Source organism: Mesoplodon mirus (assembly GCF_964341445.2).
Source record: "Mesoplodon mirus genome assembly, chromosome: 5".
Taxonomy (NCBI): domain Eukaryota; kingdom Metazoa; phylum Chordata; class Mammalia; order Artiodactyla; family Ziphiidae; genus Mesoplodon; species Mesoplodon mirus.
In genome coordinates this window covers 150,617,296-150,676,664 of record NC_138980.1, presented here as the reverse complement: position 1 = coordinate 150,676,664, position 59,369 = coordinate 150,617,296, and the positions used below count along the sequence as shown (strand labels likewise).

The 59,369-nt window shown below is 38.9% G+C and overlaps 1 protein-coding gene and 1 pseudogene across 3 annotated transcripts; both read right to left on the bottom strand.

Moving 5' to 3' along the window:
• Positions 1-4,747: 4,747 nt before the first annotated feature.
• PRKAA1 (protein kinase AMP-activated catalytic subunit alpha 1) lies at positions 4,748-49,284 on the bottom strand. 2 transcript variants are annotated; one of them, XM_082622360.1, is made up of 9 exons: positions 49,143-49,284; positions 20,539-20,680; positions 18,763-18,856; positions 14,462-14,606; positions 12,836-12,923; positions 10,862-11,086; positions 7,623-8,109; positions 7,384-7,510; positions 4,748-5,000 (listed from the first exon to the last, which is right to left on the bottom strand). In XM_082622360.1, the coding sequence occupies exons 1-9, from the start codon at positions 49,267-49,269 to the stop codon at positions 4,756-4,758; spliced, it is 1,680 nt and encodes a 559-aa protein (XP_082478486.1). In that variant the 5' UTR covers positions 49,270-49,284; the 3' UTR covers positions 4,748-4,755. The 2 variants fall into 2 exon arrangements, with proteins under 2 accessions (XP_082478486.1, XP_082478487.1); XM_082622361.1 differs by lacking the exons at positions 18,763-18,856; positions 20,539-20,680; positions 49,143-49,284 and adding an exon at positions 16,725-17,850.
• Positions 33,579-34,546, bottom strand: LOC309805060 (non-histone chromosomal protein HMG-14-like; annotated as a pseudogene). The gene has a single exon. The product of its transcript is annotated as a non-histone chromosomal protein HMG-14-like (transcript).
• Positions 49,285-59,369: the final 10,085 nt, after the last annotated feature.

Here is a 59,369-nt window from a genome sequence, read left to right as displayed (position 1 = left end):
AAAAGCACTCGTGAAATTGCGTTATAAACTGAAGTAGATGCTTTCTTTGTGGAATACAATTTTTACTTAGAAGGGCTGACACCCCTGCTGGTTTTCAGGCTTGGGTCTGACAGGCCTTGGCGTGAAAATGAACAAAGGGAGCCTCTTACATCAAGGAAAACAATCGACAGTTACCAATGATAAAATTCAAGAATTTAAGCAAAAATCATCATTCTGGAAAACATGTATTTGCCACAGTGATCTTGCCAGCTTCCCATTACTTTCAGATTTTTCCAATGAGATCAGTGGTGGTATCAGATGCGATTTTTATTTATAATATATTGTTGGATTAAATGTTTCAACATTGGTTAAGAACTGTGGAAGTGAACCAATTTTTTCAAAATGAGCAATATGCAATTGTGGTAGCCAACCTCCAGGATCCCTAATCCTGGCATTCATACTCTTGTGTAGTTTCTTCCCACATCATACCAGGATTGTTCTGTGTTGCCTGTAGGATAGGGCAGAAGTGATAGTATACCACTTCTGATATTATATCACTTCTGATATTAATAAAAAAGCACTACTAAGGTGGTGGCAATGTTACCTAATCTGGGTTAGAGGTTTACATGGCCATGTTCATTGCAAACCTAAAACACTGAAAATACATCAAGCCAAATATTTTATGATTTGTGCACTTTTATGTATGTTATACCTCTATAAAACTCTTTAAAAAATATATATCTCCCTAACAAGGCATTCAGAGCAGGATGCCTTATGGTCACATTCGTAGTGCTTGGTTCATAGTTGCCTTATGAGGGAATATAGTTTGCAGAGTAAAATAATTAAACGGTGCTCGAAGCTGTGCCCCTTTCTAAAAGGAGTCTTTCCTAAATCTCTCAAATAACTTAATCTTGATCCACTCTATCCTAGTAAAGGCGACCTCCAACACTAAGTTTTCACACTTCACCCACCACTTTCCTACTTACTTTGGTCTATGATCATAATGCATCTATTTATATATTTAATAATTTCCCATGCTGTCTGTATAGACATGATCATCTTCCAAGTTGCTAGAAATCCTCTACATTTGTCATAGTTAACGTTTGTCATCCACAATAAATAGACAGCCTATTTGTTTACAATAAATAGAACAGTTCAATAACTATTTTTCAGATGAGAATTTCTTGTACAATTTTGTTCAGTCAGGGTACTTAAGAGTAATTAAGTTCCGTAAAAGAACAATCTGTGTGCTGTTCATAACAGTCTAGTACCGTGTTCTGTTAAAATTATCTAGCTATTTTAAGGATTCAGAATGTCAGCAATCTAACACAAGCCCTGCCAACAATGCCGTGTAAGATTTCATACTGATTGAATTCTAACAGTAGTGGAATTCTAACCAAATCTAATGTTAGCAGCCAAAGATAACTGCTCTGATTTTTATTGTATATAACTTAATATTTTGTTCAGGTGGTTAATTTTTAGATGAAACAAAAACTCACTAATTTAGATGAGACAAAAATCACCACGTTCAAGTGCTAAAATTTGTTCAAGCACTATGCTTTAGGCACATTGTTTAAAAGGGGCACAGATGGTCGGCCATAGCAAGTGCCTTTTTTTTCCATGTAGTTTTCCCAGAAGTTAAAAAAGTTAAGCACATTGTAAGCCGATGAAAAATGATGTTTTTCTTTATTATCCATTTTCCAAATCAAAGTATTTGAAATTGTATCCTTAAATATACTCTGGTCAAGACATACATGAACAAGTCTCAGAAATATTGTACCACATAGATTGATTTCTACCATACTACCAATTTATAGTTATGTTTCATGTGGACTTTCATTCATCAGTGAAGAGAACTCACGATGAAAATATGATTTCTGTTGTGGATGGGGGAGATGGAAGGAGTTAAGGGGAAAAGATTTAAATACATTTTCTTCTTTCATTCCAAAGGTTCATGGAGTTCTACATCCACCCATAGTACACCAGTGATTAATTCAGTGTGAATGGTATCCCTACAAGGTCAAAAAGTAGGGGGCGGGGCAGGGTGAGAGGGCAGGACTTTTTGTACAAAATCATTTAAAACTCTGAAAAACTACAGAACCATCCAAAGAAAAAATATAATCAAAGTAAAAGCAATGGAGTTTATTTCAGTGAAATTATTTTAAATTAGATATGATATATTAAGCTCCCATATCCCCCAACCTGGTAGAAAAGTTCCTCTCAGTGAGAAATCATTTATTTTAATGGCAAAAATTTTACATATCAGTAAAATCTGTTATATTTAAAACTATGTATACAGTACATTTCTGGCAAAAACCTTATACATCTTTCAGTTGTCAAGACAAAGTAAAAATATGGTTGCATAAAATCACAAAAAATATAAATTGCTGAAAAGATAATAAAAAAAGATTAAAAATCATTTGCATTGACTCCCTTACATCTTCAATTAGTAAGAATTTGCAAACCACAGTAAATTTCTGAAAATTCTGATGCAACCTTGACATACTCAACCAAAAGTTGTCATTTCAAATATCCCAGCTTAAAAAAAGAATTTACTGCAATAGTCTGTGCATTTATTATACTATTTGTACAAGTGCAATATTTAAATATCTTCAAAATAAAACTCAGTAACTAAAAGGAACCACAATAACTTAAAAGAAGCAGTTTACAAAATTAACAATATTTAGAAGGTCCTATTTAATTGGTTCCTCTTTTGTTCCCTGCTCCCCACAACAGGTTATAGAGACATTACAACAATGTCTTAGTTCTATATACAAATCTGTAGCTTTAAAAATACAGTCTTCTGTTCTTAACATTAGGAACATAATGCTGCATTTAGAGCCTACATGAAGTCAATATCCTCAAAACAGAGGGCCACATACAAGTTATAAATACAGTTTGAACTTATATTTAAATGGAACTCCTATAATTTTATACAGCATTCAGATTCTAAGTTGAATAGAATAAGCCCTGGACAAAAGGAAGCAAGGTTTTTCTTTTGAATTCAGTGCATGTTTCTAGGGGTACTGGAGCCAAATCTACAACTACAGTAACTATGCAAGCTATCGACATTTGAGTACATTATCATCTGGTTACAGAGGTGCCAAAAACAATACTACAATACAAAGATTCTTAAAAGAGAAAAAAAGATAGTTCCATTGCAATGGAAAAATAATTAATACCTAAAAATTTTTAAGTTAAAATATAGTATAAGGCAATTATGGGTGATACAGTAATTTTTTATTACCATACACATGATACGAATTTTATCTGACATGACTAAATTTTTTTCTTACACCTATTATGTAATGGATTATACTAAGAGCAAGAGAAAGAAAATATAAATCAGAGCTCTTAGGAAGATTAAGCAACTTTAGGCAGTTTCCATAATGCTACTTTTTAAAAAGTAATTAAAATCCAAAGCAAATGTTACTATTTAGAAGAACTAACTGATCTGTTCCATATTTTATCGAAACAATAATAAAGTAATAACTGATGAAGGAGACACCAAATGCAATGTATAAACATTAATTGGAGCCTGGTTTGAAATAAATTTGTAGGACAACAGGGGAAATCTAAATATGCATGATTAGATGGCATTAGAGAATTATTAATTTTTAATGGTATTATGGGTTTTTTTAGGAGAATGTCATCATTTTTTTAGGAGATGCTTGAAGTGTTGAGGGGTGATGAATATATCTGCAATATCCAAATGGTTCAGGGGAAAAAAGCATATACACACACACACACATATATATATAACTGTATCTATATACAGATATAGATAAAGCATATATGGCAAAATGTTAACAAATGTTGAATCTAAGTGGTAGATACACATGTGATCACCTTACAGCCTTTCAACTTTTCTTTTAAAAAATGTCCATAATGAAGTCTAGGAAAAAAAGTCATATCTGAGCATTTAAATAGTTTGTAAGACATGTTCTATGCACTGAATCAATTTAAAAGATACATGATTGAATGACTAGAAATTTTTGCATACATTTAATACTGACCGACATGATGAGCAGAGGACTTTGTGATATTGGCAAAACCAGCATGATTTATTTACAGTATATGCAACACAGCTCTTGTGACAAAAAGAGCAATTTATGTACAGAATATAGTGGGCAAATTGTAAAATTAAACTTAGTGCAGTGTCTGAATCTATAAGTTCTGTGTGTTTTTGGACTTACCAAACGAAAGAAAAAAATTTAAATGTGTCCAATATCTTTAAGGTGACTTACCATATACTACAGAATATTAAGAATATTAAGGAGGGGATATGGAAGAATCATCCAGGCTGTCCCTACTGTTGAAGATACTTGATATTTAAGGAGCCCAGAAAACAAAATCACCTATAAAGTTCTCTGGGGATTCTAGGCAAATATTTATTGAATAAATTTATGAAGCAAATATATAACACATCAACACGTAATTAATACATGAAGGCCTTTATGGTAAATTAATATTTGACAAAGCCCTGTATACACTAAATATAAAATAGCCAAAAATCAAGTGAGCCTGAGAGAACTATAATTCATTGTGTATATTATATTATTCTATATACCTACTGAACAATGAACAAAATTATCTTAATTCATTTCTGCACATTATGCTTTTAACTATTAACCATGTTCCAGTCCCTGTGCAAACTGCATTCCAAAAGGCCAACCCTCAGTTATAATTATGTATAACTTGATTATAAATGGAAGCATTTGGCTATGATTTATTATGCATGCTTATTGCTATCAAAGAAATAGCAAAGTTTTAGGTTTACTGTGCAAGAATTTTAATTAGATTTGCACACATCTCAAAAAATTCTATTGTGTGACTTCCAGGTCTTGGAGTTAAGTCAACAGGAGAAGAGTCAAGTGAGGTTACAGATGAGGTAAGAGAAGCTTCTGAGGACTTTCCTTGAGCCTCAGCATCTGAATCATTCCTTTGGCAAGCTCGATAGTTGCTAACTGAGCCCGATCTCTGTGGAGTAGCAGTCCCTGATTTGGCTTCAGCAATTTCATCTGGGTAAAAAAAAACTTCAATTTATTATAATCCATGACACCCTCCCCAAAATTTTAATAGTATTTAATTTGCTTCTTTAAGTGAGAATACTGACCAGCTATCAAGAGCATGTTTATTTTGAATACCTCCTAAAATAGAAGCAATGAATCTGTATTATGCCACTTGCCTTTTTTACACGCAGCAATGTATTCCCCTAATGACTTACTAAGATTGGGTACATATTTGGCTACTCATCAGTCTTGCAATCCAGGATTAAGAGAGCCCAATAAACTAATAATGAGGCTTAATAAACATCATTCTCTAGCAATAAAAGTCAATCTTTCCATATTAAAATCATAGAATAAATGCACTTAAAATTTGAATCCTGGAAATCATCTCATCTAACTCCTCGTTTTATTGATAAGAAAAACATAAACCCCTTAAGACTTAAGTGACAAATGAAGAGAGAGGTAAATCTAGAACCCAAGCCTCCTAACTCTCATCGTGGTGCTCTTCATTCTCCCACTTTGTCTTCATATTTGATTTAAGATCTTATAAAATAACAACAATTCCAATGAACAAATATCAAGGAAAACCTAAGTTGGGAACACAATATAAAAACAGTAAATGTCCGGTCAATTGGTAAACCCAGGTACTAATAAGCCTAAGGTTCATAAATTTTTTTTTTTTTTGCGGTATGCGGACCTCTCACTGTTGTGGCCTCTCCCGTTGCAGAGCACAGGCTCCGGACGCGCAGGCTCAGCGGCCATGGCCCACAGGCCCAGCCACTCCACGGCATGTGGGATCCTCCCGGACCAGGGCACGAACCCCTGTCCCCTGCATCGGCAGGCGGACTCTCAACCACTGTGCCACCAGAGAAGCCCCAAGGTTCATGAATTTAATCCAAATACAACGGAAAAAAATAAAACCCATTCTGTATCTCAGACTGCATTAGTAAGTGTTAGAAGAAAAATACCATCTAGACATAGACAAACAGGTTTAGCCAATATATCATAGCTCAAAACTGTGTCTTTCTGATACTGTGTAGGTACTATCTTTGAGTTTACAAAGAAGACAAAAAATTCACAGGTAAATCTCATCTAATAATTCCACATAATCTTAAATGAACAAAAGTGGCAACATATCTTAATTCAATTGATTTGGCCAATGAAGAATTGCCATAAACTTCTACTTAATTAAAGGTTCTGGGGACCTTTCCTGGTGGCGCAGTGGTTGAGAACCCACCTGCCAATGCAGGGGACACATGTTCGGGCCCTGGTCTGGAAGATCCCACATGCTGCGGAGCAACTAAGCCCGTGCACCACAACTACTGAGCCTGCTGTCTAGAGCCCAAGAGCCACAACTACTGAGCCCGTTGCCACAACTACTGAGCCTGTGCTCTAGAGCCCGTGAGCCACAGCTACTGAGCCCATGTGCCACAACTACTGAAGCCAGCACTCCTAGAGCCCGCGCTCCACAACAAGAGAAGCCACCGCAGTGAGAATCCCGCGCACCACAATGAAGAATAGCCCCTGCTTGCTGCAGCTAGAGAAAGCCCGCATGCAGCAACAAAGACCCAATGCAGCCAAAAATAATTAATTATTTATTTATTTTAAAAAAGTTTCTGTTTGTGAGAGAACATTTATATATATATATATATACACACACACACACAGCTATAGTCTTTCATAGTGCTGGGGTAGAATTATTATTGATATTTATTTGAATTATGAGTCAAGTGTGTTCCATCAGGCTTTTTAGTAGATAAGGTAAATTAGTTTTAAGAGTCAGGGCTTCCCTGGTGGTGCAGTGGTTGAGAGTCCGCCTGCCAATGCAGGGGACACGGGTTCGTGCCCTGGCCCGGGAAGATCCCACATGCTGCGGAGCGGCTAGGCCCGTGGGCCATGGCCGCTGAGCCTGCGCGTCCAGAGCCTGTGTGCTCCGTGACGGGAGAGGCCACAGCAGTGAGAGGCCCGCGTACCGCCAAAAAAAAAAAAAAAAAAGAGTGTATGTGCATGGGAGATCTGAATTAACGTACATTTCAAACCATGGTATGATTTTGCACCATTTACTAGAAGTCAACATTTATTCTAAATAAAACATTTTTTCTTACCAAAATGAACTACAAAAAACAGAAATGTAGCAGAAACTATCACTTTAGGATCAGGCTGTATCAGGCTTTAAGGATTTTAGAAGATAATCTTAAAAGGACAATAAACAATTCACAAGATACACAAATGTTCACGTCAACAAAGGCACAAAATCCTATATTCTATGTTCTTTTGCTATTGAATTACTAGGAACAATTCAAGAAGCTTCAAAAGAATCAAAGATTTACTAAAATGCCAAATTAGGTAAAAAGGTCTAATATGTCATCTATGTTGTTCTGTGTGATATACTTACCATCAATACTACGGAAATCCAATAAGTATGTTCTACTGTCCACTTGGTATAACTGTAGACTCATTTTGGAGAATGTACTTGTCACAGGATTCTTCCTTCGAACACGCAAATAATATGGGTTTACAACCTAGCATATGGTATGGAGAAAAACAACGTCAAAAGGAATTCTTCTATAAAACATTATATAGACTGCAGGTTTGTCAAATGTGCTAATAATCAGAATGCTCTTTCTTTCTTACCTTCCATTCATAATCCAGTTGTTTAATTGCTCTACAAACTTCTGCCATGATATCATTTGGTCGACTTTGACTTCTAATTCCCAAATGCCATTTTGCTTTCCTTACACCTTGGTGTTTGGATTTCTGTGGATTTAATTCATCGAGGGTATGGCGTGCCCTTGGTGTTTCAGCAACCAAGAATGGTACTCTTTCAGGATGGGGCCGGGTCAAGTGGTGATCATCAAGAAAAGAATCAGGTGGACTTGTTGCCAAGTAAAAATCTTTGGCCTCATTCATTATTCTCCTGTTATCTATTATGAGGTGGTAGGCAACTGCCAAAGGGTCCTGGTGATTTCTGTTATAAAGGCAGCTGAGAACCTCCTCTTCTGAGCATTCAAATTTTTCACATACTTCTTTTAAGGCTTCATCATCAATCATGGTTGAACTATATGATGGATCCTCAGGAAAGAGATATTTTGGAAGGTCCTGTTTAAACCATTCATGTTCCCTGAGAGAAAATGGCAGGGGTCAGAAGGACTTCGAGGAGAGATGAGACTGAAAGTAACAGTTTGGGGGAGTTTAGGATATGAATTCATTTATATTTATACTCATACTGTATTATCTTTTTTTTGTGTGTGTGGTACGTGGGCCTCTCACTGTTGTGGCCTCTCCCGTTGCGGAGCACAGGCTCCGGACGCGCAGGCTCAGCAGCCATGGCTGACGGGCCCAGCCGCTCCGTGGCATGTGGGATCCTCCCGGACTGGGGCACGAACCCGTGTCCCCTGTATCGGCAGGCAGACTCTCAACCACTGCGCCACCAGGGAAGCCCTATCATTTTTTTAAAACTGAGATTTTCCTCTTCTGGCTCACATTTCATTGTATATGTTAAGGGAAATTCTTCAGCCTTCCTCTGATTTTAAGAGGGAGAAAACACTGCTGGAGCAACCAGAAACAAAGTGTCTACACTTTAAAGTTTTGGAACAAATGGCAATGGCAAAGACCATGTTATTTCCAGCTCAGAAAGAGAACAAAATTAGTCTGTGGATTCATTATAATACTCTTTGGATATAATGTTAAGTGACAAAATATATAACAACAACAAAAATAGACAACTATTATTCATTGAGTGCTTACTATGTGGTAGATTTTAGGCTAAACACTTCATATATATTATCTCACCTCATGTTCAAACAACTCTGTGAAGATAATATCCCCTTATTTTAATGAAGGAACTGAAGATTTCCTAACTTCATATGTAAAAGGATATTTTTGACTTGAACTATGTAAAAAAAATATGCTAAAACTAAAAACATTACGAGAGGAAAACACCCAAAAGAACAATGATTATATTCTGCGTAATGGAATTAAAAATCACTTTAATGCTCTTCTCTAATTTTTTTGGTGTTTTCTAAGTCTTTTCCAATTATCACATATTTCATTTAAATTGGAAAAAACATGTAAAACGCAAGAAAAAGCACCTCTCACTAAGATATTCTGAAATATAAATTTTACAGAATGACTAGCCCTTCTCCTCTAGTGGTAAAGTCATGCCCCACCACTCACAGTCTGTTTTTTAGCTAGTCTGCAGCATATGGAGGAAATGGAAAGGAATGAAGCTTTTTTCTTTTCTTTTTTTTTAAATTGGAATATAGTTGATTTACAATGTTGTGTTACTTTCTGCTGTACAGCACAGTGAACCCAGTTATACATATACATATATCCACTTTTTTAGATTCTTTTCCCATATAAGTCATTACATAGTATTGAATAGAGTTCCCTGTGCTATACAGTAGGTCCTTATTAGTTATCTATTTTAGGAATCAAGCTTTAAGTTGTACATATGATCTTTCTTTCTTCTTCATTATCCTAATGCTTTCTTCTTTACTATTCCCAGATATACGTCTGATTTCTTTCTTCCTTCTCCCTCCATCTCAGAGAAGTATGCTGTCTAGCCATTAGAAGACCAAAAGAGAAATTTCCATAAGGGAAAAAAAGGAAAGAAAAATGATGGTAGAAGAAACAAAGTTTGCAGTTTTTAAAAAAATCTTCATCAGAAATGACCTGCCCAAATTTGAAAAGGAGATTTGTCATCATCACCTTTGCCTTATTTAAACTATTCCGTAGAACCATATGCAACTAGCAAAACTGATGGACTTTTTTACCTACAAAACAGTAATTTCATATGTAGTTCAATGTATACTACTACAAAAACAAACATGTCATTGATTGAATTAAAATTTTCTCATTCCCTGAGATGAGCAAAAGGAAAAAATACAATAATTTATAAGATCAGAACTCAAATAGCAACACACAAATTTACTACGAAAAAATATTAGTCCCCATGAGAATATGTAAAAGTCAAACATGAAGCATACTATAGAAAATCTTAAAGAATCACTACCAAATCTAATACCTAACCAGGGTCCTTTTTATTTTTTATTAGCTCTTTTTTTAAATTAAAAAGTAATACACTGACAAGTACAGGTTTCTGGTAACTGACTATACTGCTGAACTGAATGAATAAGCATTTTCAGAACTCTAATGGAAAACTGATGAATTCATAAAAGTGCTAACAAAAGATCAAGATGAAAAAAAAATTAATTACATAGGACTGAGTGAACTGATGAGGATAATTATAATTTTTGTGACTTTCTGTTTGAATTAAAAAAAAATGTTAAAAAAAAAAAGTAACTTACTGGTGTCCTAAGAACTAGTGAGGAGTGACAAAACTGATGGGTCAAAGCACCCTTCCCCCACTTCTGACTTTAACTCCTCCAGCTTATTTTGTAAGCACCTATTTTTCTGATCAGATATTATCCTGTTTGAAATGCCTAGAAGAGATTATATTTTCCTTACTGAACCCCAAGTATATTATTACAATACTTAGCTAAGAGTGAATTCCCCTCTATTTTAGTTGCATTATACACATTTACTTTAATATAAAATACTGTATTCAGAATTTCATTAAAGCAACTTTGTGGATGTATGGAATAAAAAAAAAGTAATATAATGTTCACTGCTACAATTTCAAAACAAATAAAGAAACAAAAGCAAAAAAGTGAAATCCCTTCCTCCTACCAATCTTACTTCCCTAAAGCAGCCAGGTTAGTATGTGTTCTTAAATATCAAAATAAAATAAATGAGTCTATACACTATTTTTAACATAAAAACAGGATTACATTGTACATACTGTTCTGCAAAATTTTCTTTTACTTATATCACTGATACTATTAGATCTGATAATCAAGTTGCTTTATCACCTGATATCTTTGATTGTGGCTCTCTTCATGGGATCCACCTGCAGCATATGTTTCAAAAGGCTAATCACAGAAGGGTTTAAATACTGAGGGGTATAAAAGATCCCATCACATATCTTCTTAAAAAGAGTTGGCACATGATCATCATCGAATGGAAGTGTTCCACATAATAAAGCATAGAGAATAACTCCACTGCTCCATATATCTACCTCTGGACCAGCATACAATCTGTAACAGGAAATATCAATTGGATTAAACAATCATTAGTAACTTAAAGAGTAAATCAATTTATCATTTTAAATATAGATACTTCATAATTATTAGTCAGAATATGGTTTCTATAAGTCACTGCTGTGTACTACACATACAGATTCTATACTAATTCTATCAGTATTATCTTTAAAAACAAAAATTAAGAATTTTTTTAAGTTACAAACTATAGCTAAAATTCTCTCCATACTACCTCACGAGGGTCCTCAATCAATAGGGCCAAACTTTGAACAAACATATCATTACTGAATTTAAAACCATTGTTTTTTGGTTACAGAGGAGATATTAAGTGATCTTTCATCAAGTGAGAATGTTCTTTAGTGATGGACTCTAAACCCACTCTCCGCAATAACCCGAGACCTCATACCAAGGTAAAAGGGTCCTGAGGCTGTAGAATGAAGCCCAGCTAACTAATTCAAAGAAGATTTTAAACTCTTATTTGCAATACACTGTAACCTACTGACTTAACTAGCTACTGACTAATTAGATAACCCATTCAAAGTCTGGCTTCAGGGAAAGGATTTCTTTAAATTGGTCAAATAAATTATTGAACTGATCAATATATACTATTTTGAAAGTAAAAGTTTCCATACATCTAGACCTCACAGAAAGACCTTATCCAAACTGGGAAAATTAGACTTCAGTAATGACCCTTACATATATGCACAATTACATTTCTTTTTGTTTATTTAATTAACACTGCCCCCAGTATCCAGGTCCTAAATTGTTTTCTTCCCAAAATAATTAGACAACTCACATGAAATAATTAAACATTAAGTTAATATAAAAAGGTAATGATAAACCTTGATAAATCTAAAATTAGATATTTCTGCCTTACTCATAACCATGCCTTAACACAAATATAATTTCTCTGAGCAGTCTAGGCAAGCAAGCTTATGAAAATAGAAAGAAAATACTACTCTATTTCTGCATTCTAAATTAATCAGGATGTAAGACATTCAAACAAAGAAACATGGTTTGAATGAAAAGTTATTAAAAGTTAATTATAAAAACTAGTAAACAAACTTTAGCTTCTTTGTTTTCAATTTCAGTAGTATAGTGAAGAACAGTTACTCTTCAAAAAATTAAATTTTCCTGTCATCTAAACTATCCGAAAAGCTGCCCTATACTAAGATCCTCATGTTCTCAATGCTGGTGGTTAGTAAATTGAGAGATTAGAATTCTTAAAATACTTCAGTCTCTAGAAGATTTAAAGAATGAAAATTAACTAAAATCTGAGGATTTTATCAATACTTCAGTCCAATTCCCCAAGGCACCTTATCATAAAAGCTAAAGCTAATTTGAAAAATTAAAGCTACACATTACACTTTTAATTCTTCATCTAGGCAAACAGTACACTATTTCTTCCTACTAGATATTTCTGTATTATTCAAGTTTTTAATGTCTCACCTTTAAAACTTGCTAGTTTTAAACCTTCAGTTTCTTCCACAAGGGAAAAAACGAAAGTACTCTCATCTAACTAATATAATTTTGACTTGCAAACCAACATCCTCCTCGATAAATGGAGTCCTTAATCCTTATTCACTTATAAGGTTTTATTATTAAAATAGAATACCTTCTGGATAAGAAAAGAATAAGCTTTAAATTCCTTCCACTAGAATTGAATATTACACTATAGACTAACAAAGTCTAGGAAAGGAAGACAATTACAACTATATTGGGAGGGGAGGAGGTGGCAAACACTACCTTCCTGAAATTACTTCTGGTGCAGCATAGTTGGGTGAGCCACAGCTTGTTCTTAAAAATTCGCCATCTGACATCATGTTTGAAAGACCTGAAAATGCACAAAATTCACTGCTCAAGATTTCCCAAGAACAAAAATAAAAACAAAACTCCATTAAACAATAAAATTGAGTTTGCATTAAAGTGATAAATCATCATTTTGTTCTTTGCTTCAACAGAATCCTATAGTCTTTATTGTTCCCAAATATTTTGCCTTTATGCCATAAAATCTATAATCTGTTTCAACATATAAAGTTAGTGCATTGTTGGAGTTTAATGAGTACATATTAAGCTATTGGCTATTTTGCTTAATAGAATAAACTGGGCATGTTTAAGTTTTATTAATATAGAAATTACTAGAAAAAAATGTAGAACAGAATTAAAATTCAAAGTTTCTATTAACCTCCATTCTGATTCTTTAAAAAATAATAATTTTTAATATCAAAGTTCCTTCATAGTTCTACTACAAAAAGAAAACTCGGGAATTCCCTGGTGGTCCAGTGGTTAGGACTCGGTGCTTTCACTGCTGCGGCCCAGGTTCAATCCCTGGTGGGGGAACTAAGATCCCGCAAGCTGCGCAGTGCGGCCAAAAAAAAAGAAAACTCTGCCTCCTCAAAAATACAATGTATACAAAATAATGACAACTAAAGAATAAGAAAGTCAAATAATTTAGTCAGTTACAAAAAAAAACCCAGTAGCTCAGAGCTGTTGGGCACTATTTAGTGAATCTCTATAGATTAAAATATATAAACATATACAAAACTTAAGAAAATATAAGTATCTCCTCTGATTTGAAATGAAACTAAAAAAAAGGACTTGTAGATATTCATTTTTATCTCAGGTTTAATAATGTCAATGGCAATTTATATAAGAAATAAAGGAAAAATAAATTCATTAAATTTTCCTCAAGCTGAAACTATGCTTTTCTATTTAAAATATTTTACTTTCATTTTTTTTTTTTTTTTGCGGTACGCGGGCCTCTCACTGTCGTGGCCTCTCCCGTTGCGGAGCACAGGCTCCGGACGCGCAGGCTCAGCGGCCATGGCTCACGGGCCCAGCCGCTCCGCGGCATGTGGGATCTTCCCGAACCGGGGCACGAACCCGTGTCCCCTGCATCAGCAGGCAGACTCTCAACCACTGCGCCACCAGGGAAGCCCTACTTTCTTTTTTTAAAAATAATTTTGTTCATATGGTTTGCCTTCTGGCTTTCAAAGTTTGAATAACTCCAGCCCAGTCTCTTTCCTCTTGCTCCATACTTGATCAGAAGAACACACTGGAAACAGTGTGTTCTATTGATAGCACTATTTAGCAAATAGTTAAATAATGGTCCTTCACAAATAATGGTCTCTTTTCAAGTGATGGCGCTAATGCTGCCAATTTAAATTGTTTGCCTATGTCATAAAAGTCAATTTCAAAGACATAAAGCTAAGAGAATTCCTTATTTTTACTCCTTTTTCTAGCTCATAGACAAATGGTGAGGATATGCTACTTTGGGACTCAGTCTATTATATAAAAGCAAAAGTTATCTGAAGAATCCTACTGATGTTTGTTAAACATAATGAATATATGAAACTATAAAAATCTCCTTACCAAAATCAGCAATCTTTGCATTCATGTGTGCATCAAGCAGGACATTTTCAGGTTTCAAATCTCTGTGGACCACCATATGCCTGTGACAATAATCCACACCAGAAAGGATTTGTTGGAACAGACGCCGACTTTCTTTTTCATCCAGCTAAGAAAAGTAGAGAGGCAACTTAAACGTGTGTCTTTCAAAAGAAATTATTCTACCTATAATTTTCCAACCTATAAAACTGTGAAAATGCAACAAACCTTCCAAATGAACCTCACTCATGAGATACTTTTGAAACGGGGAGGAGATATAGGCAGCACTAAACGGAAATGCTAGGAGGATCTTAGAACCCAAATTAGTAACTCAACTTCCTAATATTATCACTCTCTTGACTACACTCTAATAACTTGCTTTCGCCTCATCTCGTGCACTATTTCAAATAATTTCAATTTCTACCTGAAAGTAGGCATGTTTTCTCCTCTAAATTACAAATATTTAATCCTTGATTCCTTTAACAAATATTTATTGAATACCTTCAATGTGCCATGCACGGTTTTAGACACTCAAGATACAGCAATGAATTTTAAAAAGGTCCTAATCTAGTTAAAGAAAACAGACAATAAACATATAAATATCAATATAAGGAGTAAGAGTGTTTTGAAGAAAAACAAAGCAGGATAAGGGCACAAAGAGTTACGCTGGGGTGGGGAATACTGTTGTGGACTATAAGAGAAAGCAACATTTAAGCAGTATTAATGAATTAGCAAGCAACCATGTTATCATATCTCCTGAAATAAAAGACGTTTTAATTTTAACAAAAGAAAAACCTTAATTCATTTGTTTTATAAAATATAACAGCATTTATCTGTATTATGCTTACTGAAAAAATTACATCTTATGCTGTAATTACATTTTAAAAAATATTCTTTAAAAACTTCTCACGGGCTTCCCTGGTGGCGCAGTGGTTGAGAGTCTGCCTGCCAATGCAGGGGACACGGGTTCGAGCCCTGGTCTGGGAGGATCCCACATGCCGCAGAGCAACTAGGCCTGTGAGCCACAACTGCTGAGCCTGCGCGTCTGGAGCTTGTGCTCCGCAACAAGAGAGGCCGCAGAGTGAGAGGCCCGCGCACCACGATGAAGAGTGGTCCCCGCTTGCCACAACTAGGGGAAGCCCTCGCACAGAAACAAAGACCCAACACAGCAAAAATAAATTAATTAATTAATAAAAAAAATAATAAAAAAAATAAATAAATAAAAACTTCTCTGTCCATTTATCCATATTTTCTTATTTTATGATGTTTTTTCCATAAATGAAAACCATTACTTGGGTATGCCTGCTCCCAAGAAGTCATATTTAATAAATAAGCTATTAATTCTCTAGGCAAAGGACTCTAATATACAATTCTCAAACACAGGTCACAAATTAGCATTCTAAAACCAGGTTCCTACACCTTAAATGGTATGGATAATCTGGAATATGAACCAGTAATTTCTTTTGAAAGCAAAACTAAAACTATCAAAGCACTCAGAGATACCCTTCCTCTAGAGAAAGTAATAATGCATTAGCAATCTAATACCTTTATTTCTAGAATATAGATTCATTTTTTAATATGACTTCATATCAAATACACTAAATGAAAAAAAGAATGTGTTCTAAATGTGAAAGAGAGGAAAATTTAATTGATTAAGCAAAATACAAGAGGTAAAATAACTAGATAGGCTACAAAAATGAAAATTATACTCTATTAATAATAAATAGAGTACAAAGGATCAAGGAGGGGAAGTCTACAAAGAAAGATAAGAGTCAAAGCATATTTCCATTTAAGCATGGCAGATGGCACCTTTTGTCTCCACTCCTTGAAACATCACTAAGATGGCAGCATATAAAGACAAAAGAGCAAGAGAAGAGACAGCAGTAATCAAAAGGAGTCACTAAGCTAGAGAGTAGATGAACAGTAATGAAGGCTTGGCCAACCACAGAAAGCTGAAGTCTAATAAGCCTTCAGGGGTGGAAATCAATGATAAACTCATCTGCACGCAGACTCCTGGAAGGGCTTAGATATGGGAAGTGTTGGGAATTTCTGAAGGTAGAAGTGAAAAGTGGACTGAAAACAGGACAACTGATGGAAGAAAGAAGTTTTAAGCTCACCCTTACTGGGGAATAAGACCGACGATTTACCCTTTAATAAGGCTGAACCAGCTCTGTTCTCAAGGACACCAGAGTAGGAATGAGGCACCAGAAGGAAAACATGGGGATAAAATGAAAGTCAACATACTAACCAGTGAGGCTTGCGGGCCTTTCCCCATTTAGCTCGCAGAGCACTGGCAGCTAAGCTAACACGCTCAAGGAAACTGGAAGGTTTCTTCTGGAGCAACTTTCTGATCCAAGGAAAAATATTTGTAATTGTTAACATTTGGTGTTTCCTAGTAAAACAAACAGGTCCGTACCTATTCAACCTATGGGAAGGCCCACCAATTAATAAGTTCCATCCTCATGAGCTTGGCATTTAGAACCTCACTCTCAAATATGAGTGGACAACCCAGAATCACCAGGTATCTGAGCAAGGGTCATGCACAAAAGACAAAGACCAATAAAATGAATAGAAAAAAAACAGGGAGCAGGGAAGGTACAGAAGCAATCCAGGGAAGAGAAGAAGAAAAAAATTTTAAACTAACTGTCATCCTCAGACAGATACATTTATTATCTCAGTGGAACAACAAAAAAAAATAGGCTATTTAAAGAAAGACAACTTCAGAAAACAAGAAAGAAAGAAAAAATGACAGCTGGAATTTTAATATGCAACAGATAAAATTGAGGAATATTCCCATAATGTAAAGCAAAATGATCAAGACATGAAAAACAAAAGATAAGAAAGCAAGATACCAATTCAATTTGTGTCTGTTTCCATTTTTCTAGGCAGAATATTTGTGCGGGATTGCGGGGGCGGGGAGTGGGGAGTGAAAAGACAAATGGAATACCTGAAATTGAAATGAACCATGTTAAGAAATGGTAAAATCAAAATTAATTTGGTTAATGATTTTGATTCTGATTAAAGTAAAGATATGCTACATAGAACAAATGAGTGAATGATATAAAGAATGTTAGATTGGGAGGGAAAAAAATTGGCTTCTCAGTGCTTGATGTGGCTCTTCCAGAAAGAGGTTTTTGCATACCACATATGCTGGGTGTAAGAAAAAGTATGCGCAGGGGGCAATGTTCAGTTTTTGTATCTGTAACTTAAGACACTGTTCAAAATGTCTTCTAAAGTTCCTTCCAACTCTAAATTCTTTAAGTGTAATTCCTACCTCCTTCATGGAGCCTGTTCTTACTATTCCAGGTACATCAGATTTCTGAAACCAAAAAATGAATGCAATTTAAATGTGACTAGGGTTGACTAGCAAGGCCTAGATCTTTAAGTATTTAATATATTTTTTAAGGTTTACATACATAATTTAAGATATATATTAAAAGTATTTGTATGCCCCAGAAGCAAAGTCTGAAGATTGTGAGTTCTGGAGTCTCAATCCAATTCTGTCATTAATAAATTATGTGACCTTGAGCATATATATAAACTGTGAGTCTCGGACTTCCCTGGTGGTCCAGTGATTAAGACTCTGCGCTTCCAATGCAGTGGGCACAGGTTCGATCCCTGGTCAGGGAACTAAGATCCCACATGCCGCAGAGTGTGACCAAAATATAAAAAGTAAATAAATAAAAATAAATAAACTTTGAGGGACTTCCCTGGTGGAGCAGTGGTTAAGAATCCACCTGCCAATGCAGGGGACATGGGTTCAATCCCTGGTCCAGGAAGATCCCACATGCCACGGAGCAACTAAGCCCATGCACCACAACTACTGAGCCTGAGCTCTAGAGCCCATGAGCCACAACTACTGAGCCCGCAATGTCACAACTACAGAAGCCCACGCACCTAGAACCCACGCTCTGCAACAAGAGGAGCCACCGCAATGAGAAGCCCACACACCGCAACGAAGGGTAGCCCCCATTCGCTGCAACTAGAGGAAGCCCACGCGCAGCAATGAAAACCCAATGCAGCCAAAAGTAAATAAATAAATTATTTTTTTTTAAAAAAAATAAATAAACTGTGAGTCTTGGTTTCCATATCTGTGTAAGTAGGCTAAGGAGATAATCTTTAAGATGCTTTTTAGCTCTAAATAGTCTATGATTCTAGGCAAATACATGACTAAGGGAGCTGGTTATTAAATAGACTTCTTAACAGGATTGCTTTCTGATATTTGATGCTAGTAAGGGATCAGGGGAATTACAAAATATATACAGGATTAAATCAGAACTGCTTACCCTTCCGTTTTTACAGATATAATCAAATAGCTCTCCTCCTGAGACATATTCCATCACCATGAAAATATCAGATGGTGTACTGATGACCTGGTACCTGGTGAGAGAAAACATTATCTACCAGTATTAAAACATGTATATTCATTCATTCAATAAGTGTTTACTAAGCACCTATAATACACCAGGCACTGTGCTAGATGCTGGGAAAACTGCAGGGAACAAAACAAATTCTCTGCTCTCATGGAGTTTATTTTCCAGAAGCCAAGAAACAGACACTAAATAAAAAACAGTATCTCAGGTGGTGGAACATGCTATGAAGAGAATCAAAGCAAAACTAAGGGAAATCTTTCATACAGGGTATTCAAGGAAGGCTTCTCTGATAAAGTAACATTTAAGCAGAGCCTAATGGAAATCAGGGAACAAACTATGCCATTACCTAGGAAGAAGGTGAACCAGGCAGAGGGAACAGCAAGTGCAAAGGCCCCCAGGGGGAAACCTGCCTGGAGCATTTGAGCAATGGTAGGAAGGCTAGAGCAGAGTGAGCTGGGAGAGAGAAACAGGATGTGGGGTCAAAGAGGTAACTGGACAGCAGAGAACACAGAACCTTAAAAGCCATGATGAGGCTTTGGCTTTTACTCTATGGGAGAAAGAAAGCTATTGAAGGTTTTAAGCAAAGCAGTCACATGATCTGGCCAAGTAAAAGGGTAACTTTAATTGATGGCAGCAATGTGAAGAACTGACTGGGCAGTAGGGTGGAAGCAGGTGGCTACTGCAGTAGTCCATGAGAAAGATGAAGGGGGCCCACACTGGGTTGACGATAATGAAGGAACTAGAATGAGATCTTAGTTTTTGAAGGAAGAGATGGAATGGAGGTTGGGAAGTGAGAGAAATAGGAAAGTTAAGGATAGTTCCTACGTTTCTGCCCTGAGAAACTGATATTAACTGAGATGGTGAAAAGACCAGGAAGACCAGGCACGAGAGGGTAATAAAGGGTTCAGTTTGGGCCAGATCGAGTTTCACATGCCTCATGGTCACCCAAATGGAGATGTAAAATAGGCAGTGTGCATATTCAGGGAACAGGTTTCAAAGCAGGAGATGTATATTAAGGGCTGTCAGCATAAGGATGGTATTTAAAACCATGGCACCTCAACAAATGAGAAGAGGTGAGAGTGAAACAAATTTTGAGTCACCAGTTCAATACAAAAGCCTAAATGGTTTTAATTTATAGCCTGCATAATAAAGCTGAGTAGTAAATAAGTTAACTGTAGATCCTACAATTGTCAGCTGTAAAACAACGGTAATATTACTGCCTTTTGAAATTTAGATTCCTGAAATTCTATTATTTGGATTTGGATTTGGATTCCTGAAAATATATTATTTGTTACTTGTTTTATCAGATATAAGCAGTGTGGGGAAGTGGAGACCCTACTTTATTGTCTCTAGTGAGGCTAGCTGATATCATGTGGAAATTTGGAGGGCAGGAGTTTTTACTAGCAAATCATTGTTGGTTCTACAGCAATAGGGGCACTGAAACTTATCAGAACGGCATCAGTCCCAAAAATGAGAAAGATAACATCTGATCATCACAAGGGCAAAATGTGAACTTAGGCTTAAGTGACCATGAATGGGGTTAGATAAATACATGAACAGGAAGAAATTTGAAAACCCTCAGGAACAGACCAAACCAATGTCACTCATCTTTCTCACTTGTCAGATTAAGAAGGTTAACAAAAATGATGAAAAAATGATATGACTATATTTAATATAATCAGATCTTACAGTTTAATTATATGAGGATGCCTGAAAAGCTTGAGGTTCTGAATTTCTCTGCGGATTTTTCCTACTACATCAAGGCTTCGAATCTTCTGTCGATTAAGTATCTTCACAGCAACTTTATGCCCAGTCAATTCATGTTTGCCAACTGTAGGAGAAATAATTTTAATAAATTAGTGCCAGGTTTGATTAATAACATATTTAGAACTATTCTAAGAGTAGTAATCTTAGCATTCTCCAAAAATACTTGCGCAGTTCCAAGTTCCTTTTTTTTTAAATTTTTAACTGGTGTATAGCTGCTTTACAATGTTGTGCTGTACATTAAAGTGAATCAGCTATAGGTATACATAAATCCCCTGTTTTTTGCATTTCCTTATGATTTAGGTCACCACAGAACATTGAGTACTATTCCCTGTGCTATACAGTAGGTTCTCATCAGTTATCTATTTTATACATAATAGTGAATATATGTCAAGTTCCTTTCAGTTCTGCCTGATTTACCCCTGAACGTTTAGATGTTTAAAGCTGGAAAGCTAAGGGAGAAAGAAAGAAACTTCTTTTTGCTCTCTACCTTTTTTTTTGGGGGGGGGGCGCTGTGCAGGGTCTTTGTAGCTGCGTGTGGGCTTTTCTCCAGTTGCCGCATTGCAGTGCACAGGCATCTCATTGCCGTGGCTTCTCTTGTTGCGGAGCATGGGCTCTAGGCACGCGGGTTTCAGTAGTTATGGCTCGTGGGCTCTAGAGCGCAGGCTCAGTAGCTGTGGCGCACGGGCTTAGCTGCTTTGCAGCATGTGGGATCTTCCCGGACCAGGGCTCGAACCCATGTCCCTTGCGTTGGCAGGCAGGTTCTTAACCACTGCTCCACGTGGGAAGCCCTCTCTACCTTTTTGTACTTTTAAATTCTCTTAATTTACTTTTCATTTTTTAAACTATCATACATACAAATTGAACTTGTTTCTTTTGGTGTGCAGTTCTATGGATTTTAAGATGTAGAAATTGGTGTAATCACCATTATAATCAGATACAGAACAGTTGCATCATACCAAAAACCACCCTCATGTTAGACACACTACTCTATAATCTCTTGAACCTTTAAAATTTTGGTTCATGAGCATGTAGTTTCTGTTTTTAAAAATAAGAAAAAAATTTTAAGTGATTACCTTTCAATTTTGAATGCTATACCCAAATAATCAATGGTTATAATAGAATTTAGACATTTTTTAACAGAGACAAAGTCTCCAAAAATTTAGCTTCTAAACATGCTTTCTTAAGGACCTAGTGGAGAATTAATATTCCATCAAAATCAGGAAAGAAACCAAGATGGTAAGAGGGCACACAGCAGAAGGAAGAAGAACCACAATTCTGCAGCCTGTGGAAGGAAAACCACATTCACAGAAAGACAGACAAAATGAAAAGGCAGAGGGCTTTGTACAAGATGAAAGAACAAGATAAAACCCCAGAAAAAAAAATAAAGTGGAGATAGACAACTTTCCAGAAAAAGAATTCAGAATAATGATAGTGAAGATGATCCAGGACCTCAGAAAAAGAATGGAAGCAAAGATCGAGAAGATGCAAGAAATGTTCAACAAAGACGTAGAAGAATTAAAAAACAAACACCTAGAAGATTTAAAGAACAAACAAAAAGAGATGAAAAATACAATAACTGAAATGAAAAATACACTAGAAGGAATCAATAGCAGAATAACTGAGGCAGAAGAACGGATAAATGATGTGGAAGACAGAATGGTGGAATGCACTGCCGAGGAACAGAATACAGAAAAAAGAATGAAAAGAAATGAAGACAACCTAAGAGACCTCTGGAACAACATTAAACACAACAACATTCACATTATAGGGGTCCCAGAAGGAGAAGAAACAGAGAAAGGACCCGAGAAAATATTTGAAGAAATTATAGTCGAAAACTTCCCTAACATAGAAAAGGAAATAGCCACCCAAGTCCAGGAAGCGCAGAGAGTCCCAGGTAGGATAAACTGAAGGAGAAACATACCGAGACAAACAGTAATCAAATTGACAAAAATTAAAGAGAAAGAAGAATTATTGAAAGCAACAAGGGAAAAATGACAAATAACATACAAGGGAACTCCCATAAGGTCAACAGCTGATTTCTCAGCAGAAACTCTACAAGCCAGAAGCGAGCAGCATGATATATTTAAACTGATGAAAGGGAAGAACCTACAAGCAACATTATTCTACCCCGCAAGAATCTCATTCAGATTCGACAGAGAAATCAAAAGCTTTACAGACAAGCAAAAGCTAAGAGAATTTAGCACCACCAAACCAGCTCTACAACAAATGCTAAAGGAACTTCTCTAAGTGAGAAACACAAGAGAAGAAAAGGACCTACAAAAACAAACCCATAACAATTAAGAAAATGGTAATGGGAGCATACATATCGATAATTCCCTTAAACGTGTATGGAATAAATGCTACAACCAAAAGACACAGGCTCACTGAATGGATACAAAAATAAGACCCACGGCTTCCCTGGTGGCACAGTGGTTAAGAATCTGCCTGGCAATGCAGGGAACACGGGTTCAAGCCCTAGTCCAGGAAGATCCCACATGCCAGAGAGCAACTAAGCCCGTGCACCACAACTACTGAGCCTGCACTCTAGGGCCCGAGTGTCACAACTACTGAAGCCCATGTGCCTAGAGCCCGTGCTCTGCAACAAGAGAAGCCACCACAATGAGAAAACCATGCACAGCAAAGAAGAGTAGCCCCTGCGCGCCACAACTAGAGAAGGCCTGCACGCAGCAACAAAGACCCAATGCAGCCAAAAATAAATAAATTTAAAAAATAAATTTAAAAAACAAAAAAAAACAAGACCCATAAATATGCTGTCTACAAGAGACCCACTTCAAACCTAGGGACACATAGAGACTGAAAGTGAGGGGATGAAAAAACATACTCCATACAAATGAAAATCAAAAGAAACCTGGAGTAGCAGTACTCATGTGAGATAAAATAGACTTTAAAATAAAGAATGTTACAAGAGACAAGGAACGACACTACATAATGATCAAGGGATCAATCCAAGAAGAAGATATAACAATTATACATATATATGCACCCAACATAGGAACATCTCAGTACATGAAGCAACTGCTAACAGCTATAAAACAGGAAATTGACAGTAACACAGTAGTAGTAGGGGATTTTAAAACCTCACTTACACCAATGGACAGATCATCCAGACAGGAAATTAATAAAGAAACACAAGCTTTAAATGACACAATAGACCAGATAGATTTAATTGATATTTATAGGACATTCCATCGAAAAACAGCAGATTACACTTTCTTCTTGAGTGCATACAGAACATTCTCCAGGATAGATCACATCTTGGGTCAGAAATCAAGCCTTGGTAAATTTAAGAAAATTGAAATCATATCAAGCTTCTTTTCTGACCACAACACTATGAGATTAGAAATCAATTACAGGGAAAAAAACATAAAAAACACAAACACATGGAGGCTACACAATACATTACTAAATAACCAAGAGATCACTGAAGAAATCAAAGAGGATATCAGAAAATACCTAGAGACAAATTGCAACGAAAACACGATGATCCAAAACCTATGGGAAGCAGCAAAAGCAGTTGTAAGAGGGAAGTTTATAGCAATACAAGCCTACCTCAAGAAACAAGAAAAATCTCAAGTAAACCATCTAACCTTACACCTAAAGGAACTAAAGAAAGAAGAACAAACAAAACCCAAAATTAGTAGAAGGGAAGAAATCATAAAGATCAGAGCAGAAATAAGTGAAACAGAAACAAAGAAAACAATAGCAATCAATAAAATTAAAAGCTGGTTCTTTGAGAAGATAAACAAAATTGATAAACCATTAGCCAGACTCATCAAGAAAAAGAGGGAGAGGACTCAAATCAATAAAATTAGAAATGAAAAAGGAGAAGTTACAATGGACACTGCAGAAATACAAAGCATCCTAAGAAACTACTACAACCAACTCTGTGCCAATAAAAATAGACAACCTGGATGAAATGGACAAATTCTTAGAAAGGTATAACCTTCCAATACTGAACCAGGGAGAAATAGAAAATACGAACAGACCAATCACAAGTAATGAAATTGAAAATGTCGTTAAAAATATCTCAACAAACAAAAGTCCAGTACCAGATGGCTTCACAGGTGAATTCTATCAAACATTTAGAAAAGAGCTAACACCCATCCTTCTCAAACTCTTCCAAAAATTTGCAGAGGAAGGAACACTCCCAAAGTCCTTCTATTAGGCCACCATCACCATGATACCAAAAGCAGACAAAGATACTACAAAAAGAGAATATTACAGACAAATATCACTGATGAACATAGATGCAAAAATCCTCAACAAAATACTAGCAAACAGAATCCAAAAGTACATTAAAAGGATCATATACCATGATCAAGTGGGATTTATCCCAGGGATGCAAGGATTCTTCAATATATGCAAATCAATCAATGTGATACACCATATTAACAAATTGAAGGAGAAAAACCATATGATCATCTCAATAGATGCAGAAAAAGATTTTGACAAAATTCAACACCATTTAGGATAAAAACTCTCCAGAAAGTGGGCATAGAGGGAACCTACCTCAACATAATAAAGGCCATATACAACAAACCCACAGGAAACATCATTCTCAATGGTGAAAAACTGAAAGCATTCCCTCTAAGATCAGGAACAAGACAAGTATGTCCACTCTCACCACTATTATTCAACATAGTTTTGGAAGTCCTAGCCACGGCAATCAGAGAAGAAAAAGAAATAAAAGGAATACAAATTGGAAAAGAAGAAGTAGGGCTTCCCTGGTGGCGCAGTGGTTGAGAGTCCGTCTGCCAATGCAGGGGACACGGGTTCGTGCCCCGGTCTGGGAGGATCCCACATGCCGCGGAGTGGCTGGGCCCATGAGCCATGGCCGCTGAGCCTGCGCGTCCGGAGGCTGTGCTCCACAACGGGAGAGGCCACAACAGTGAGAGGCCCGCGTACCACAAAAAAAAAAAAAAAAAGAAGAAGAAGTAAAACTGTCACTCTTTGCAGATGACATGATACTATACATAAAGAATCCTAAAGACTCTACCAGAAAACTACTAGAACTAATATATGAATTTGGTAAAGTAGCAGGATACAAAATTAATGCACAGAAATTTCTTACATTCCTATACACTAACAATGAAAGATCAGAAAGAGAAATTAAGGAAACACTCCCATTCACCGTTGCAAAAAAAAGAATAAAATACCTAGGAATAAACCTACCTCAGGAGGTAAAAGACATGTACTCAGAAAACTATAAGACACTGATGAAAGAAATCAAAGACAACACAAACAGATGGAGAGATATACCATGTTCTTGGACTGGAAGAATCAATATTGTGAAAATGACTATACTATCCAAAGCAATCTACAGATTCAATGCAATCCTATCAAATTACCAGTGGCATTTTTCACAGAACTAGAACAAGAAATCTTAAAATTTGTATGGAGACACAAAAGACCCCAAATACCCAAAGCAATCTTGAGAAAGAAAAATGGAGCTGGAGCAATCAGACTCCCTGACTTTAGACTATTCTACAAAGCGACAGTAATCAAGACAATATGGTACTGGCACAAAAACAGAAATATAGATCAATGGAACAGGACAGAAAGCCCAGAGATAAACCCATGCACCTATGGTCAACTAATCTATGACAAAGGAGGCAAGAATATACAATGGAGAAAAGACAGTCTTTTCAGTAAGTGGTGCTGGGAAAACTGGACAGCTACATGTAAAAGAATGAAATTAGAACACTCTCTAACACCATACACAAAAATAAACTCAAAATGGATTAGAGACCTAAATGTAAGACCGGACACTATAAAACTACTGGAGGACAACATAGGAAAAACACTCTTTGACATAAATCACAGCAAGATCTTTTTTGATCCACCTCCTAGAGTAATGGAAATAAAAACAAAAATAAACAAATGAGACCTAATGTAACTTAAAAGCTTTTGCAAAGCAAAGGAAACTACAGATGATGAAGAGACAACCCTCAGAATGGGAGAAAATAGTTGCAAATGAATCAACGGACAAAGGATTAATCTCCAAAATATATAAACAGCTCATGCAGCTCAATATTATAAAAACAAATAACCCAATCAAAAAATGGGCAGAAGGGACTTCCCTGGTGGCACAGTGGTTAAGAATCCACCTGTCAATGCAGGTGACACAGGTTCGAGCCCTGGTCCGGGAGGATCCCACATGCCACGGAGCAACGAAGCCTGTGCGCCACAACTACTAAGCCTGCACTCTAGAGCCTGCAAGCCACAGATACCGAAGCCCGTGTGCCACAACTACTGAGCCCACGTGCCACAACTACTGAAGCCCGCTGTGCCTAGAGCCCATGCTCCACAACAAGGTAAGCCACTGCAATAAGAAGCCCGCACACTGCAGTGAAGAGTAGCCCCCACTCAACGCAGTTAGAGAAAGCTCGCACGCAGCAACAAAGACCCATACAGCCATAAATAAATAAATAAAAAGGCAGAAGACCTAAATAGACATTTCTCCAAAGAAGACATACAGATGGCCAAGAAGCACATGAAAAGCTGCTCAACATCACTAATTATTAGAGAAAGGCAAATCAAAACTACAATGAGGTATCACCTCACACCATTTAGAATGGGCATCATCAGAAAGTCTACAAACAACAAATACTGGAGAGGGTGTGGAGAAAAGGAAACCCTCTTGCACTGTTGGTGGGCACGTAAATTGATACAGCCACTATGGAGGTTCCTTAAAAAACTAAAAATAGAATTACCATATGACCCAGGCAATCTGACTACTGGGCATATACCCAGAGAAAACCATAATTCAAAAAGATACATGCACCCCAGTCTTCATTGCAGCACTATTTACAAGAGCCAGGTCATGGAAGCAACCTAAATGCCCATTGACAGACGAACGGATAAAGAAGACGTGGTACATATATACAATGTAATATCACTCAGCCATTAAAAGGAACAAAATTGGGTCATTTGTAGAGACATGGATGGATCTAGAGACTGTCTTACACAGCGAGGTAAGTTAGAAAGAGAAAAACAAATATCATATATTAACACATATATGTGGAACCTAGAAAAATGGTACAGATGAACTGGTTTGCAGGGCAGAAATTAAGACACAGATGTACAGAACAAACGTATGGCCACCAAGGGGGGAAAGTGGTGGGGAGGGGGTGGTGTGATGAATTGGGAGATTGGGATTGACATGTATACACTAATATGTATAAAATGGATAACTAATAAGAACCTGCTGTATAAAAAATAAAATAAAATTCAAAAATTCAAAAAGAAAATTAAAAATAAAAAAAATTTTCTTTAAATAATAAATAAATAAAAAGAAACCAAGATGGTATTCAGTGAGAAGGGATCCAATATAGGAGAAAAAGAAGAGAATCCCCAATAAGGTAATGAAGCAAAGTCATAGGTAACAGCTGTGTAGAAGGCTGGTAGGCAACAAATCCATACAGAAATGTTGCAGAGGATCCAGGACGGTTATTTCTAGGGAGAAAAAAGAATAGACAGATAAGTTATCTGACAGGTTTGAAAGTATGGAATGTTACATTGAGAAAGATCTTACAGAAGCATTTGAAGATGTGGAGAATTTAGCCTTAGGTTGGAAGAAAACTAAGCAAATGAAAAAAGGAGGTAAATTAATAACTCCAGGAAAAATGAAAAGTTCTATAAGTAAATATAGTCATAGTATTGGCTTAGTAGATAGTTTTTACACAGTCACAATTATGAAAACACCGAATATGGAGTTTTTTTAAAGTATGACATAATTATATTAGGAGAATGAGGGTGTAGAGGAAAAGGTACAAAAGAACTAAACTCTTTGACCTGGAGGTTATTATGCTTTTTTTTTTTTTTTTTTTTTTGCGGTACGCGGGCCTCTCACTATGGTGGCTTTTCCCGCTGTGGAGCACAGGCTCCGGACGCGCAGGCTCAGCGGCCATGGCTCACGGGCCCAGCCGCTCCGCGGCATGTGGGATCTTCCCGGACCGGGGCATGAACCCATGTCCCCTGCATCAGCAGACGGACTCTCAACCACTGTGCCACCAGGGAAGCCCGGTTATTATGCTTTTAGTGAAGTAAGTCAGACAGACAGTCTCCTCAGCAAGTGGTGTTGGGAAAGCCAGACAGCTTCATGTAAATCGATGAAGTTCAAACACTCCCTCACACCATACACAAAAGTAAACTCTAAATGGCTTAAAGACTTAAATGTAAGACATAATACCATAAAACTCCCTAGCAGAGAACATAGGCAAAATATTCTTTGACATAAATCATAGCAATATATTCTTAGATCAGCCCAAGGCAAAAGAAATAAAAGCAAAAATAAATAAATGGGACCTAATCAAACTTATACACTTTTGCACAGCAAAGGAAACCACAAACAAAACAAAAAGACAACCTGTGCACTGGGAGAAAATATCTGAAAATGATGAGACCAATAAGGGTTTAATTTCCAAACTATATAAACAGCTCTCTCAATATCAAAAATATAAACAAGGGCTTCCCTGGTGGCACAGTGGTTGAGAGTCCGCCTGCCGATGCAGGGGACATGGGTTCATGCCCCGGTCTGGGAAGATCCCACATGCCGCGGAGCGGCTAGGCCCGTAAGCCATGGCCACTGAGCCTACATGTCCGGAGCCTGTGCTCCGCAATGGGAGAGGCCACAACAGTGAGAGGCCCGCGTACCACAAAAAAAAATAAAAATAAATAAATATATATATATATATATATATATATATATATATATATAAACAAGCCAAAAAAAAAAAAATATATATATATATATATATATAAACAAGCCAACCAAACAATGGCAGAAGACCTAAATAGAAATTTCTCCAAAGAAGACACAGATGGCCAATAGGCACATGAAAAGATGTTCAACATCACTAATTATTAGAGAAATGCAAATCAAAACTGCAATGAGGTATCACCTCACACTGGTCAGAATGGCCATCATCAAAACATCTACAAATAATAAATGCAGGAGAGGGTGTGGAGAAAAGGGAACCCTCCTACACTGTTAGTGGGACTGTAGATCAGTGCAGCCACCGTGGAAAACAGTAGAAGTCTCCTAAAACTAAACTAAACTAAGTCTCCTAAACTAAAAGTAGAACTACCATATGATCCAGCAATCCCACTCCTAGGCATATATACAGAAAAGATGAAAACTCTAATTCAAAAAGATACATGCAGACTTCCCTGGTGGCAGGCACAGTGGTTAAGAATCCGCCTGCCAGTGTAGGGGACACGGGTTCGAGCCCTGGTCTGGGAAGATCCCACATGCCGCAGAGCAGCTAAGCCCATGCGCCACAACTACTGAAGCCTGCACGCCTAGAGCCCATGCTCCACAACAAGAGAAGCCACTGCAGTGAGAAGCCTGCACACCGCAATGAAGAGTAGCCCCCGCTCGCCACAACTAGAGAAAGCCCACACACAACAACAAAGACCCAACGCAGCCAAAAATAAATAAATAAATTTATTTAAAAAAAAAAAGCATAAGAGGAAGCAAGCTAAGTGTCCATCAACAGATGAATGGATAAAGAAGATGTGATACACACACACACACACACACACACACAGGATCATTAGTCAGCCATAAAAAAGAATGAAATAATGCCATTTGCAGCAACATGGATAGACTTAGAGATTATCATATTGACTGAAGTCAGACAGAGAAAGACAAATATTATACGATATCACTTGTATGTGGAATCAAAAAATAATAATAAAAATGAACTTTTTTACAAAACAGAAACAGATTCGCAGACATAGAAAACAAACTTATGGTTACCCAAGGGGAAAGAGTGGGAAGGGATAAATTAGGAGTATGGGATTAACAGATAAAACTATATATAAAATAGATAAACAACAAGGATTTTACTGTACAGCACAGGGAACTATACTCAATATCTTATAATAACTTACAATGGAAAAGAATCTGAAAAAGAACATAATATGTATATATATCCACAACACTTTGCTATATGCCTAAAACTAACACAGTATTGTAAATCAAGTATACTTCAATAATTTTTTTTTAATTTTAATAAAATAAAACTAGTGAATATAACAAAAAAGAAACAAACTCACAGATAAAGAGAACAAACCAGTGATTATCAGTGAGGAGAGGGAATTGGGTAAGGGCAAGATAGGGATAGGGGATAAAGAGGTACAAACTACTATGTATAAAATAAATAAGCTACAAGGATATGTTGTACAGCACAGAGAATACGACCAATATTTTATAGTAACTATAAATGATGTATAATCTATAAAAATTTTGAATCGCTATGTTGTACACTGGAAACTAATATAATACTGTAAATCAACTATACCTCAATATAAAAATAAAATAACTTAAGAAAGAACTAAATCCTCATCAACCATAATAAGAATTTAACAAAAAGTCTGTCAACAAGAATTAAGATAACTTTTATGCATGCATTATTAATTAGAAATGTGGAAGTTAAAAAAAAAACAGGGCTTCCCTGGTGGCACAGTGGTTAAGAATCCACCTGCCAATGCAGGGGACACGGGTTCGAGACCTCGTCCAGGAAGATCCCACATGCCGCAGAGCAACTAAGCCCGTGTGCCACAACTACTGAGCCTGTGCTCTACCGCCCGCAAGCCACAACTACTGAGCCCATGTGCTACAACTACGGAAGCCTGCACGCCTAGAGCCCGTGCTCTGCAACAAGAGAAGCCACCCCACTGCAATGAAGAGCAGCCCCCGCTCGCCACAACTAGAGAAAGCCCGTGCGCAGCAATGAAGACCCAATGCAGCCAAAAATAAAATAAATTAAATAAATTAAAATAAAATTAAAATAAATAAATTTTTTTTTAATTTTTAAAAAGATAAATACAAGAAGAAACAGCTAAGAGTTGAAAGTGGGGGTAGGAAATTCTGTTTTATAAATAGACCTCTTAGCACTATTTGACATTTTAAAATATACATGTATTACTTTTCAAAAAAATTTTTTTTTCCATTTTTAAATAAGCGATTTAGAGTTTTAGTTTTTCAGGAAGAAAATGTTCTCTTCTAAATTAGAACATAGTTTGTAAGACCAATATCAAAGAGCTTTCCCTGACAATCTTCATAATTACCAGCTGAAAATCAAGGGTAATGATAACAAGAAATCCTTCATGGGCTGAATTGTCTCCCCCCAAATCCATATGTTGAAGTCCTAATCCCTAGTACCTCAGAATGTGATAGTACTTGGAAATAAGGCCTTTAAAGAGATGACTAAGTTAAAATGAAACAGTTGGGGTAGGTCCTGATCCAACCTGACAAGTGTGCCTTTAGGAGGAAATATGGATACACAGAGAAACAGCAGAGGTACACACAGGAAACCATGTGAGGACAGTGAGAGAAGGTAGCCATCTGCATGCTAAGGAGAGAGGCTTCAGAAGAAACCAAACCTTGATCTCAGACTTTTAGCCTCTAGACTGTGAGAAAATAAATTTCTGTTGTCAAAGCCATTTGGTCTGCAATATTTTTGTTATGGCGGCGCTGGCAGGTTAATATAATATTTTTTACTATTTCCAAATTGAAAACTCAGCATTGATATTTTAAACTCCTTGTATTTAAAACATTATTTTAAACAAAGAATTTTTCTCATTATTCCAATCTCAATAGACTTTCCTGCTTGATCTGGGACTTGGGATGGAGCCGAGCCTGACCATCCTTTAAAAACCCCCAAGGATTAGGAACCACTGCAGGTTTTTAATCACGGGAGCAATGAGATAATTATTTTTTCTAAAAGATAAAGAAAGACACATTGTTTGCTCCTCACTTAATATGTGCTCTTGACAATTTAACAGTAAGTTTAGAATTTTAGAACTAAAGAGAACCTTACAGATCATCGGGTCCAATGGTTTTCAACAATTTAACATTTTTTTCCCCACCAAACTAACCAAGACAATGAGTGAAGGGATCTTCTGCCCCATGAAACCCCCTGCAGTTGAGAGGAGTGGAGAGGGGATGGGGTGGTTCCTCATTATTTTGAATTTTTTAAGCATTTGCTACTTTGCTTAAATATTTTAGTTAATAATATTAAATTTAAGGTTAGATTATACAGATATTTCACAATGGAAGAAAAAGTCTTTGTTAAGTAAGACTCAAAGAAAAGTGTTTAAATCAGAGTCCTCAGTCCCTTTCAAGAATGTAACTTACCACCTAAGTTCACCTTCCATTTTGTCCAGATCCTTTCTTTTTGTTTTTTTTTTCATAATTGAGATTTTTACTGGTTGTTTTGAGGATCAGCACAGACATTTAAATTGTATACAATTCTTTTTTTTTTTCTTGGCTGTGTTGGATCTTTGCAGCTGGGCATGGGCTTTCTCTAGTTGCGGCGAGCGGGGGCTACTCTTCTTTGCTGTGCACAGGCTTCTCACTGCGGTGGCTTCTCTTGTAGCAGAGCATGGGGTCCAGGCGCGTGGGCTTCAGTAGTTGTGGCACACGGGCTCAGCAGTTGTGGCGCACGGGCTCTAGAGCGCAGGATCAGTAGTTGTGGTGCACGGGATTAGTCGCTCCGAGGCACGTGGGATCTTCCCAGACCAGGGCTTGAACCCAGTCTCCTGCATTGGCAGGCAGATTCTTAACCACTGTGCCACCAGGGAAGTTCCTAAATTGTATACAATTCTTAACATACGTACCAAAAATCTAAAAAATCATGTAGTTGTGATTCTTTTCTGAATAGTTATTCCAGTGACTTTCCAGCTTAAAATTTGGAGGCAAATTTTTCTTGACAGGGTATCAAATACCAATATCTTCAAATACTGATATGCTGTTACATTGTAAGTCCCACTAATTCACAATTTAATATCATATACACTACATACTCAAATTGTCAATCGTTCAGAGCACATTAACAAAGTTACGAGAAGAACTGGACTACCACAACCAAAGATGTTACAGAGTACACAAAATTCTGACCAGGAGAGCCAAGATCAAAGAGTGAGTGGTTTGCTTTAGGAAACAATTCAACCAAAAACAACATGGGAAAAGAAGTAATTTAAAGTGTTTAAGACATTAAATGCACAACTGACTCCAAACTGCCATTAAGTATGCTTTGTATTATAGGATATAAAAGCTACCCCTCATCTATGGAATGTTAAGCTGACACCCAAGATAATCAAAGCCTTCCATATTCAATATCCCACTATTTTCTGGTTGTACCAAAAAATAACAACCAGCAAATGATTTCACCTCTTAAAAAACAAAGCATTTACACTTAAAAAAATGGGATAAGGTGGGATTCCCTCCTTTTAAAAAATGTTTCTAGAGCTACTAAAACACTTGCATTTACAAAATAGTTGATAAGAATATTCCTCTGGATTGTACAAGGAGGGAGACAGGGACCACTGATAGGGCCGGATGTGTGATATTAATCAGAGTTGCTTCTTTCTCTCCTGCTTCATCAGAGTCTGGGCTCTTCTTATTTTTAGTTTCTCTGTTTTCTGCAGGTAAGTCTTCTTTAGTCTCTTGGTTAGCCACTTCAGCCTGTTTTCCCTTTGCTCCCCTTTTCCCTTTTGTCTGCACTTTCTGGGCTGAAGATTTATCCTTTCAGGCTGCCTTTTTTTGGCTTCGTTTCCACTTTTGCGGGAGCCGGTTTAGCTGACAACCTCACCAATCTCCTCTCGGGCTCCTCCTTCGCTGCCCCCTCCTCGGCGGAGCTGACCTTCCTCTTGGGCATTGTGGCGGAGGGGCGGGCGTGTGCCGGGTGCCGGCGGGCCGCGGCACACCGAGAGCCTTCGCGAAGCTGGGCTGCCTGGCTGTTGCCGCTCCTCCTGCCGCCCAAGTTGCTGGGACCCCCCACCCCAGATCCTTTCTTAACCTTCACAATACTCCCACAATACAAATCTTCCCAGCACATGAGCAAATGTTCAATCGCAACATAGTCTAACCCAAAGGATTATCAGAGAATCATAAAGTAAAAGTGCCATTTTTTTAAAACATCTTTATTGGAGTATAATGCTTTACAATGGTGTGTTAGTTTCTGCTGTATAACAAAGTGAATCAGCTATATGTATATACATATATCCCCATATCCCCTCCCTCTTGCGTCTCCCTCCCACCCTCCCTATCCCACCCCTCCAGGTGGTCACAAAGCACCAAGCTGATCTCCCTGTGCTATGCAGCTGCTTCCCACTAGCTATCTGTTTTACATTTGGTAGTGTATATATGTCCATGCCACTCTCTCACTTCGTCCCAGCTTACCCTCCCCCCTTCCCGTGTCCTCAAGTCCGTTCTCTACGACTGTGTCTTTATTCCTGTCCTGCCCCTAGGTTCTTCAGAACCATTTTTTTTCTTATATTCCATATATATGTGTTAGCATACAGTATTTGTTTTTCTCTTTCTGACTTAATTCACTCTGTATGACAGACTCTAGGTCCACCCACCTCACTACAAATAACTCAATTTCGTTTCTTTTTATGGCTGAGTAATATTCCATTATATATATGTGCCACATCTTCTTTATCCATTCATCTGTTGAGGGACACTTAGGTTGCTTCCATGTCCTGGCTATTGTAAATAGAGCTGCAATGAATATTGTGGTACATGACTCTTTTTGAATTATGGTTTTCGCAGGGTATATGCCCAGTGGTGGGATTGCAGGGTGGTATGGTAGTTCTATTTTTAGTTTTTAAAGGAAACTCCATACTGTTCTCTGTAGTGGCTGCATCAATTTATATTCCCACCAACAGTGCAAGAGGGTTCCCTTTTCTCCACACCCTCTCCAGCATTTACTGTTTGTAGATTTTCTGATGATGGCCATTCTGACTGGTGTGAGGTGATACCTCACTGCAGTTTTGATTTGCATTTCTCTAATGATTAGTGACGTTGAGCATCCTTTCATGTGTTTGCCGGCAATCTGTGAAACACAAAAGACCCCGAATAGCCCAAGCAATCTTGAGAAAGAAAAACAGAGCTGGAGCAATCATGCTCCCTGACTTCAGACTATACTACAAAGCTTCAGTAATCAAGATAGTATGGTACTGGCACAAAAACAGAAATATAGATCAATGGAACAGGATAGAAAGCCCAGATATAAACCCACGCACATATGGTCACCTTATCTTTGATAAAGGAGGCAAGAATATACAGTGGAGAAAAGACAGCCTCTTCAATAAGTGGTGCTGGGAAAACTGGACAGCTACATGTAAAAGAATGAAATTAGAACACTTCCTAATACCATATACAAAAATCAACTCAAAATGGATTAAAGACCTAAATGTAAGAAAAAAAATCCTAAATATAAGGCCAGACACTATAAAACTCTTAGAGGAAAACATAAGCAGAACACTCTATGACATAAATCACAGCAAGATCCTTTTTGACCCACCTCCTAGAGAAAGGGAAATAAAAACAAAAATAAACAAATGGGACCTAATGAAACTTAAAAGCTTTTGCACAGCAAAGGAAACCATGAACAAGAAGAAAAGACAACCCTCAGAATGGGAGAAAATATTTGCAGACAAAGCAACTAACAAAGGATTAATCTCCAAAAAGTGACATTTTTAAACTACTACAATGTAAAGGGAATCTCGAACTTTTCTTGTAAGTACCATTTATATAGTTCACCTAATCTCAAAACCATCCATGGCTGGCCAATAGGCACATGAAAAGATGCTCAACATTGCTAATCATCAGAGAAATACAAATCAAAACCACAATGAGATATCACATCACACCTGTCAGAATGGCTATCATCAAAAAGTCTACAAATAGGGGCTTCCCTGGTGGCGCAGTGGTTGAGAGTCCGCCTGCCGATGCAGGGGACATGGGTTCGTGTCCCAGTCCGGGAAGATCCCACGTGCTGCAGAGTGGCTGGGCCCGTGAGCCATGGCCGCTGAGCCTGCGCGTCCGGAGCCTGTGCTCCACAACGGGAGAGGCCACAACAGTGAGAGGCCCGCATACCGCGAAAAAAAAAAAAAAGTCTACAAATAACAAATGTTGGCGAGGATGTGGAAAAAAGGGAACCCTTGTACACTGCTGGTGGGAATGCAAATTGGCGCAGCCACTATGGAAAATAGTACGGAGGTTCCTCAGAAAACTAAAAGTAGAACTACCATATGATCCAGCAATCCCACTCCTGGGGTATATATCTGAAGAAAACAAAAACACTAATTCAAAAAGATACATGCACCCCGATGTTCGTAGCAGCACTATTTACAATAGCCAAGACATGGAAGTAACCTAAGTGTCCATCAACAGATGAATGAATAAATAAGATGTGGTATATATATATATATATATATATATATATCTCCATATACAACAATGGACTATTACTCAGCCATAAAAAGGAATGATATTTTGCCATTTACAACAACATGGATGCACCTGGAGGGTATTATGCTATGAAATAAGTCAGACAGAAAGACAAATACTGTATATCATCACTTATACATGGAATCTAAAAAATAAAACAAACTGGTGAATATAACAAAACAGAAACAGACTCACAGATATAGAGAACAAACTAGTGGTTACCAGTGGGGAGAGGGAAGTGGGGAGGGGCAAGACAGAGGTAGGGGATGAAGAGGTACAAACTGTGTATCAATATGAAATAAATAATCTACAAGGATATATTGTACAGCACAGGGAATGTAGCTAACGTTTTATAATAACTTTAAATGGAGTATAAATCTATAAAAATTTTGAATCACTATGTTGTATACCTGAAATGAATATAATACTGTAAATCAAACCTCAATTAAAAAAACAAAAAAAGAACCATTCATAGCTAAGAAATTATAGACGCTTCCTGAAAGATGGCATGGTAACATAATGCACTGGATATATTTCCATCAAAACATCATTAAAATATATATGAAACCAGTGAGGAAGAAAAACCTATAGTCACAGCTGAAATGAACTGTAGAAATCAAGCACATTCTAATTTCTGATAAGGTTTTCTCCAGTCTCCAGTACCAATCAGATATGATTAAGAGGAGTCAACTTGACTGTTAAACCCTAATTCAGGAAGTATCTTCTTTCTGAGACCTAATTTATTGATACTGAGTAAGTACTAATCTCATCTGTCCCAACTACCCCCCAAAACTCCAAGCATGGCTTAGTAGGAACCTTTTCCCATTAACTGCACAACTGAAACAGAACTGGGAAATAGCAACAATACCAGTTAATATTGGCAGAATCCATTTGGGTCTAAACTCCAATTCATCACCCAATTCATCAACTGGTTGAGGAAACTCCAATTCACTGACCAGTCTCCTCTTATACCATACTCTGCTTAATTTATTTTCAACCCCAATTAACTTTAAGAAACAATTAGGGCTTATCTGAAACTCTTGATGTACATTCTGTCATTAAATAAGAACCTGGAATAAGAAATTCAAAGCATTCTCTCAAATTCATTCATTTGGCCTTATGTATGGAGCATCTACTATACGCCAGTTAATGCTGCCAGGGAAAGTACCAATGGAAAGCAGCCTGGGTCCCTGGGACCTTCCTGGCCTCTGAAGAGGACCAAAGTAACTGTAAGATAAGAAACACCAAAACAAGTCCAAAAGAATTAAACAAGCAAACAAAAAAATGGACATTAATAATGCTCACTTGAGAAATATGTGAATGTTCTGGAAAATTATTAACTATTTCATGGTGATAAGAAAATAAAGAAGTTATGAAATAAGAGAATGCAAGACAAACCTTACAACAGAACAACTAAAATCATTTAGAAAGCAGTAAGTTGCAGCAGATATGTGACAGAAAATTTTATGGAGCACATACCAAAAAGGAAGAAATTAGCAAGAGTAGGAGGGAAGGTGATAGAGAAGGCATAGGGAATCAAGTAAAATTCAAATCATGAGTAATAAGGAGTAGACTATCATTCCACCTATAAATAATAGACACCCCCCCAAAAAAATAAAGAAGGCAGAATAAACAGAATGAAATCAATCACCAGACAATCAAGGTATAGCTCAACTTTTTTCTAAAACTTGAGCATTTCATCAAATTATAAATTAATTAGAAGTATAGAGGCATAACTTCTTCACTTTTGAAACAGTGGAAGAAATCACAAAAGTGTGATTGCATAAATATTCAAACAAAAATTAAGACAATGTCAGGGAGGGGGAAGGTGTCATGACAACAACTGTAAAGAGATCATTCAAATTCTCACACATACACAGACATTCCAAACTAAGTCAATAGGCAGAGTACATGATCAGTTTGGGTTTTTTTTTGTTTTTGTTTTAATATTTATCTATTTATTTGGTCGCGCTGGGTCTTAGTTGGGGCAGGCAGGCTCCTCAGTTGTGGCATGCGAACTCCCAGTTGCTGCATGCATGTGGGATCTAGTTCCCTGACCAGGGATAGAACCCAGGCCCCCTGTGTTGGGAGTGCGGAGTCTTAACCACTGCACCACCAGGGAAGTCCCAACAGTTTGGTTCTTTTAATGGAATATTAGTATAATAATTCCTTTTTCATGGCTGTGTAAACCAACAGTACATTTTAGGGCAATAAAAGGGCAATTAATGTCCTAGAATAGCATTAAGGGTGCTATTTCATTTTTTTTAATTTGTTGTTCCTCTACTTGTAATTTAACTTAGAATTAAGTAAATGAAAAAATGTGCATAAATGTTTATTACAGTGTCTTATGTAAGAACAAATACTGCAATTAACCTAAATGACCAATTTCAGAGAACAGTTTAACATACTGTCATTCCAACATAACAGACTCTCATAGAAAAACTACATGAAATGCTCTCATAAACATGAAAAGAACAAAAACTGTACATGTATTCTACATTTTCCAGCTATACAAAAATATTTACATAAAAATGATAATGTGCCATAATTAAAAGTTATTCTACACTGATCTTTTTTTTTCAAATTTTACTTACTTTTTAATATTCTTTTCAATTAAGAAAAATTTCAAAGAGAAGAAAAAAACAATGATAGGTATTAACAGATTCATCTTTTTCAGGAGTAGGGCTAAGCACCCAATTCCACTTCCACATGAGAAGGCAATCTGTGTACAGAGCATGGGCTTTGCAGTCACAAAGACCTGGGCTTTGGTCCTGCAAGAAGGTATTTACTAAATGTTTGACTTGAACAAGTTAAATTACTTCAACCTTCTATTCAAAATCAGAATACCACGTACTCCATAAGGGTGACATGAAGTAGGCTTTGTAAAGCACTTTCCATAGTGACCGGCATAGTTAAGTGCTCAATAAAGAAAGGATGGCTATTGCTATTTAGGGTTATTTATTTTCCATTGCTCCCAAACCTGTCCCCCATTCCTAGCTAATCAGTCCTAAATTTTCTGATTTAATCCTATATAGCCAATGTTATCTCAGCTCTTTGATTTGTCCCTTTCATCCACTTAGATCCAGGTACATAATAAGTACTAAATAAATAATAGCTGTAATTTCTATGCATCTAGTTTCCATCCCCATAAGCTTCAATCTCACTAACCTGCTCCATCCTCCTCCATTCCATCAATACCAGAGATTTCTAGCTTCCAAAGTTCAAATCACTTCCTAACTTTGGTTAATTTTCAACATAATATTGCTAGACATATATATACATAGTGCCAAGTCCTTGACAGGGATTTTACCTATACCCAAAAACTATAGAAACACTTATTCTGTCATAGAAGAGCACAGAGGTGAAAGCAAGTTCATTTGACTTAAGTTGAAATCAGATTTTTTTAAATGACTACTACTTTTTAAAATATAAATCTAGCTGATTTATAATACATAATTAAGGTATACAACTCACTAGTTAATATTCATGACATACCCACTTTGTACCCAAACATACTGACTCCAACTCTCACCAACCCTGGAAGACCAGTATAATTAGCAACACTTTACAAGTAACTGAGGCACAGGAAGATGAAATAACTTGCCCAAAGTTACACAGCCAGTGACTGACAAAGCAAAAGTACAAAGCTAGATCTGTCTCCCAAACTTGTGCTTTTTCCAAAAAGGGGAAGTGAAATGTGATATTGTTTAAAAGATAATCCTCAAAAGAATATTGCATAGTATAATAATACTAAATATCCTTTTTTTTTTTTTTTTTTTTTTTTTTTTTTTTTTTTTTTTAGCGGTACGCGGGCCTCTCACTGCTGTGGCCTCTCCCGTTGCGGAGCCCAGGCTCCGGATGCGCAGGCTCAGTGGCCATGGCGCACGGGCCCAGCCGCTCTGCAGCATGTGGGATCTTCCCGGACCGGGGCACGAACCCGCGTCCCCTGCATCGGCAGGAGGACTCTCAACCACTGCGCCACCAGGGAAGCCCTAAATATCCTTTTAATAAAACATAAATAGTAGAAGTTGAACATATAAGCAGAACCCTTAATTTACAGTCTTGTAGTTTTGAAAAGAATAATAGACTGAATTCCCCATACTAATAAGACTTATTCTAAAAATTCATTCATATATTTAAGAAATAGTTATTGAGCACCTGCACCTACTATGTGCCAGACACTGCTACTATGACCTTTTTCTTGTATACGAAAAATAAATCCAGTCTAATAAAAACCTGCTTCCTATTGATTTCAATGTTTTAATACAAGATACCAAAGAAGACATTTTACTCATTCTATTAAACCAGTTTAAAAGTTACTCAAAAAGTACAATTGATCCTTGAACAACACGGGTTTGAACTGCAACAGTCCATTTATACTAGGATTTTTTTCAGTAAATAAACATTCAGCCTCCCTATTCCCATATGCAGAACCTGAGGGTATGCAGAGCCGACTGTACTATGTCACTTAATATAAGGGACTTGAGCATCCACAGATTTTGGTATCCTCAGGGACTCCTGGAACCAATCCCTCACAGATACTGAGGGATGACTGCATCATAAGGGAGAAATTAAGAACATAAAACTAAAAGCACATAGGGATTTCCCTGGCGGTCCAGTGGTTAGGACTCAGGGCTTTCACTGCCAGGCCCTGGGTTCAGGCCCTGGGTTCAAGCCTTGGTCAGGGAACTAAGATCCCGCAAGCTGTGCACCACGGCCAAATAAATAAATAAATAAAAGCACATAAACTGTAATGGCAAGTGCAGTGGGTTGAAAAGTGTCCCCCTCCCCACAAACTCACATCTACTATAACCACAGAATGGGATCTTATTTGGAAATGGGGTCTTTGGGGGTGTAGTTAATTAAGGATCTCAGGACTAAATCATCCTAGATGTAGGGTAGGCTCTATGTCTAATGACTGGTGTCCTTATAAGAAAAGGAGAGAACACAGGCACACACACACAAATAGGGCCATGTGAAGACAAGCAGAGAATGGAGCTTTGCTACCACAAGCCAAGGAACACCAGGAGCCACCAGAAGCTGGAAGAGGCAAGAAATAGATCCTCCCCTAAAGCCTTCAGAGGGAGTGCAACCCTACTAAACCCTTGATTTTGGACTTATGGCCTCCAGAACTCCAAAACAATTTCTGTTGTTTTAAGCCACCCAGTTTGTGGTACTTTGTTACTGCAGCCCTAGGAAACTGATAGGTTTATGATATTCACCATTAAAATCAACAAGTTATCAAAAGTAATCTTTTTTGAAAACAGGTTTTCTAAACTGAACTACACATATCCAAGAATTCTTTTTTTTTTAAATAAATTTATTTATTTTTGGCCGCGTTGGGTCTTCATTGCTGTGCGCAGGCCTTCTCTAGTTGCGGCAAGTGGGGGCTACTCTTCGTTGCAGTGCGTGGGCTTCTCATCGTGGTGGCTTCTCTTGTTGCAGAGTACGGGCTCTAGGCACGTGGGCTTCAGTAGTTGTGGCTCACAGGCTCAGCAGTTGTGGCTCACAGGCTCAGCAGTTGTGGCTCACAGGCTCTAGAGCACAGGCTCAGTAGTTGTGGCACACGGGCTTAGTTGCTCCGCGGCATGTGGGATCTTCCTGGACCAGGGATTGAACCCATGTCCCCTGCACTGGCAGGCAGATTCTTTTTTTTTTTTTTAATAAATTTATTTATTTTATTTATTTATTTTTGGCTGTGTTCGGTCTTCATTGATGCACATGGGCTTTCTCTAGTTGCGGCGAGCAGGGGCTACTCTTCATTGCGGTGAGCAAGCTTCTCATTGTGGTGCACGTGTTGTGGAGAACGGGCTCTAGGCGCGTGGGCTTCAGTAGTTGCAGCATACAGGCTCAGTAGTTGTGGCTCGCGGGCTCTAGAGCACAGGCTCAGTAGTTGTGGAGCATGGGCTTAGCTGCTCGGCAGGCGGATTCTTAACCACTATGCCACCAGGGAAGTCCCATCCAAGAATTCTTAAATGGAACACGGTGATGACGGGGAACCAAGCAAATGTTCACCTTGTATGAGCATCAGTTACTCCCTATGCCCTCACACAGTGACATCCATGGGAGTTACTTCTTGCTCCCAGACTATTATGTTCCAGCTCCTAGGGTTTTCTGCTTTTTGAAGTTGTGTCTCATCCTTCACGGCCTATCAGGAGTCAATTCACAGCCTCCTCTCCAATGTTCTAATTTCAGGATTCTAAGTTTCTATGGGCTAGAAAAAATCATAAAACTAAAATTATTAGAATAGACTTTCTAAAGTATGCTCTACAAAACACTAGGACTGGAGATTCTCCACAGAAAAAGATTTCACAATCAAGGAGTCTGGGAAAGGATGTCTGCTCTCCCTTTTGGAAACTCATTATACATATTAATACAGTAATGGCTCTAAAGAGCCCTGCCGTAAAGAAACCTAGCAAACGTTTAACCTGGTATTTCCCAGTCTTAATTGGATACAGGTTTTTCCCTCAAAAGTTTTAAAATATATCCCAACATTGATGACTCTAAATATTTTCTCTTTCAGAGTAGGCAGTATCTCCTATTATTTTGCTCCCTTTTTCTACCCAGCAAAATCTTACTAATTTAAGGCCATAACATAATATGTCATGTTTTCCTTACTTGTAGGTACACAGATATCTGCCTTGAACCCAACTGCCAACATACTTCAGCATTAGAATTTCAGTAGCGTAATACTTTTGAAAATATAGTCACCTTATTATAGCTTAGGAAACACATTATCACATTCAATCCTCACAATAAACCTATGATGCAGGTAACATGAAGCTCTGGGAGATTAATTTGTTGAAGTAAAGCTATTAACTGATCAAGTTGGAACCGGTCTTCTAATTAGAAATATTCCAAGTCTTGGACCTCTCCGCTCTACCCCACCATCAAAGTGCAGTGGGAAGGGAGAAAAAACCTTGGCACAATATCAAAACCTGAACTGTTTTCTCAAAACTAGGCTAAAGATTCTCCAGTGACTTAACTCAGTTGCAGCCAAATTAACTGCTGCTCCATAAGTCAATCCGTGCAGTAAATGGACTTTGTCAGGAATATGCATTACAAGATATTTCTCCCCTTTTCCAAAGGTCAAAACGTTACTCTTCAGACTGTCACTGTTTTACAGTAATGCTAAGATATTGCTTTTGAGTGAAATGGAAGACAGGTATTTCTGCCATGGAAGACTTGAGTCATTCACAGCAAAGGTTACCAGAATTCACAATGTCTCCCACACAACAACAACAGATGAGTCAACTAAATATTAGCTAACAACCTGTTATTGCTTTCTAAAGGGAACTTTGTCTAACTGTAGAACAGTGTAACAGATGCTCTTCTAATCAGCTATGTAATCCTGAAGTAAAACAAGATCATACTTTGAAAGAGAGAATTTTAAATACTGATAAAGAGATGCCACAAAGATGGAAATATTTATAAAGATATTCTAATCACCCAACCATTTCATTCTCACTCTAAAATTGAAAAAAAAATCTCACTGCTAAAAGTATCAGGGAAATAACTTAATCCTAGAGAGGGATGAATTTTAAAAGCTATAGGTGGAAATGTGAGAAAGGTACCTTTCCTTAACCAAACATTTCAGGCATCCCAAAAGGCAAACCAAATACCCATGTTCCACCCAACAGCAGCTTAAGCAGTAAAACATTACAGTTGCAACTGAAGCCCAGTCTGACTCCTCCCAGATTCCTTTCTCCTTTCTCTCTCCCTAGAGGTTACCACTACCTTGAATGTGGTGTTTGTCTTTCCCACAGGTATGAATCCATAAATGATCCAGTAACAATGTTTTTCATATGGTTATTTTACAAATTTAATTTTATATATTCTTTTGAATACATAATACCTGCACTACACAATTCAAAACTATAAAAAGATATACAGTGACATGTCCCTCTGCTACCTAGTTCCCCTCCCCTGAACAACTAATATAACAGTTTCGTGTGTATCTTTAAATAGACACTCTATACATATGCAAGTAGTTACACTTACTTTAATTTGTCCCTGCTCTTTATACACAAATGGTAGGAATACTATATACTTTGTTCTTCTATCCGCTTATTTTTTCCTCTTAAAAATACATATTGGAGGGGCTTCCCTGGTGGCGCAGTGGTTGAGAGTCCGCCTGCTGATGCAGGAGACGTGGGTTCGTGCCCCGGTCTGGGAAGATCCCACATGCCGCAGAGAGGCTGGGCCCGTGAGCCATGGCCACTGGGCCTGCGCGTCCGTAGCCTGTGCTCTGCAACGGGAGAGGCCACAGCAGTGAGAGGCCCGCGTACCGCAAAAAAAAAAAAAAAAAAAAAAAAAAATACATATTGGAGGGCTTCCCTGGTGGCGCAGTGGTTGAGAGTCCGCCTGCCGATGCAGGGGACACGGGTTCGTCCCCGGTGTGGGAAGATCCCACGTGCCGCGGAGCGGCTGGGCCCGTGAGCCATGGCCACTGAGCCTGCGCGTCCGGAGCCTGTGCTCCACAACGGGAGAGACCACAACAGTGAGAGGCCGGCGTACCGCAAAAAAAAAAAAAAAAACACATTGGAAACTGTTCCCTGAATTATATGAAGTCTCTTGCTTTTTTCCTTTTTTCCTAATGTTTGCAAGGTATACCACTGTATGGATAAACCATAATTTAACTATTGTCCTACTAGAAAGGTTACTTCCAATCTTTTGTATTTACAAACAGTATGACAATGAATAACTCATTATTTCATACACCTATAGGATAAATTCCTAGAAGTTGAATTGCTGGGTTAACTTTAATAAATACTGTCATACTCTATAGAGGTGGTACCAATTTGTACTCCTACCAGTAATGCACGAGTGTTTTTGCATGTTTTTAAATTTTATATGAATAACATGACTATATATATTCTTCAACTTCTTGTTTTTGTGGCCTAACCTTATATACTTGAAATTCACCCATGCTGATATATATAGCTCTAATTCACATATCGATTTTTTACTTAAAGAAGCTTTTAAGTAACTTCTTTGATTCATTCAGAGTCACCTATTTATCTTAAATTGCAGTTTTATATAGAAATACTCACCAAATTAATAAATAGATTGTATGTATAAACAACTCATTTGCCAAAAACTACCCACCCTACTAAAGAGGCATCTTCTTTTGGAAAACTAACAAAAACTGTCATTTAAATTTACTGCAGTAGTAACATGACTCTGTTCATCCATGCTTTTATAATTGTTCTACCTGGGAGGAAAGGGGAGTAGACCCCACAAGGGAGTGGAGACTAACACCTTGACAACCGGGGAGGGGGGGAAAGAAAAAAGTATCTTGGAAATAATAAGATAATTCAAGCATAATCCCAAACTAACCCTAGTTGTCTATTTAAAGTTTCCCCTCAAAATGTTACCATTAAATTACCAAAGGATCTTTTTTAAACCTGTAACAAGAAACAAAATAATTCATATGAATTTAAAGTCCTCTCTGCGCCCCACCCCCACCCCCAGTAAGTTTTCCTATAAGATGGAATACCGTATCGGGAATTTTTCTGCATATCTGTATCACATCCTCTATTAGACTCCTTTTCTATGTTAAATTTAGCAATGTGTATGACTAATTTTAAAACCTCTATCTAATCCAAATTGTCTCCATTGAAATATGCGGCTAATCATATAATTTATAAGAATTCTTGTCAAATTCTTGGCTACTGTAAGTTACCATCGTCACCACTACAGTGGCTATTTTTGCTTGCTCACTGCGCAGCTACGTCCCCCTTCCTCTCTTCTAAAAAAAAACCTATTTCTGTGTAGGTATCTACTCTGTCCCCCAATACTATTCAAGTACTTCAGAAGAAGATGCCCCCCCACACACACACGTCCAGGACTGGGCCATATTCCTCTAAGGGTAATACCATCTCCCCTGCTAGTGCCTACTTATAGGAACACAAGCCTAAGCCAGTTAGCACATGGTATCCCTGGCCAGAGGGACTGATTGAGCCAATGAGACTCATGAGGGCTATGCTGGGGCTTCCTTGCTCTGGACAGAGAAGCACAGAAAGAGATGTTCTTGGCTACGCTGAGTTGGATTTTCTTATTTGGGGCAGAAAGCATCCCAACTGTTTAACAACTTTAAAAAAATGCACTGGGCTTTCCTGGTGGCGCAGTGGTTGAGAGTCCGCCTGCCAATGCAGGGGACACGGGTTCGTGCCCCGGTCCGGGAAGATCCCACGTGCCCCGGAGTGGCTGGGCCCGTGAGCCATGGCCGCTGAGCCTGTGCGTCCGCAGCCTGTGCTCCGCAACGGGAGAGGCCACAACAGTGTGAGGCCCGTGTATCGCAAAAAAAAAAAAAAACAACACCACCACCACAAAAAAAAAAAAAATGCACTGGTTGAAGATTTTGACCAACATCAATTAATGTATTTATGAACAAATGAACCATATCTATAAAACCTATGATCCTTTGACTAATACTGGCCTTTCTATATCTGGAGAGATTGTTGACTTTGACAGTGTATGGTATTTCAAAAGAAGCACATGTGGAGGAGCGAAGGTTAAGGAATAGCAGCCACTGGAGGGATTCAAGGCACAGCCACATCACAGATCAAACCCAGGAAATGAGAAATATCCTCTTGCTTTCCTATCTGCCATGCCAAGAGCCACCTAGCCAATAAGAAAGTGAGACCTGACTCTGCTCAGGTCTATATTAGGAAAACAATGAGTATCCTAATCCAAACAGAACTCTGGGAGGGGTGAAGGCATCAAAACTGTCATTACTATTTGGGTGGCATTAATGAGTATGTCTTACAAATACTTATAAACTGAAAGTTTGTAACCGCTAACAAGGAAAGAGAACATCGCCAAAAATAAATAACTTCAAAAGCACAGAAACATCTTACTGGCCTAATACAGACCCACCCTAATGGCTGTTATTACCCTATTCTGGCATTTGCTTCTTACTTTCTTACATTGTTGGCCTTGCTGATTTTCTTAAGAAGGTTTAGGCAGTTGCTTCCCTGTGGGCTATACAGCAATTTTCCAGTTCTATGACTCAGAAAGAGCAAGAGAAGGAAGGGCTCTCCTCTTCCATCCCTAGATAAAATCAGAAAATGTTTATTTAGCTCCGATAGAGCAAGGCTCAGTTAGTTAATTCACTGTACAGACTTTCACAAACTTTTTTCCCTTTCACGTCAAATATTTACCAAGACCTTAGTATATTCAAGTCACAGGCTATTTATCCAAAGCCAATGCATGAATTATTTTTATCAGTTCCATACTTCCTTCCTCTACATCCCTAATAACAAAGTCAAATATTTTGAAGGAAAAAATATTTATGCCTCACAAAATCTGCAATTAAACTTTTTGTGCCAGCATTGGTGGATTGGAGAGCAAGTTTATTATTTCCGGAATACTGTATTGAAACATAAGGGTAAGCGATTCCACTTTTCTTTAAAAAAATTTTTTTTCAAGTAATGTACATAAAACTATATTAAAATATAAATATCCTGTGAAAATAAACGGAAACTAACTGCATCAGTGAATTAATAAACACTATCTGGAAGCAAAATCTGCACTGCCTACCAGGTTTGGTAATTCAGAAACACTGAAGGCACGGCGTCTGCATTCAGACCATAAACCAAGGATCGCAAATACATGTAGGACCAGTTTATATTCATTAACTACTCGAAAAAATTTAGTGATCCTTTCCGACGAGATGGCCTTTTTTTTTTTTTTTTTTTTTAACTCTGTAAACTACTCCCCAAAGCAACCTTACTTCGGGGGAACACATTTCACACTTGAGAATCAGCCAGGGCAGGTAAGTCAACAGCCTTCTGAAGAGGACGGAAATATGGACAATGCCGAGGACGGCCAGGGAACCGATGGGTTGGCCCTGAGCCGAGGGATCACAGCTGGGACGAACGGCGAGCCGCCTCTCCAGGGTTCCCGGCCAAGACCCCGGCGCCCCCACCCAGCTAAGGGAGCGAGTAGTGCAGCCCCCGACCATCCGGCCTGGGAAAGTTCGCACCTCTGCATCCCCGCTCCTCGCAAGGACGAGCCCCTCCGGCCTTCGCACCGTCGCCATGGCGACCAGTCCCCACCCCACCCCCGCCCTCCCAGGGGGCGCCGCTCCGCAGTCCCGCCGTGGCCTCCGGCTCTACTCCGGCCGGAGCCTGGACAGGGACTGCCGAGCCCGGGGGACGAGGAACGCAAGGGGCGGGGGAGGATGAAGAGATGCGAAAGGCGGAAGTCACCCGGATCCCGGGCCGGGGCCGAGCCTTGCCCCGGAGGTCCTCACCCTTCACTTTGCCGAACGTCCCGACGCCCAGCGTGTCTCCCAGGATGTAGTGGCCGATCTTCACCCGCCCGTCGTGTTTCTGCTTCTCGGCTGTCGCCATCTTTCTCCAGGAACTGAGTCTGCGCATGGCGCCGCGGGAGGGGGCGGAGGGGGCGGGCAGGGCCGCGCCGGGGGCGGGCGGGGAGAGGGTGGGGACGCGGGAGGGGAGCCGCGTCGCCGAGCCACCGCCCTGCGCCGTCTGCCGTGTCCCCGCAGCCGGCCGTCGGGCGCAGACGCTCCCCCTGGCGGAGCTGGCGGGGGTCTCTGGGAGGGGCCCCGGTACCTCGCTCCATGCCCTGCATCCTTGCGGCATGGGGCGCCCGCCCACCTGCGCGCGGGAGGGGGCTTCCTGGATTGCAGAGAAGGGCCGCGGCCCCTCGGCTCCTTTCCTCTGGTGGAGTCTCTGCAGGCAGTGGTCTCCCCTAATTATTACTCCGGAGTCGTGGGGACCCGCTCCCCTTCCTATTCCAGGGTGGGGAGATGGGCACTGGGGAAGTTGCTTGGGTAAGGCAGATATGTGGCTTGTGATCAGAGCAGCGTGAATTGAAACATGGCTAGAGACACCACCCTGCCACTGTTTTCTAACCTTTTCATTTTTCCTGTTCGGATGGAATCTTTAAGCCCCTGGGAGTTGTCACTTGCATCTTTGATGAAGTTTCCTTTTCCTCCACCCCACTTGCCACCCGCGCTGCTGTTTTTTACTTTGAGCCACTAAGTTGCTATTGGGCACCTCGACAGCTCAAGAAGCGAGAGATGTTGGTCTTTCCTCCTGCTGGATGACCTCCTGAAATGTTCTCCCCACAAGCTCTGAGGAAGGAGCAGGTTGGGGTTAAGGGTGAATGTGTGTGTGTTCGGGAAGCAGGATGCTACCCAGACATTTGGATGTATAGGAATTAATATTTTTAGATTACCAGTAAAATGTAGACTTTGAACTGAAAACAAGGCTTACAGTTGCATCAACCAAATCAATCGACAAATATTTATGGTACTTTCAGTGAGTAAAAGTTAGTCTATACAGATGGGATCATGGCATATCACAGGGGCAGTAGAGAACGTATGCTTATTTGTAATCGAATTTTAAGTGAGTGTGTTACTCAATTATATTCCTTTAACATGGGCAAAATCAAGTGTCCAAAAAAAGTGTATGTGATCTCAGTTTTGCAGTGTCATAGCATTTGGACAGGTGTCAATGGGCAAAGAGTTAGACTCTTCATGAAAATAATATTTTTTTAAAAAAGACTAAAAATGTTACCTTTTTCCTTCCCAGTGAAAGTTACTCAACTTTTCTGGTTTTTAAATACTTTATATTTATGAAATAAAAGTAATATGCATTAAGCACAGCTTTGTTCCAAGCAAGGTACTGCAGGAGAGGCAAAAGCCTTTGAGCTTAGAATTACATCAGATAATCAGAGAACATTTACAACTAGCCTTGGATAGATAATCAGTTCCTACTGTATTATGGACTGCACATATTTTGAAGAGCCAAAAAGTTAAGAAATCTTTGATTACTGAGATATTTGGGGGGTAGGCAGTGGTTACTGTTGTAATTTTTGCTCTGTTGTTTCTTCACCTTTACTGTTTGTCATGTGAGTTTCTGCAGCTTTTATTTATTTTTTTATTTATTTTGGGGCTGTGTTGGGTCTTCCTTGCTGTGCGCAGGCTCTCTCCAGCTGTGGCGAGCGGGGGCCACTCCCCACCGCGGCGCACTTGATTATCATTGCGGTGGCTTCTCCTGCTGTGGAGCACGGGCTCTGGGCACACAGGCTTCAGCAGTCGTGGCAGGAGGGCTCAGTAGTTGTGGCTCGCGGGCTCTAGAGCGCAGGCTCAGTAGCTGTGGCGGACGGGCTTAGTTGCTTTGCAGCATGTGGGATCTTCCTGGATCAGGGCTCGAACCCGTGTGCCCTGCATTGGCAGGCAGATTCTTAACCACTGCGCCACGAGGGAAGTCCCTAAGCAGCTTTTATTGCTGGTTTTTTTTGTTTGTTTGTTTGTTTCTTATGCTGAGTTAAAAATGGAATTCAATTAACAGTTTCTAAGAAAGTAAATGATAAACCTCCTTTATTCCTTTGCTTTTTCTCTTTCCTTCAAGTCCTTTTTAAAAGTTTTTGTCACATTTTCTTCCACCCAGACACTATGGGTAGACACAAAATGAAAAGTCATGGTCCCTACCCTGGAGGAGCTCATAATCTAGGAGGGCAGTTCTCTGTATCCCCCCAACCCCACAATAGATAATATTCACATGTTCATCATTCTTCCGGCGGGGAAGTAAAGATAAGGTAAACTGTGACTTATGCCCAGTTTCCAGACCCATCAGTTGTACCCCTATCTCAGCAAAGTATACTGGAATAGAAGTGGGCAGGAGTGACTTTGTAGAAGTAACCTCGAATCCAGTCTAGTTTAGGAGGGGGGAAAGGTAAATTGTTTTCAAATTTCAGTACTTTAACTTTTTTTTGTTGTTTGTCTTTTGTTTCTTTTTTGTGTTTTTTTTTGGAGCGGGGTATGCGGGCCTCTCACTGCTGTGGCCTCTCCCGTTGTGGAGCACAGGCTCCGGATGCACAGGCTCAGCGGCCATGGCTCACGGGCCCAGCTGCTCCGCGGCACGTGGGATCCTCCTAGACTGGGGCACGAACCCGTGTCCCCTGCATAGGCAGGCGGACTCTCAACCACTGCGCCACCAGGGAAGCCCCAGTACTTTAACTTTTATTAGCGCAAATAAGTTACAATACCTCTCAGCACTGATGAAGACAAACCAAGATGACCCAACACTGTGGTGGAGAACCTCTGGTCTCATGGGGAAACTCACTAGTTTGTTGTCAGCTGCTTCCTCTTTAGCCCTTCAGAGATTCTGAGGGAGCTGCGCACCCTATTAGTCTTTTCTTGTTAAGGCCATTACAGTGTTAGTAAACCGTACATTGTCAGGGAGATACTATACTTCCTCAACATCTATCTGTATATGTGGTGGCCAGAACTAAAAATTTTAAGTACTGTGTTGCTATTAATGCAGCCTAATATATCCTTAGTAGTAGTTACATTGTAACTAATATTCAATATTTATTCAACAACAACTAGGTATTAGGCAGATTGCTAAGCTCTGAGGACTCAAAAAACAAAGGAACATAGTACTACCTTTGACATGGCCAAGCAACGTGATAGGTGCTATAATAAAACATATATATACATATGGTCCTAAAAGGGCTTCATGAGACAAGGGCATAGCCTTTATCTGCAGAGGTCCATAAAGTCTTTTAAAATTGAACATATTTAGAGGAGTATTAAGAGTACTTTGTACTCAAAGAAAAGGGTGGCATGGGGGATGAAGGAACTTGGGGAAGGCATCCCAGGTGAGAGAAACAGCATATACAAAATCACAGAGGGAAGGAAGCCTTAGACTTTTTAGGGAAGAGCAAAATGCTTACAGCAGACAAAATCTGGATGGATAGAGGGACTGACTAGAAGAAATGAGAGAGAAACAGGACAAAACCCTGAGAAGCCTCATATGTGCTTCTCAATTTCACCATTTTCTTATAGACAGTGGTGAGCCATGGGAAGATGTGAAGTAGATGCCTTTTAGAAATACAATCTTTACCAAGGGAATTGATAGCTATGGGTGCCTTTGGGAAGGCAAACTGGGTAACTGAGAGTCAGGTGCAAAGTGCAGACATTTCCCTATGTACTCTTTTGTAACATTTTGGTTTTAAACTGTATGCATATATTACAGAATTGAAAAAATAAACTGTTAGAAAAAAAATTTTTTAACTCTGACTTTAGTGTGGAGGATAGTCTGGAGAAGAGCAAGACCGATGTGTGTGACAAGAGACTTGCAATCGCCTAGTGAAGAAATGATGAGGCAGGCACCATGTATAAAAAGGAAAAAACTCAAGACCTGTTTAGATATGAAATTGGTGAGGTACAGAGATTGGTGTGGACAGAGAGAGAAAGGAAGGAATCCTAATTACCTCCCAGGTTTCTGGGGAGATTGTCAGGAGGATGGGGAATGGAGGTTCAGCAGAAAGAATGAATTCTCTATGTAACGTTAAGGCATCGGAGAGACCTTCAGGAAAGATATCCAGGAATGTACGGGTAATACAGGTCTATTAGCCCAAAAAAAGGTCAGTGTAGAGATACAGATGGGGTGCCCTCACCAAACAAACAGCAGTGTAGGGCGGTGAATTTGGTTGAGATCTCCCCAGGTTGTAGCGTTAAGGGAGCCAAGGACGGAACGCTCACTTAGAGAATATGGATAATTAAGAAGATCCAGAAGCAGTGTGAGCCTATGAAAGAAACAGGAAAAAGAGCCAATTTATGTTAGATATTCTCTAGGAAGTTACAGTGATTAAAATTAGTTTGTGGGTAGTTTCCCCCTGTTTATCTAGGGTTGATGATTCCCAACTCCTGGTTTGAAATATTTTTAGGTTAAAACTTTTGCAACCCCCTCAGGATGATGAAGTTTAAGCTTCAATTACCCTTGTGAAAATAGGCCCAGAGCTGTTTTCTAGGGAAAATCTTAGCACTGTTCACAAGGACTCCTTCACTCCAACTCTAGGTAAATGTGGTTGGTTAGTCCTGGTTGGGTTCCTTGCCTTTTTTTTTTTTCGGTACGCGGGCCTCTCACTGCTGTGGCCTCTCCCGTTGCGGAGCACAGGCTCCGGACGCGCAGGCTCAGTGGCCATGGCTCACGGGCCCAGCCATTCCGCGGCATGTGGGATCTTCCCGGACCGGGACACGAACCCGTGTCCCCTGCATCGGCAGGCGGATTCTCAACCACTGCGCCACCAGGGAAGCCCGGGTTCCTTGCTTTTAATAAGAAAATGTCAACCCTGCCCACCTCTCAGTTGATTCACTAAGTATCAGGCACGTGAATCTGTCCGTAATCAGCCGCACGAAGAATAGTCATTCACCAAAAAAATGTAACTCCAAACACTTTGCTGCCCTATTCTTATCAGTTAAGGGAAATGATGTCCTTGGATGGTTGCCTGAAGGGTAGGCTGATCGTCTAAATTGTGCCCTTGGATCATCTGAGACTATCAGAGAGAGAGGTCGTTGGACTGTCTGGCTCTGGTTACTGTTAGATTCGTTTTTACTCAGTTTGGTAATACAAGGGGCTGATAACATGTGGATGCCTTTAATAGGCTAATAATTGGGCTCTCTGTTCCAACTAGTAATTTGGTTCCCTTCAAAACAGTATTCTTGAAAAATTATTCAACGTTTATTTAAGTGGAAAGGCAGAGAAAAAGGATGTCTGGAGCGGTGTCCCAGGAAACAAAGACCCTGCAGTCCCAGACCCTAACTTCTTAGCAGTCCACAGGCCACCTAAGCATGCATTTTGTGGGGTGAGGAGGTTTTATCCCACCCCAAGTGACTTACCAAAGTAGTTCTTTTTAGCCACACCCTTCCAAGAAGAACTCGGGTAAATAAAGATTAGAGTGACGTTTTGGCGCCCCCCGAGGTGTGCAGTATCCTTTATAGACTGGCTTCCGGGCAGCAGCCCAGCTCAGGTCTCTCTGCTCTTCTGCTGCTGTCTCTGTCCTCAGTGCAGGAGGGTGCTATGAGAAACAGACATGCAAAGCTTCCTTACTTCTGCGGACCCAAATGTACAGCCTACCTCTAACCAAGAACGTCGTTGCTAAAGGCATGCATGTTAGTATTCTAACCTCATCCCTGGATTAACGTATTTTCCTTCCCCTCAGTTCCTTATTTATTTATTATTTACTTTGCTGGATATTATCACTCTCTAGGCTTCCCAGATGCTTTTTTTAAAGTAGACTTTATTTTTAGAACAGCTTTAGATTTACAGAAAAAAATGTAAAGATAGTACAGAGTTCTCATATACTCATGCCCAGCTTCCCCTATTACTAACACCTTACAGTATATGGTACATTTGTTACAATTAATGAAAAAAATAAACCAGTGTTGGTATTATATTATTATTAACTAAAGTCCATACTTTATTCCATTTTTTTTTTTTTTTTTTTTTTGCGGTACGCGGGCCTCTCACTGTCGTGGCCACTCCCGCTGCAGAGCACAAGCTCCGGACACGCAGGCCCAGCGGCCACAGCTCACAGGCCCAGTCGCTCCTCAGCACGTGGGATCCTCCCGGACCGGGGCACGAACCTGCGTCCCCTGCATCGGCAGGCGGACCCCCAACCACTGTGCCACCAGGGCAGCCCTCCAATTTCTTTAGTTTTTACCTAATGTGCTTTTTCTGTTCCAGGATCCCGTTCAGGATACCACATTACCTTTAATTGTCATGTCTCCTTAGGCTCCTCTTGGCTGTGACAATTTCTCGGATATCTTGGTTTTTGTTTTTTATGACTTTGACAGTATTGAGGTGTATTAATCAGATATTTGCTGGAATGCCCCTCTATTGGAATTGGGTGTTTTTCTCATGGCCAGATTGGCGTTATGGGGTTTGGGGAGGAAGAACACAAACAATGGTCTATCTTAATCACATCACATCAAAGGTTTATTTGGGTTTCTCTATAGTAATGTCAGTCATTTTTTCCTCCTTTCCATACTGTACTCTTTGGAAGGAAATCACTAAGCATAGCCCACACTTAAGGATTGGGCAGTTATGCTCCCTCTCCTTTAAGGTGGGATATTTATTTAAATTATTTGGAATTCTTCACAGGAGATTTCTCTCTTCTCTCCCATTTATTTATTTATAGCAGTATAGACACATGAATATTTACTTTATACACTGAGCTATAATCCAATACTCCTTCATTGTATTGCTCAGATTGTTCCAGCTTTGGTCATTGGGTGCTCTTTCAGTTGGCTCTTGTATCCCTTTGACATGCCTCCATCAATTTTTTTGTTTTTGTTTTTGTTTTGTTTTGTTTTGTTTTTCGGTACGTGGGCTTCTCACTGCTGTGGCCTCTCCCGTTGCGGAGCACAGGCTCCGGACGCGCAGGCTCAGCGGCCATGGCTCACGGGCCCAGCCACTCCGCGGCATGTGGGATCTTCCCGGACCGGGGCACGAACCTGTGTCCCCTGCATCGGCAGGTGGACTCTCAACCACTGCGCCACCAGGGAAGCCCATCAATGTTGTTTTTGTTGTTTGTTTGTCTGTCGCTTACTTACTGACACTACAAGATGCTCAACTTGTATATTTCCTGTCCTGGTCCTAGGATCAGCCATTTCTCAAAGATGTCCTTGTTACTTTTATTGGAGAGTAGTATTAGAACCCAAGATTTGGTATTTGGAGTGTAATTGCTTCTAGACCCTCTCAGCTGACAGAGCAAGGAAATATATGTGTGTATTCTAACTAATAAATATACCCATATCTCTATTTCTCTATGTGGAACCACCCCTGTCTATATTAAGCTAAGCATGACTTCATACTAATCCATACAAACAACTCTAATTCATTGCCACATAGATTATTCTAGCCATTCCCATTGCTTATCTGTAAATTCCCGCTCCAACAGTGAGAAACCTAGGTTCCATCATTTAACTTCCATTTACCTAATTGCTCAATATGAGTGTACATTTATGTAAGTATCAGAATTATTAACCCTACTCCTGTGGATAACAGTTTTATCAACTTGAGTCCAGTGCTTGTGTGCAATTGCTTTTGTCTTTAGTTTTACCGACTTCACTCACTTCCAAGTGGTAATCTTGAATGCCACCATTTCCTTAGGTAATCACCTATTTCCTCCACCCTCTTCAGTGAGGTCATTTCATATATGTACAATACAGAGAGATTATGTTGTCACAATCTGCATTCCATCCTCGGGTCCCCCAACCTCTGTTTTAATTGCCTCCTAGTCACCCTGCTGGTGAGGGAAGAGTTCCCTCCCTAGGGTTTTGGGAATAGCCAAACACACAACACCCAACACAGGACAGATGACATCAACAGCAGTCTGTTGGCCACATATACTTACAGTCTCTCGGGCAGGAGGGTACCACATAGAGAAGGCACTGCCACACGGAAGTCGCACTCAGGAACAGAAGGAACAAACAGAGGCTGTGGGAGAGAGTTTTGTAGTACCAAGAGGATGAGGCGCTCTCTGGTTCCTGTGAAGAATTTGATTAGTTGTCTGAATAATTCCACAAGCTGGCAGGGAACTGAAACTACCTACTCAGGGATCAGCACTGACTGTGCCTGGTCCCTTCAGTATGGAGAGTTAGAGGTTTAGCTAGAGGAACTTATCTATGGGAAGAGTGGGGACAGGGACATACAGTTAGGCCACTGTAGGCCCTCCCATTTTTCCCAGGTAATAAACATGACTGTTAAGGCAACACATAATATTGAGACTTTATATTAGGCCTTATACTACGACTTCCCATATGATTTTTTTTAATTTGCATACATTAAGCCTCACTGTGCTGTAAATTTTTGTGGGTCTCGACAATGTCATGTATCCACTATTTTTTTTTGTATCCACTATTATAGTATCATACAGAATAGTGTCACTACCCTAAGAAATCTCCTGTTGCTTCACACGTTCAACCATTCTCCTCTTTTTCCTGTCTCTATAATTTTGTCTTTTTCAGAATATCATATAATTGGAATCATACAGCATGTAGTATTTTCAGACTGGCTTCTTTCCCTTAGCAATTTCCATTAAGGTTCATCTATATCTTTTCTGTCACACTTAAAGGCTTTTGAAACAAGGAAAATGTAAACTATTTAAAAATTTTTTAAAAGCTTGGTCTCCATTCTAAAATATTTTCTTCAAATATTTTGAAATATTTTATACTTTCTAAAAGAATCTTACTATGATATAGATTTATTAAAAGTTATGTAAGGGACTTACCACTTCCACTGCAGGGGGCAGTGGTTTGATCCCTGGTCAGGAAACTAAGATCCCACATGCCATGCAGCACAGCCAAAAAAAAGAAAAAAAAGTTGTGTTAAATGTGTTGAGGATATACTCTGAAGAACTGAGCTGTAATATAGCTTTGGTGGATTTTTAAAAAATACTTATTTATTTATTTGGTTGTGCCAGGTCTTGGTTGTGGCTCACTGGCTCCTTAGTTGCAGCACGTGGGCTTCTTAGTTGTGGCAGGTGGGCTCCTTAGTTGCAGCACATGGGCTCCTTAGTTGTGGCATGTGAACTCTTAGTTACGGCATGCATGTGGGATCTAGTTCCCTGATCTGGGATCAAACCCAGGCCCCCTGCATCGGGAGCACGGAGTCTTAACCACTGCACCACCAGGGAAGCCCCTGGTGGATTCCTTAAAACTAATAAATTATATAAGAAAGAAAAGAGAGTTAAAGACCTGATATTTTTAGTAAAGAATATTATTCCTTACCTATGTGACAATCATGTGAAATTACTAATGTAATTCTCATATTCTCTATATCTATTATTTCTCTTACATAAAGCACAATTGAAGTACTTCATAACGTGTAGAGTGTTTAATTTCAAAAATTAAGTTGGTTTTATATGGGAATTCAGGAGTTTTTTATATGTTAGGAATTTGTTCTAAGTCTAGTATATTTTATTTTTACTGAAATGCTTCTAGATTGCTTGACTCTGAAATTTTAACATGGAGAATGTTCTAGGCGCCTTACTGGATTATGTACATTATAACTGACCTTTATAAAAGGCTTTTTGTTTCGCCTGGAATTAATACTTTTTCATGGTTTTTACTTGCTTAGATTTCTAAGTACGTATTGATTCAACCCGAACTTGCACCAATTGTCTAAAATCTCTCAAAGACATGGAACATGTGATGTGTATTATCAGTCTGAGGTTCTTGAACTCTCCTAGAGCTTTCGTACCTGCTTCAGTTGTTTGCCTTCTATACCTGTCTCAGAGTTCTCATCTGAGAATCCCCTTCAATATTGTTCTGGAGAGTCCCTTCCCTTTCTCCTATGTTGGGTTTATTGTTTTCTAATGCCGTGGTTTCCGTTTTTGTTGTTTGTTTGTTTTTGTTTTTGTCCTTTCTCCCTGGTTTTGGTGGAACAATCTCACCAGTAGTTTTATGAGAAAGCCTCAGGGAAGTAAAATTTTCTGACAGCTTATGTGTTTGAAAATGTCTTTATTGTACCCTTACACCTTATAGTTTGATTGGACATAGGGTTTTAAGTTGTAAAGAATTTCCTTGAGGGTTTTGAAGTCATTGCTCCATTGTCTTCTAACTTCCCTTCTTTTTTTTTAGACGCTTTTTTTTTTTTTTTTTTTTTTTTTTTTGCCGTATGCGGGCCTCTCACTGTTGTGGCCTCTCCCGTTGCGGAGC

What these genes read in the sequence shown, in the direction of transcription:
- PRKAA1 (XM_082622360.1), bottom strand. Translation starts at nt 49,269, where the DNA reads ATGCGCAGACTCAGTTCCTGGAGAAAGATGGCGACAGCCGAGAAGCAG. An exon ending in TGCAAAGATTGCTGATTTTG is followed by an intron (nt 12,924 to 14,461) that starts GTAAGGAGATTT and finishes GTGCATTTTCAG; the next exon opens with GTCTTTCAAACATGATGTCA. An exon ending in CCAGAAGTAATTTCAGGAAG is followed by an intron (nt 11,087 to 12,835) that starts GTAGTGTTTGCC and finishes TTCCTGTTACAG; the next exon opens with ATTGTATGCTGGTCCAGAGG.